At 39.3% G+C, this 72,089-nt stretch overlaps 1 protein-coding gene across 2 annotated transcripts; it reads left to right on the forward strand.

Annotated features, from left to right (window-relative positions):
• Positions 1 to 6,082: 6,082 nt before the first annotated feature.
• Positions 6,083 to 54,725, forward strand: NDFIP2 (Nedd4 family interacting protein 2). Of its 2 annotated transcripts, XM_086482019.1 has the most exons (9): positions 6,083 to 6,168; positions 25,950 to 26,106; positions 27,554 to 27,681; positions 31,513 to 31,572; positions 34,777 to 34,864; positions 44,028 to 44,152; positions 47,218 to 47,284; positions 50,972 to 51,077; positions 52,918 to 54,725. In XM_086482019.1, exons 1-8 carry the CDS (start codon positions 6,133 to 6,135, stop codon positions 51,073 to 51,075), a joined length of 765 nt encoding a protein of 254 aa, XP_086338145.1. In that variant the 5' UTR covers positions 6,083 to 6,132; the 3' UTR covers positions 51,076 to 51,077; positions 52,918 to 54,725. The 2 variants fall into 2 exon arrangements, with proteins under 2 accessions (XP_086338145.1, XP_086338144.1); XM_086482018.1 differs by lacking the exon at positions 31,513 to 31,572 and having other exon boundaries at positions 6,109 to 6,168.
• The last annotated feature ends 17,364 nt before the right edge of the window (positions 54,726 to 72,089 follow it).

A 72,089-nucleotide genomic window follows, 5' to 3' on the forward strand; every position in this document is an offset into this window, starting at 1 on the left:
TTATTTCATATTTCTACTTTGCTATCATCAGTCTTATCGACTCTGCCTGACTTCTGCACATTCCATTCAACCTCATTTGTTAAATGTAAACTTCAAAGCCATATGGGGACTTTTTTGTTTGATAAACATTGTTTATTTCCATAACAGCGCATGTCAGCTACTGCCAAGACTAGGTTTTTAACAGTAGATCTGTATCTGAAAAACACTGAAAAACTATACCATAATTTTTTAAAAAAATTGTAATTACTTCTCAGCTTTGTTGTTTGGGTTTTTTTTTAGGTAGCATCCACCATCGGTGTTTGTCACACACAAACATTTAAATGATTGTGTCTTATTACAAGGCATTTTCAAAAACCAGTTATAAACTCATAGATTTTAAAGAGATAAACTAATTTTAAGGAGAACCAACTTCAAACTGGCACACACTCAGGTTTACTCCTGTGATTCTTCTGCTTTGTATTGACTTCTCTCAAAGCACACACGCCTCTCAAAAGAGGTGGGATTTAGCAGATCCTTCTTACTCACTTTTAGACTCTCCTCTGTCACCTACATGAAATGCCATCAGCCTTTACATTCATTCTTCATAGCAACATCCAGCTGGTGTCACATGATGTGGAAATAGACTTTTTAAGAAGAATCCACTCTTGAGAGACAAGCATATGTTGCCTCAACCTTTATTTATGGACCCCATACCATCTCCTCTGGATTCAAAGCTTACTCCACAAAACTGGTTAAGCAATGATCTCGCAGTGGCACCTCACTATGCTCTTTTTTTTTCTGCAAAACCACCAAGCTGTACTGATGAAGCTGTACTGCTGCTAATGTGAGCATTGGCTCCCTGAATTTGTCTGAAGCATAGCTGTGTCTGTCTGGCAGATAATGTTCCTTCACTCCTACTGTCTCCTGCTTTAACTGTGCTTGTGGCCAGCAAAGGTAATTAGCACAAGTTGTAAGGGAGACAACAGAGACATGGGGACCCGACCATGCTATCAATTTAGACAACATACAGCTGCGCACAGTGATGATGAGCTTGGCAGAATATACCTGAACTAGTTTAAAACTGATTCTGTGACTAACGGGAAATAGCTGGGGCAGTATAGAGATCTGTGCAGACTGCAAAATCCATCCTAAACCAAGGCAAATATTTGAGATGTTTCCCACCCTGAGCTCTGTGTTGCAGTAATGACATTTAGAGCTGGTTCAGATATATCCGCACCGTAGCCGGACACAGCCAAGGACCAGATCTGAAAGACTATACACATGTATACACACACTGAAAAAAGATGATGACAATGTAATTGAAAATCTGTGTTCAGCTAAGAAATCTTAAAAGTAGCCCAGCGTTCCTGTTGATGATGGCTCTGGCATTGCCTGTGTTGCCTAAAAAAAGAAAACATGAAGAAAACCAAGCCAACCTCCTGCTGTTTCTTTCTAAGAAATTCAGTCCCAGTGGTTTCAAGCCAACTTCCTGCTTAAAGTAGCTATCTAAACCCATACAGAGATCAGAAATTTTGTGCAGTTTACATAACCAAGAGCATGGAATTAAAACTAAATAGTTTACAGAGTTTGAAAACAGTGAGGAAAACAAATACAGGCAGCAAATTCACAGCCTGGTTTCAGGTCAGTCCACGAGTAAATTACATACATTAATTTATTAATTTGGAAAAATTACTTATTTCCCACTGACATTATTCGTATTAGAGGTTTGAAAACTAATGCTGAAGATGCAAAACGAAGCTACAAAAACTGAAATTTTATTTTTTTGTTCAGATTTTGTATAGCAATGGACAGTTTTTATTCTAAATTCTTCATACGGTACAGCAAGCAAAATAGGACAGCAAACATAATATTTACTTAAAATAGTACAAAATCGTAGAATAACATAAATATCCAGTATTTGGTTTATGTATGTTTATTAAGGTAAAATTAACCTAGTTCTGAAATCTATTATGTAAGTTCCACCAGAAACCCTAAAAACATGAAAAGGCTTACACAGGTGAAGTGTAAAGTTTAATATAGTGCTTTCTTACTTGCTGGCCATTGATTGAATAATAAATGAAAAACAAGTTTAAAATTGCTAAGAGTCTTGTATTGCTTGCCTTTGTGCAATTACGTTCAGACTTGACTGAATTCAGATCACATCCTTCAAGTCAACTTCTCGCAGAACTGAGCTGGCAACAGCTATTACTACCAAGAAGATTCTTTCCTTGGCTTGTTTTCACTATGGAGCAAAGTTTAAATCGTTGTAAACTTGCTGACTAACAGCAATTAAGGTTCTTGTTTTCTAAAAAAAATCTGAAGCAATACTTTCTTTTAAATGTCATTTTGACATACTTTGTTTGTATGTTATTTAAAACACTATTTATTTTTCCTTAAATACAGCTCTTTTACAATAAACAGCTTACTGCAGGATCCAGAAAACAGTGCTAACCATTATTGCCACTGTAGGCCCTTAAGGTTTAAGAAGGTTAAACTGAAAAAGTAAACCTTAAAACTACTATTAAAGTGTTCTAGTCAACATGACTTGTTCATCTAAGTAATAAGTCCTAACAGTTCTGAAATACACATTTCTCACATTCAACACATATTTTCTACAAGACAGACATGGATATCCTGGAGAGAGTCCAACAAAGGGCCACCAAGATGATGAAAGGCCTGGAGCATCTCTCCTGTGAGGAGAATCTCTGAGATCTGGGACTGTTCATCCTGGAGAAGAGAAGGCTTGGGGGGATCTCATCAGTGTGTATAAGTACCTGCAGGGAGGGTGTGAACAGGACAGAGCCAGGCTCTTTTCAGTGGTGCCCAGTGACAGGACTAGAGGCAACGGGCACACACAAAAACACAGGAGATTCCCTCTGAACAGCAGGAAACAATTTTTTTTTTTTTTTACTGTGAGGGTGACTGAGCACTGGCATGAGTTTCCCAGAGAGGTTGTGGAGTCTCCATCCTTGGAGATATTCAGAAGCCATCTGCGCATGGTCCTGGGCAACCGGCTCTATGTGGTCCTGCTTGAGCAGGGGGGTTAGACCAGACGGCCTTCAGAGGTCCCTTCCAACCTCAACCACTCTGTGATTCTGTGGTTCTGTGATTTAAAGGTGCCTTAGTGCTTGCCAACTACTTTTCATTATAGATTAATATTATGCCATAGTTAAAACCTCTGGAACCAGATAGTTAAATTAAAATATACAGATAACGCTATTTTGAAAATACAAAGATCTGTCAGAAATGCATGACCTTCCTTTTTTTAGCCTTCTCCCAGTACAATGGCATAGCATCCTACCCAGTTACATAGCTTTAAAAAAGATGTTCCGGAAAGCATAAGAACTGAAAGATGGACATATTCAAAGCCTAAACTAGAGTCACATTGTCTTTTTTTAGGGTAAGTCCTATATGTACACTAATAATATTCCTGAAGAAAAAGAAGTTTGGTCTCTGTATCTTGTAAGTTGTATTACCCATCCAAAATTTGTCCCTAAGTGTGGAAGTCATCCCCCCCCCCCCATACCTTTACTACCTCTACTGTATCTACCCCTGCCTCTAGTGACATTTTTCCCAAGCTCTATGGAGTATTTTATAATTTCCCTATTAAAGACATTCTGGTTCTTGCCTACTGTCCTTTTTTGTCCTAAAAGGGGTGACTTGCACAAGTTCAAAACTGAAAGTTACATCTCAATAAATGCTTACTCAAGTGTCTTCCAACATTTACAGACCGAAATGCTATTTGGCAGCTATTAACTAGTGCCCAAGTTGGAGTTTCTAGGTCAGTGTGTTCCACAGAGATGAGATACAAAAAAACACTTATGAAAACCACGGAGGTCAAGTGACATTTTCAAAATTTCAGATCAACACTCCGTTTCTGATTTGTACACCATGTTTTAGGAAATGTCTTCCTGGGCTGAGATCACAGAACCATAGAATGGTTTGGCTTGGATGGGACCTTAAAGATCATCTAGTTCCAACCGCCCTGCCATGGGCAAAGACATCTTCCATTAGACCAGGCTGCTCGAAGCCCCATCCAACCTGGCCTTGATGATGCCACATGCAACACTTCAGAAACAGTTTTCTTTGCGGAAATCTGTTTCTAACAATATCTAAGACACTAGAAGCTAAACCTGTTACATGAATGGTCCAAATTCCACTTCCCATGAAATCTGGTAATATAATTAAGAGATTTTCCTTCTACTTGGTAACAGAAGCACAGTGCAGTACTCTGTACAGGCTATTCCTAAACTCAATATGACCTTTACTAATAACTGTTCCTTTTAAGACAGAATAATTAAACATAGAAACTTTCATTATGTATAGACGTGAAGAGGAAAAAGGAGGAAATCCTGTTAGGAAAATAATAACATTAATCCATTTCTAACCTGTATTTCTCTGCCAACTTTGTTTCCTAACTACTAGGGCATTTGATGTGCAACAGAGTTCTTGTATGAAAGACTTAAGAAGTGCAATGAACAATAGAGTAGGACCACATTTTCCAAACTTGTTTTCTTTGCATAGCTTTAGTACCTGCTGCATTAGCGAGATGTGGGCTGTAAGTGAGGTCCTGGGCGCATGCAGAAAGCCTCACACTTCCACCTCCTCCTCCCTCATAATCCTGTGTATCTTCACTCCCACCCCCGTCTAGAAACAAAACTCTGAGCTCGCTCTCCACTTCTCTGCCCTCCCACACTCACACACTGGGACTTTACCCCCTCAAGTCCTCACCCAGCTTATCAGTAATGACTGCCTGCAGGAAAACACTTACCCGGCTGTGCAGGTCAGCCTCTGTACTAGCAAGCAGCCTGGACAAAGGTGACGATCTGGGCTGCAGGATAAAGTTCTGCAAGCAAGCCATTAGCAATAGCAAGAATCTGCTTTCGTGAGAGCATTTATCTTGCAGATTAGTTATTCTCCACTACACGTACAGGTGCTCCCCTCCACTGCAGCTAAGAGCTGCATCTACAGCTATTTCAAAATTGTTTTCTATCACTGCTACATCTCTTGGCAGTTTGGGTACCTAGGAATGAGTCACCCTCATCTGATATGCCACTACGTGTGAAGGTGTTTTTCACTGTTTTTACTCTAGGTTAAAAACATATAAACATATGAAGATTTAGTTTTAGGAGGAAGAAAGATGCATTTTCTTGTCAGAGAACGGTGCTTTGCCTTGAAATTTCAAAAGACCTGAGGGCAAATAGGCTCATGATTCAAAATTTTTACAGGGAGACACCTATTCAAGGTAATTCTCCAGGTCTGAAGGATCTCTCCAGTGCCATATCCCACATCTCCTAAACCCACGGAGGCCAAGTATCTAAGCAAAGCACAGTTTTGGAACAGAACAGCTTCACAGAACAGCGTTGCAGAGAAAAGAGCGTGGAAAGGACTGAGGCGCAGCTGGCCATGAGCTGGATGCACGGTATGCATAGCCACCCAGGAAAGGGCTAGGGATGGCCGCCAGCACAGCCAGCGGGCTCAGCTCAGCTCAACTCAACAGAACGTGTAGGCCTGCAGCTGGGCCAGGGCCTCCGACAGCCCCTGGCCCAGCAGATCGACGGGAAGCAACAACCCTCAGGGCCCTCAGCAGCAGAGAGGTGGAGCTCACAGGCGGGAGGCCGCGGGCTCAACAGCCCCGAAAGAAATACGAGGAGAGGAGCAACGCCGAGGCGACAGGCAAGGCAGGAAGGCGGCGCGGCGCGGCGCTGCCCTGCTCGCCTGCAGCAGCCAGCGAGGCCTCACTCCCGCCGGCTTGGGGACAACATGGCTCCCGGCGACCCAGCCCGCCCCGGCGGCAGCCAGGCGCATGCGCGCCCAGCAGCACCGGAGTGTTGAGCTGCGGGGGCACAGGCGGCGGGCCACGCGTATGGCCGTGCGTCACGGAGAGGGGGCGGTGACTCCCCCGCGCCCCGCCCCGCCCCGCCCCGCCGCCGTGCGCGCGGCGTGCTCTGCTGGCACCTCCCCTAGCGGCGGCGGCGGCGGTGAGCGGGGGGGGGGGGGGGGGGCGGGGCCGGGAGGAGCGGCCGTAGCAGGGGCGGGGCGGGGCGGGGCGGGGCGGTGGCTCCGGTCGAGCGGGCGGGGGAAAGGCCGAGGGACGCGGCGGCCGGTCGGAAGAGCTGCGGCCGCGCTTGTGCGTGTCCGCGGGCGCCCAAGATGGATCACCACCAGCCCGCCAGCCGCTACCGAGTGGTGAGTGCGGCGTCCCCGGCGAGGCCTCGCTCGCCTCCCCCCTGCCTCCTCGGGTTGGGGCGGCCGGCGTGCCCTCCCCCCCCCTAGTTCTCGGCTCCCACAGGCGGGGTCTGGTGGGGACCCCCTGGCGTTTCTCCAGCGCCAGTGCAGGCCCGAGCGCGGCCCCGTTCCCCTCCCCTGCCCCGGCGGCGGCGGGGCTGTGACAGCCGGGCCTTGCCCGGGCGGCGCGGCCCCGGCGGGAGCTGCCCCCCCCCGCGGCAGCCCTGGCGTCCGGCCTCTGAGGGGGCGGCCGGCTGGCGTCGGACGCACTGTCGGCCTTCACGGGAAACCGCCTTTGCCCGCCCCCCTTCCCCTCCCTCCGGCTCCCCCTCGGCGGTTGATCCCGGCCTGGGGGCGGCGGGTTTTCCCGAGCGCGTCCTCCGCCGGTGCGGGGCGGCAGGCCTTGCCGGGGAGCGCGGTCGGAGCAGGAGAGGGGTTCACGCCCGCCTCGCCGTGGAGTTAGGGTAGGGGTAGTTTTCTCTGGTGAGCCCGTGCCTGGGAGTGAAGCGGCGTTTCTGCTCTCACACCTTGTTATTTCTAGTAGCTCGTGGCTGTCTGGCACAGGGATGGAGAGTCGTGTGTGTGTGTGTTGTCACCCTTAAGCCAGTGTGCGTGTGTGTACACACACGTGTACGCAGGCTTACTGAAGATTAGAGGCAGGGGACTGTGCAGTGCAGAAGACTGACCTTCAGTAAGCCTCTGTGTGTGTCTACGTGCACAAGCACGCAGGAGCACACTGTCTTACTAAAGAACAGTCTTCTGTGCTTTGCAGTTCGTTGAGTCCAGTGTGAATGTCTGTTCTTTCCTTCCTGAACTTTGCTGGGGAAATAATCATTTAGAATGCAAAGATTTTCCTCCTGCCCGAATTAATGCTGCTGCTTGTTTCTTGCAGTCACCAGTTTAACATCAGTTAGTAATCTGGCAGTCATTAGCTTAATGCCAGTTATACTCAAAATATATAAGCTTTTCTGATTACTGGTCACAATAATGACTTGGGTGCAGTCAGTCTCCTCAAAAGTTTCAATTTTAGCCCTCAGTTCCTTGTACTTCATGGTTTTTCTATGTATGTAAGGGTATGCTGTAAGTCTGAAATCTTTGCTACTGTCTGTATTTCAATTTTCTGCTACAATCTCCTAGCAAAATCCTGAATTATCTATCTTACTGTTTGTGTTTTACAACTTGAGCAGTGAAAACAGTGTCCACAGAAGTAATCATAATTACTTCTGTGCATATGTAGAGCTAAATACTGATACTTATATTTAGATTGTTCCTAGGTTATGATCTAAAAAAAAAAAAAAAAGTAATAGGAAAATCCTTGTAATAGGTTTTTGGAATATTCATTTTGATAGTCTACCAGTGTGGGAAATTGCTGTATGCTGTTGGATGATTATATACTGGGGTTGGCATATAGCTGATGAACACACCTAGTGCCCTGCGCCTTCTCAGGAGTGATGTCTGCCTTTAGGATGCTAGTCGGTCACCAAGTTCTTTACGTGTCAGCACCTGCCAGCATGCCTCTTTTCCTGCGTTACGCTGCCATAACTTGGAATCAGCAGAACTCCTAAAGTGATTCCTCCTTTTTTGCAACGGAGAATGAAAATGCTGGCAGAGCGTTTTCTTAAGAGCTTACAAACGCGATCTTCCCTGAGGCCTGAAGTAACCTGGGTATGTTTTAAAAGGCCTTAAAAATATATGCTATTAAACTTCAGACAAACGTAAGGGAAATTTTAATTCCATTACTCAAAGGAGTAGAAAAAAACATGGTAAGATGGAATTTTAATTTGCCTCCTTAATATTTTTACATTACATTTGATTAGGATCTTCCAGTGATGGTGCTGGTGCCCACCTTTGAGTAAACATGGTCTTCCAAAAGGGCTGATCTTAATGTTTGACAGCAGGAGTTGGCCTACTCGGTTCCCCATGTTTATTAAGCTTTGTGGTCAATTTGTGTCGCTGAATTTTGTTATGGAAGCGTTCTCTGAAGCCTTTGCAGTTGCAGCACGTCAAGTTCCATTGAATTTGTTCTAAGTCACAATGAAAGTGCTATCTTAATCTCTGATGTACTCCAGAGTTTAAAGTACGACCTTACTGTTTACTGTCCCATAGGAAAGAGCGTGTTGTTTTGTCTTCTCCCTGTTATATCTGACTGCTAGACATTGAGATTTTTGTAATGTTATGTACTTACTGTGTTGAGTCACAGAATGGAAGGAACAAGGCAATTGCAGATATACTTAATTAGCACCTGATCACTTAAGCATGTGATCTTAAGTGTTATGATGTATTTGCTTACATAATGGCTATGATAGGTAGTAAGAAATAGATTATTGCAGATTTTATGGTTGTGTCCTAATTTTTAAGGACAAAATATAGAAGAAAAACGTAACGTGGCTAATACTGCATTAATTTTGTGAGTGTCCCACTCTGTAGTGCTAAGCTTATGAAATCTGACCAGTTCTGCTGTGGTCTCTGTATGTCTGTGTCTCTTTTTTTCACGAATAATAGCAAACACTTCTTCAGTTGTACCCATTCTGCCTTTACTTCTAACTGATCTGGTTTGCTCTGTTCAGGGCAAGTTCTCTTCTAAATAGAATTATAGGTGTACATTATTATCGAAAGAATTACCGACTTGCCTTTCTTTTCCTGGCAGTGACAGTAGCACTTCAGTGAAGTTGAAGGAGCTATCTCACTGCTGCCTCTTTTTATTTGTGGTTTCTTCAAATAAGTTAAACTAAAAGACTTTAAGAATTGCAGGCAATTTAATTTTGAGCTTTGGCACAACAAGCCGATTTTTATGGCTTCTTATGAAACGAAATGTCTGATCATAACCCTCAGCTTCTCTTGTTTTTTATCTCTGTCAGAAATAGCACTGAAGCTTCATTCTCTATTCTTAGTCTTTCTTGTGTATCTGCGTAAAAAGCAGTTTAAAGATGATGAAACCGGGCAACTGTTAAAAAGCTGTTACTTGGAATTGAGTGTTGTGAGCAAAGAGCAGGCGGTACATCAGCGTTACGTAACTATATGCCGCGGGCATGTGTGACTTGTATTGCTTTCTGCCCCTCCTTTTTTTGTCCTCCCATCATAGGGCAAAAAGACAACTAATTGATGGGTAAGAATTTGTCATACTTCCCTGCAGGAATATGACATCAGAAGTAAATTAGCCAACCTTTGTTGTCTTGCTCTACTTCCTTTTTTTTTTCCTTAATCACTTGCATACTGCAATCCTGTTGGTAAACGTGTCTTAAATTTTACATTTATTACAGGTATAGTCCGTTCAGTTGCGTTGTTTACTTATTGTTGCATTTTTTTCTTTTTCTTCCCCTATTCTGCTTATTGTTGAATAAGGGGACTTTAGGAAAATTATAATAAAAATTCTTCAGTGATCATTCTCCTGATATTTTTTACCTTCTAGCTCTTTGTCATCTGACCTTGATTTATTCATTAGTATCTTGTCTGAAATGCCTGCTTCTAGTCCAGCTTATTTGCAGAAAAAGTGATTGGAATGACGCTTTGTGAATCTATACTGAAACAAAGAAAAAGAAATGCAGCTGTTTTCTGCAGTGCGTAAAACTGGCTGAGCAACAAAAAAGTATTAAAGTCAAGATCTCTTTTTTTCTGCATAAAATGTGTTTTTCCAGATAACTGAGTCACTGAGGGAAGACTTGACATGCATATATATGAGTGTTTTGGGCACGGAAATCCAGTTGAAGGCTGCAGGACTTACATGCTGAACTGCTTAAGAACTGTAACCAAGTTGCTGCCCGGCCCCACCCCTGCCCCCTTCTGTCTGGATTAGAGTTTTGGGTTATCAGTCTGGGGTCAGTTAGTCGTCAGTCTTTGATTTATGGGGTAGTCAGAGCTAGATAAGTCAGTGGTAAAATGGGTAGGCAGCAAGCTGGGACAGACGGAGCCAAACGCAGCAGTCTCAGTAGCTGTCACTGAGCTTGCCATGTCACTGAGGCACCTGGGTTTGGTGGGGTTTGTAAATGATGTGTGATGCAAAACTCTGAGACTGCAGCCTGCTGTTGTACAGTACTATACAGGGATAAAGAAATTGTGATTTTTTTTTAAAAAAGGTATGTCAGTCTTGTATGAATGTAAGCTGTGTGTGCTTTTTTAGAAATGGGGTTAGGAGATGAAAATTGCTACTGAAAACACTTCATTCCAATCCATTTGTCTGCATAATGCTACGTGTTGTGCATAGTTTTACAGTTATCTCAGATAAGGCTTAGTTTTCTGTATCACTTGACTCCCTTGCCATTGGTTCTTTACTCTCACAATGTTATCTGGTTAAAAACCTTAATCAAAGTCAAGTTGCCTTTGTAGGTCTCTAACACATGAAAGTCAGCCTACACAGGAAATGTGCACAAAGAAAAATCTCTTCCTCCTTCCTTTCTTTTCACAGGACTGAGCCTAATAGTGACTGGCAAATAAAAAACTCAAATATTGTTTATTCTACACTTTTGAGATAAGATGCCTAGCTTATATCTAGCATATTTATTGTCTTTGAAGAACTCTTATGTAATTGGTGTTACTGGACGGACCGAGCTAGCTTATGTTAGGGTAATTCTGTTGCTTTCCACAGATCTGGTGGTGATGTTGTAACTGGAAGATAAAATACTGCATCTAGGAATCTGTGTTTGTAATAATGAAACATATATTGAGTAAAGGTGCATTGAGTGATAAGCGTTACTGTTGCTTGTTTGTGACAGGTGTGCTGATATTTTTACTGACACGAACCTCTTAATCATTGGAGATAAAATTTGTGAGTGCACTGGCTTTTTGCACGTGAAAAACTTAGCATACACCTTTAATAGTTTAGAAGGGGAAATAAGGATCTTATGAAATGAGGCAAATGACGCTTTCAAGCAATGGGCTGTCCTTGCATCTTAATTGTTTTCTGAAATTTAAAAATAAAGGTTTTAAATTTCGAATTATTTCTATAACATTTTTACCTGTGACAAATTTGTCTGTTAAACATAGAGGGTTTCTTCTTGAAAGAATAGCTTTAATATTTTTATAAACAGTTTTCTCTGTTTTTTATGAAGAAACAGATGAAGAAGAAAAGTGTTATGAATATTGAGGTATGGTTTGCAGATACAGTAGTGATGCAGTTAATGCTTAGAAGTAATACATGTTATATTTTTTTCACTTTAATCATGTTTTATATGAACAAGGAAGTAAACCTGAAATCTCTTTGTATGTTTCTCCTAAGTCAAGATGTTGAGGTACTGGACAGGTACAATCCTTTCTGTCTATTTGTCTTCGTAAATTTAAAGCGGGGTGGTTTAACTTTGTGCATTGCCATCACTGTCTGGTTTTTGAATCTCTTTTGGAGGGCCACAGATATACAGCTCTGCAACTGATTCACAGGAAGAAACACTGTCTCACTGGTACAGCATGAGTAACAGTGGTTAGAGTAGCTTTCTGGTTCTTTATGTGGGCACAGGTTGTGGTGTGTGGGCACAGAAGGACATAAGGTAGCACACAAATTGGTTTAGTTATATAAGCACCAGTTTTACCATACTGAACAAAATAAAATGAGTAGTAAAAACCAGCAAAAAGTACCTAGGTTGCTCCACTCGGGTGTTTCTCCAAAGGTCTTGGTAGGCCAAAATTTAAGGTTGAGTTTGCATGACGGTAGTGCAGGAGGAGAGGTTAGGAACAGGAATGTCCTTTCTGGTGACAGCAAGCTGTTGGCGTGGCTGAGCTTATCTTGTGAAACTGGGATTTTTAGGTTCTTGAAAGACAGGCAGAGCCAAAAAGAAAGATGTATCTGATCTGTGCAGTGACGCTAAGTCATGTAATAGAAAAGGACAGCTTCGAGCTTGTGGCATGCGTATGTGCCACATCTAGTAAGTCTTCTAATCTTATTAAAAAAGGCAGAAGTTCAGTAACAGGAGTAAAATGCCTTCAAATAACAGGGTTCTTAGCACAAGTCAGCTGAGATATGGCCAAGCTAGATGTTCTTTTCATGCTACTTCAAAAAAAAAAAAAAAAAAAGAAACTGTAAGCACTCTCTCAGCTTGTTCAGATGTGAAAAATGTTGTAGGAACCAGATCAGGATAATCTCAGAAATCGAGTGCTACATTAATACACAATGTCAGTAGCAGTCTTCTAGATGGGGAAAATGACGTACTTTTGTCAAATGGCTAACTCTAGACTCATTTTGAAATGTTCTTCCCAGTGACAGTGTTGACAAAACAAGGAAGACATGGCAACAGGTCATGTCCTCACACCTAATTTTGTAAGACCTCGGTGCTCAGTTTACAGTCATAGATTTGAATGTTGTGTTGAGTTTCATAGCCTCAAACCTCCTTCTAGACTTCAGATGCATCAGCTGCTTTGAAAAGGGGAATGAACCAGTACACCCCCATTAGGCAAGCCATTTTCAAACTGAGAAGGAAAGTAATCCCAAGAGATTACAAGTAAAAAAAAAAAAAAAAAAAAAAAAGAATGAAAAAGTTGGCAGCTTGGTAGGTCGGAGAGGTACTGCCAGCTCTTCCTACTAAAACTGAGCTGTTGCACAGCCAAGACTGTGGGTTTGAGCTGCCTCAGGCTTAGGTGTCCCACTTCCTGGACAAATACTGTCACAGCTAGCTGATTTTAGTAAAATGGGCATCCCCTTTGCCAGCTGTGTTTTTAATGAAAATGACTAAGAACTTCTGTTTTGTGCTGAAGTAATTTGAAATGTGCACAGCCAGGGCTTTTAGCACATGTCAGGATGCGGATGCCTTATGGCTTTGAGATTTGCAGTGGAAGTGGAAAATACATTTCCATTTTAACAATTAACTGTTTATTCCACTTAAGCATCGTTTCCATTATCATAGGCTAAGATTAGCCTGAAACTCATATAGTCTACCTTAGTCCTCAGTCACTCTGTAGCCAAAGCATTAGATGTTGAGTCACGCACCCCAACCCCATCCCCATCCCTGTGTGTGCCTCCTGCAACTGTGTTTGGAATGGATAGAGTGATTTAGAAAACAAGCCTCCAAACTTTGAGTGGTGTAGACACACTAAAATCTGGTCAGTAACCTGTATATTACTTTATTTCTGTTTGTAATCCTACATTTCTTTTTCTTGATTTGCTCTTCAAGGTGCGTGGCAGAGATTTGTCATCTGCCTTCTTGTAAAAATGTGGCTTTCCAATTAAAAAAAAAAAAGAAAAATTTTGGTGTCCCAGCTATTGTATGGTAACAACATATTCACAAACATAGTTTGACCATTTTAGCTTTGAACCATATTTTAGTTTTTGACAGTAATCATGTTAATATCGACCCATTATTGTTGTGGAAGAGGTCAGAATTATGTCCTTGGTAAAGATGTATATGTGGCTTGGATTATTGAATGTGGTTTTGCTTTTCCCTGATTAGTCTGAAAAGGTTACATAGAGCAGCCTTGAAGAAAAGTTACTGACAAGAGGATGCTTAACAGTATCAGTTATCTCCTTATTGCAGAAAATAACGTGGTATTTATTTATTTATTTATTTATTTTGAAATTAGCACAAGCTCATGTTTAAGCATTTCTTTGGTAATGGTTGGTGTAGTTAACAATAGCCATCTCTGAGGAGTGATGCCTTTGGTAAAGCACGAGACAATTGGGATAAGAGTCCTGGATGATACTAAGGCCAGTTGTCCATTTTGATCATGGTACTTTGAATAAACTGTCATATTTTGGAAATTGGGTGAAACAGTACTTAAGGTATTGTTAAGGAATGTACCAAAGCATTAAGACTCTTAATTGAAACTCAAGAGTTGTGGTCACAAAATTGGCTTACATCAAATGCATAGAATAAATCATTAGGAAAAAGACTTGCAGAAGCTGTTTACCTTTAAAAACCTGTTCCAATTTATAGAATGAGGGTGCATAATTTGAACAAATGAGCAGGCTGCTAAAGCCATGCAGTGCTGGGCCACAGCTGATGATGAGCAGTGTGGCCCATGTTCCTTTCTCACGCTCCTCATTGTCTACAACTTTTTTTTTTTTTAATACTCCCTATGATTTAAGGTAGCACTAGTTTGGTCATCTTCTGCTCTCTTTTGAAAAGATGAGCTCCTTAAACTGCTGCTTTTTTTGTTGTTGTGGTTTAGTTTAGCTGTCTTATAATCAGACAGCCTGCTGGAAAGTACCTGCTTCCAGATATATGCGTCATCTGTCTAGCAACTGAGAGGTCCGGAGTATTGTCCTTTGGGCCATATGTTTTGTAGGTTTGCCTTAAAATCCTTAGTCAGCTGTATTGGGTTTTCATTGCAAGGTTTGGGGGGGGGGTGCTACAGGAGTGGCTTCTGAGAGAAGCTGCTAGAAACTTCCCATACGTCCAATAGAGCCAATGCCAGCCAGCTCCAAGACTGACCCCCTGCTGGCCAAGGCTGAGCCCTTCAGCAATGGCAGTAGTACCTCTGGAATAACATATTTAAGAAAGGGAAAAAAGTTACTGCACAAAAGCAATTGCAGCCAGAGAGAGGAGTGAGAATATGTGAGAGAAAAAACTCTGCAGACACCAAGGTCAGTGAAGAAGAAGGGGGAGGAGATGGAGTCACCGAAGCAGCGATTCCTGCGTAGTTTGTGGTGAAGACCATGGTGAGGCAGGCTGTCCCCCTGCAGCCCATATAGGTCCACAGGGGAGTAGATGTCTGCCAGCACCCCATGGAGGACCCCACACCGGAGCAGGTGGATGTGCTGTGAAGGAGGCTGTGACCCTGCGGGAAGCCCACGCTGGAGCAGGCTCCTGGCAGGACCTGTGGGCCCATGGACAGAGGAACCCACACTGGAGCAGGTTTGCTGGCAGGACTTGTGACCCTGTGGCACACCCATGCTGGAGCAGCCTGTTCCTGAAGGACTGCACCCCGTGGAAGAGACCCATGCTGGAGCAGTTAATGAAGAACTGTAGCGCATGGGAAGGACTCAGGTTGGAGAAGTTCATGGAGGACTGTCTCCCGTGGGAGGGACCCAATGCTGGAGCAGGGGAAGAGTGTGAGGAGTCCTTCCTGAGGAGGAAAGAGCGGCAGAGACAATGTGGGATGAACTGACCGCAGCCCCTGTTCCCTGTCTCTCTGTGCTGCTTGGGGGGACGAGGTAGAGAAATTGGCTACAAATCTAAGCCTGGGAAGAACGGAGGTGTGCGGGGAAGGTGTTCTTAAGATTTGTTTTTTTTTTTCTCATTACCTGTCTCTGATTTGATTGGTAATAAATTGAATTAATTTCCCCAAGTCATGATGGTTAATTGGTGAATGATCTCTACCTGTCCTTATCTGGACCCATGAGCCTTTAGTTATATTTACTGTCCCCTGTCTGGCTGAGAAGGGGGAGTGATAGAGTGGCTTTGGTGGGCACCTGGTATCCAGCTGGGGTTAACCCACCACATGGGCACTCTTTAACAGTGGAGTTGAAAAAATTCAGTACTGTCTGTTGAGACATAAACATGTATTCTTTAAAGAAAGCACCTTTCATGTTCATTGCTGTTGTGTGAGTTATGTTTGTCTTTGCTACTAAACTTTATCAAAGCTGTGGGTCCTGTAGTGGATGGAAGAGAAATAAGACCACAAATCAAAATGAGAATGTTTTCAGTAGAGCCTCTTCTTCTGCATGCAATGCATGATAAGTGTGTTCGGCTGGTGTTGTGTATGTGTGTGGGTTTTTTAAGCTGTTGAAATTTCTGTCTGTATTATCTCTGTAAATTGAGGAGCATGAGTACTTCATTTCCAGTTACTAAGAAAATGAGTTATGCTGAAAAAGTCAGGCATGATAGACCCCCAATAAGAAGAAAGATTGTTTGCTCATACTGATTAATAATATCCTCTGATTTATGTTTTATTTAATTTTGGGTTACTCTATACTGTTGAGTAGGTATATGTTCTGCTTGACTAGCTTTATTAAGTACATAAGTAGTAAAGTGTCTGCGTTGTCAATGAAGTTGAGACATTTGAAGATTTTCCTTAGAGTTTTCCTGCAGAATTTTCAAGGACACTTACCTGTGATATAGGAGACACAAAGTTGAGTCCTTTTTTTCCAATGTCTCTCAAATCAGGGACGTAAGGTGAAGCTGTATGCTGCTTCTGCAGTTCAGTTTCCATGATACTTCTTTGAGAAGAAACTCCTCTTTTCCTTTATCCCTTCTGTTGTAAAATGAATTTGCCATTTTTATCGTCCTCCTGCATTGTCTTTGTTAGGAAGCTTTGTGTGTGAGCTTTCCTACTGTGCTTGGGCCTTGGAAGTGAAACATACATAATGTATTTAGAGAAATATTCGGCTTTTTCAATCAACATTGAATTGTTCATCCCAGATGAATGTAGACTGGAACTAACTGTTGAATATTGAGTTTGCTCTTGGACTGCCCTGTCCATATCCTACTTTTATAGGATTTCCTATTCCTTCTACTTCTACAGCTTAGATGTTTTGGATGTTCTGTGCACTTTAGAGTGACCAGGATCTGCTTTCTGAACTGATTCTATAAAGCTCCTGGTAAGTGAAGACATGACCTTTTGACTTGCAGACAGGAGCTGTCACTGATGGTTTGCTGAAGCTGTTGGTTAGTGGCATTGTCAACAGATCCTGATGAAACATTGTCAATCATCAGGGAAGATAGTGAGCATGAACAGGAGGCATCATTGTATGAAATCTGGGACGTGCCCCTATATTGGGTACTGCACGCAGTTTTGGTCTCTCACAAGAGGAGCCAAGACGAGCTACAGAAGGTAAAGGGAGGCAGATTTCTTAAAAGTGGTATCTGAAATGGGTGGTGGGAGTTGGAAGTGATCGTGCTTACAAAGTCACCAAGGCAGTGGATAAAGCAGTTATGGAGCTGTTATTCACCAAATTGTGCAATATTAAAACTGGAGAGTGCTCACTGAAGTTTGATTTAAATCGTGTAAAAGAAACTACACAAGAAGTGAGCATACGTGGTTTGTTAATGCACAAGATCATTGAGGCAGATAGTACTAGTTGATTCAGGAACAGAAATTTGCACGTCAAATCCATAACATGCAAACGGAATAGGCAGAGATGTACACTTTACCAGACACGATTTAACAGCTGTGAATGTTGTGGGAATCTGAGGGAAAATGGATGGCAATTAAGTGACTAAGCCTCATGTGCTGTCTGTGTATCCCCTGATGGTGGTGGAGATGGAACACTTCCTTAGACTGACCGCTGGTCTTGGTAACATACTGCCGTTTTATTAATGGGTCTCTTCAAATTAGGAAGCATTCAAGGAAGAGAGCCTCATTTTGTACTTCGTTCATAGAATTTAAACCAGTTCCTCAAGCAGTTCTGGAGTTAGTATTTGGCGAACAGAAGGCTATATGGTACATGGTAATCTTTTTAGTAGCTGCTAGAATAGATCAGAGTTGCGATAGCTCATTGCTCATTGTGTACAAGCTTTAGAGTAAGCTTTTACCACCTTTTTTTCCTAGAAATATGTTGTTATATTCATGCCTGAAGATTTGAAAAATGTTGGTCTCGGCCATAGTCTTTCTTGCGTTGGCAAGTCTTGTCTTGTCTTGGAGACATCAGAGTTGTGTTGACAAATGTAACGGTTAATTTCTATAACAATGCAATAGGAAAAACTCGTAAACTCTGCCAGATTTATAATTTTACAATAAATATGAAGCATATATCTGTTTGGATCATACCAAAATTCCAGTATTCAGAATTATTTCTGAATAATTCTTTAGTAGAGAAGAAACCTGAAATAAGTGAAGAGAAATTGATATCTTTTAAAGGATAACACTACACTTCTAGTAGCGTTAGTCTCAGAATATTCACTTTTCTAAAAGAGTTCTCATGTTGACACATGGTGTGTTACTGTCCTTTACTAGTAGCTCTACTTTTGCTGTTAAAGTGGGGGAAGGGAAGGAATAGATGTCTTAGAAGCCGTAGGGAATGAATGCAGATGTGTGTGTTATGCTGTTAAATGTGTAATTAATTGTTTAAATCTGGTTTATAATCCACAAAAAATGAAAAAGCAAGTAAAATGTTACATGTAAAGTAGCCATTGGGATGGAGATACATATATATATATATACAAACACACAGTCACATGCTTATCTACGCACACATTATATATGTAATTTTCGTATTTTTTTCCTTCATAAGGTCCTGATCACAATTATTGTGCTTTTTGTTCGTTTTTGGTTTTGGTGTTTTTTTTTTCCTTCTGACACACTTATAAGTTTCTTTTAAAAAAAGAAACCTTGAAAAATCCAGTAGGTTAAAGATCCCTAGTTAAAGGAACTGACTAAAATGATTTACCTATCACTTAAGTGAAGTGCATGTAAACCGGTTTCACTTGCTATGGATCACTTTTATTTTTACATGAGGAGTCTCACTTTGACAGAAAAGCCATTCTATTGCAATGTATTTTTTCAACAACATTCAGTATAAACCTCTTCGGATTCTTTTCGGTAGAAGTTTGTCTCCAGAGGTTGTGGGTTTCCATGGTACCTAATCCTTATTTAGCAGACACTTGGTATTTCTACACAGCTGTGGAATGGCAGCAATGGACTTCTGTTCTGCTTGCTTGCTTCTGGTGCAGATTTTACACCTTTGACCTTCTACCGCATTGGCTGCTGTTGAAAACTTTCTGCACAGATGTATCAAGGAAAAAACCAAACTCTCCCCTGTCATGAAAGGCTGTTGCCAGATTTGTGTATGTGATAGTTGATGCTTGCCAAATGATGAGATGGTGGGGAAAAAAGTGATGTGGATCTCTTCTGTGCAGTCAGGAATTCTGATCAAATTTGATCACTTAGTTTTAAATACATAAAAGCAAAAAGTAGCTGAAGGTTGCTGGACGTCTGTGTTTTACTGGAATGTACTGAAGCACCTTATAAGCTTAATTGCTTAGTGCTTTAGTATTTATTAATCTGAAGATTTCCCAGTCTCTAGAGGATGTTGTTTCTCTGGAGTGTTGTGGCTGTGGCCAGGTCTGTGTTGTTGCAGGAGAGTGTGTTTGGTGCTGAGCTGTAGATAGCTGCCTTCCTGCTGGCTGGTATGCACAGGTTCGTGGTAGCTTGGTGTTACAACAGGAATTTGAAGAAAAAGGCATGTTGTTGTAAACTACCTTATTGGTAGAGGATGAAAGCTAGTAAGTTAAAATACAATGTGGTTTGTTTTTTTTTTTTTTTTTTCTCGTACTTTACAAATTTGTGAAATATTCTTTCAAAGGCTGTTATGGATAAGTTTTTTCCCGATAAACAAGAAAAATTAAACATTTATATTGCAGAAGGATTTATCTCTTCATCTCTTATAAATCTTATCTAAATGTAACTAGAGATTATTCTTTTAGTTTTGATTGTTCAGTGGCTACCAGTGACCTAAATCAGGGCTGATTCATCTTAGCACTTGAATGGCATTTATGGGTTAATGGTATAAGTTTTGTGGGTTTTTTTCTAAAAATAAAAAGAAGTAATAGTTGATAGCATGAGCTGTTGAGACTATTAGGTGTCATTCAGAAACAATAGAGATGGGTAAACAGAGGTCAAAGCTGTCTCCCAACATGAAGTAGTTTTGTAACACGTTCAGAGTTAAATTTTATTTCAAGATTTCCTTCTGTTGTTTTTTCCCCTTGAAAATCAAGATTAATATTTTGCTATTTACAGATGAATAAACCTATTTTTAGACTCCTAAAGCTGAAAAATGGCAAAATGTGATTACAAAACAAGCTTTTAATACACAGCCTGTGTTTGTTCAAGTGAAGTTATTTTTGTGTAGGTAGAGAATTCTGCTTTCAAGCCTCATTTGTAGGGGACAGTTTACTACAGATTTACAATCTTGAGATGAGTCTGCGATGCCCTTCCCTCCAGAACTAGAAGCTGCAGTAAGTGGATATTTTTGGTTGACCTTTTGGCATAGTCTGAAAAACTGACTCTGGAGGACCAAAGTGTTAACTTCTAAAAAACGAAGATGATGAACCTCTGTTGCTAAGAGTGTTGCTTTTTGTGGGGGAGGTGTACCAGCTGACTGGTTTGCATACAGAAATTGAACTTGCATGATCTACTTAGTTGTCTCTACGCCTTTACTTAAAGTGGAGTATTAGGTCCAGAGTTATGGAGTTTCTATGCAATGTATTTTGATGCAGTTTGAAAGAATCCATGAACTGCTTGTTGTGAGGTCAAAACTAGAGGAGCTAAGCTTCTTCAAAATAGTAATATCATTTGAAAGGCTAGACAGGAAGACATGTACAAAGAGCTCGTAGTTTACAATTGCTAGTGAGAATGCTGTGAAGCTCTGTGATGCCCACGACTAAAACCTATGGAAAAGCTTACCTAAAAGTCAGGCTTTGCCGAGGTGAGCTGGTAATGAAAGTATAAAAGGAAACAGGAAAAGAAAGCTGGCTAGTTGCCTGGTTGTTTTTTTTTCCCCCTGTATGGCAGTATCTTCTGCGTAATTTTATGCTACACTAAAGAAATTATATAAATAGCATGAAAATAGTGTATGTTTATAAAGAAAGTCTTTTAAAATGCTTGCAATGTGCTGTTTAATTATGTTACAATAATTTTATAATGTACTGATTTCTGTAAATCATATTTTGTGAAATGGGAAAACGGCTTTTGAAATGTGCATCAATCAGGTAACAGAAATAGCGAGTGCTCTTTGTGTGTTACGCTGTGACTAGAGTTAGCATGTGCTATTTTAATGCACTTTATCAGAAAACGTTCTAATCTTTCATGTTTAAGCTACAGTTGACATAAGACATCTTATATTGTTTTCCCTTGACTTTTTTTAAATATTTGGCATATTTTAATAACTTGTCTTTATTGACACTCTTGTACAATTAATCAGTTCATCACAAATGAAGCAAGCCGTTTATCCAAGCAAGCAAACTTTTGTAGGTCAGGCAAAATTATTATCTGCAGGTAAATTAAAAGTATTAAGTAGAGAATGAGCTCTTCCTCTAAGTTTTTATTTGAGAAGCCTGAAGAGTAAAAGTATCTGCATCAGTCCCCTCAGTAAAGGTTTCTGTACTAAGCAGTTTCTTGTGGTTTATGTTCTTTGTAGGGTGTCAGCTGATGTCAGGCATTGCATCTGATTACTGTGGAAATAATTACATAAGCAAAATAGCAGACTTAAGGAAATAAATTACAGGAGGACATGCAGTACTTCTTTAAAGAAATTATTTATATATATAAAAAAGAAATTGTAAAATAAAGGTAGCTGTATTTTCTGCAGTATTTTGGTGCTGGAAGGTATGACATTGATTTTAACTTCTTCTGAAATTGAGTAGTAAATCACTGTTTTATAGAAAGAAAGTGAAGATAGTATAGGGTAAAAATCATATGAAGGAAACTAATGTGTTTTCCTGTACTGTATGCTCTTTAGTAGTTACCATGAGGTTTTGAGTCATTGGCAGTGGAAGAGCTATGGCTCCTTGATTGAACTTTCAATTTTAAGTGTCTTAGCATAGATATATCTTGAGAATATGAGCATCATTACTTTTGAGCCTGTAATGTGCTGTAGTTTGAGGGCTGCAAAAGCAGGAATTGAAATACTTGTATAAACAGTTTAAGAGTAATATGTCTAATAAAGCATTCCATGGTTTGGTTTGGTTTGGTTTGTTTTTTTTTCCAATTTTCAAGCTCCATATAGTCAGCCAGTTACCCTGTGTACAGACTAAGATGTGAAGGTCTTTGTGTCCTGCTTTTAAAATGTGAGGGTGGCTGGCAGGGCATGTGACTAATTTACAGTTGTCTGTGGTTTAATAGGTCCTGGCAATTGTTTTGACCATAATCTTGGCAAAAGCAGGTATACTGCTTACTACCATAAAATGCTTCACTGGGGGCTTGGGAGGGGGCTGGGATGATGAACTGTGAGTTCTCCTTACTCCTTCAATTAAAAAAATGGGCAAAATAATCTTACTATTGGGGGGAAAAAAATCTTAGCTACAATTTCTATACTTTTAATGTTAAATGCTATTTCAGGTAACGTATAAGTACATAGCGTAAGTAATGCCTTGAAACAGACATTTTCTGTTCCCTCCTGAGTGTTTTTAGCTTGGTTTCTATGGCAATGAAACCTATGCAGAGTGTCAGGCCTCTTCTTCCCCTGTCTCCAAAAATAACTTCTAAATTTACCACCCAGTATAAGCCAAAATTAAACAGGAAGGAGGGTGCTCAAAGGTAGTCAGATTCCTACTGGTTTCAAGCAAACTGGTGACACCACAGAGGAGAATCAGTGCCCTGTGAAGACAAGGCAGCATTGCTACAAGACACCACTGCTGTCTACCCTACTGGCATAGGCAAAATTTCCAGGTTGCTGGGGCAAGTTCTGCTACAGTTGTGGGGTTTTATTGTTTTGGTTTGGTTTTTACCCCACTGAAGTCCCCTGAGAGGAGCTGAAGTTACTGCCTTGAGGAGAGGCTAGGAGACAGGACTCTTGAACAAGAGCTAACAAAAGCTGGTTTCTGTTCATGGAACAACTTGTGTTTATTATTCTAGCTGTAAACACTCACGCTGCTTAATCAACTTCTTGTGACTTTTATGATGGGGTATTCTGTAAGAAATCTTCTGTATTTTCTTGGAGTTGCTGCATTAGGATAACCTTGATGCCTTTCAGAATTTCAGAAAGGTCTGTGTAGTAGAAGACAGGATAAATAGAAATGCTTGGTCGCTGAATATGAGTTCTACAAAATAAAGACCTTTTGAATGCACTAAAGAGCATAACGGGACTCTTTTGTATGGAGCCCTTAGGATGGAATTTTTGTTTCCTAATTGCAGTTGCTGTAACAATTGAACGACTTGTTAACTTGGCCTTTGAAGGCAAGGAGTCTCATGTGTATGTTGTTCTTCCATCCTCGTGTTACCTCCATCGTTTGTAGCTGTTCTTAAATTACAGATAATTTGGGGAAAGGTAGCTTTCAAGAAAGCATCTAGAAGACAAAACTAATTTCCTCAATAATGGCAAAGTGGGTTTTGAGCAGTAATGCGCACTTTGACCAATGAGCTGCTGTGGATCTCTGTGTGTCTTCAGGATAGTGACAGCCCATACTATGGCTTGGTAGGGAAAAAAAGTTGCAGTGGTTGAAGGGGATGGCAAAAGGAGAGGAAGAATGGAGGTAACGCAGAAATGCATTAACTAGGCTTTACTTTTTTCCCTGCTTGTAGACCAGGTTGTTGTGGTGGGGTAGTCAGAATTACACACGTATCCCAAGTGAGGGTGGGCATACTAACCATTAGTGTAAAAGTGTGTCAGTAATGTTCTGTTATTTGTCTCATAGCTAGTCAAATGACAGTTTTATTTTAAAATGGTTTTACTTGAGCTATATCCTTTGCAATGCTGGATTTTTCTTGAGAATAATTGTACTTAATTTAGAACCATAACTTCTGTAGCTCTATAGTTGTTTTTCTGACCTGCTCAACCTTTTTAAATAGACTGTTTTGTCTTCTCGCTTGCTTTCTGTATCCCTAAATATATTGTGTTACTTTGAAGTGGTTTTGTTTTCTTCAGCCTTAACTACTCTAAATAGTTATACATATTTCTCAGGTTACTACTTCATCTGGGTGACTGATTAGCCATTAAATGACCTGATTGCTCAGTACCCAGAAACCCTTAGTAACCCCTATCAGTTCCACTGAAGGTGACTTCTCCGTAATAGTATGTGCTCATGTGTGTTTTGTGCCTGTGTGTATATATACTTAAATATGCGTATGCATATATATGTAGTTTACGTGTATAGATAAACCCTTTAAGGTATAGTTCTTTGAATACAGTATTCAGAGAGACTCCTGAAAAATGATGAAAAACACTTCAGCGAGTAACTTTACCACTTTTTCTAATTTGACACATTTGAAAAGTGTGGTAGAAGCCCTGTGAAAATTACACTAACTTCCTTTAAAACATTTTCTGTTTTCCCTTGAACTATCTTTTCAATTTAACTGTCTACTGTTGAAATGTCTTCTATGCTTATAATTCCTGCTTGTATCCTTAGTTTTTCATTAGAAAGGAAAGCACGGAATTTGTAACCTGCAAAACTTGAACAGGTGCCAGCAATGTGCCCTTGCCATGAAGAAGGCTAACTGTACCTTGGGCTGCACTAGGCAAAGCTTTGCCGTTAGGTCAAGGGATGTGTCTGTCCCCTTCCCCTCGGCTCAGCATTGCTGAGGCCACAGTATTATGCCCAGGGCTCCTCAGTACGAGACATGGACATACTGGGAACAGCCCAGTATGAGCCACCAAGACGATGAAGGGCCTGGAGCATCTCACATGTGAGGACAGGCTGAGGGAGCTGGGACTGTTCAGCCTGGAGAGAAGAGAAGGCTCGGGGGGATCTCATCAGTGTGTATAAGTACCTGCAGGGAGGGTGTGAACAGGACAGAGCCAGGCTCTTTTCAGTGGTGCCCAGTGACAGGACTAGAGGCAATGGGCGCACAGAAAAACACAGGACATTCCCTCTGAACAGCAGGAAGCTGAGCACTGGCACAAGTTTCCCAGAGAGGTTGTGGATTCTTCATCCTTGGAGATATTCAGAAGCCATCTGCACATGGTCCTGGGCAACCAGCTCTATGTGGCCCTGCTTGAGCAGGGACGAGATGGCCTTCAGAGGTCCCTTCCAACCTCAACCACTCTCTGAACTTTGGTATACTCTGGATATAAACCAATTTTGGTGTGAATATTACACTACTTAAAAAGGAATTTAGCTTGCTTTCTTCTCAGAATGTGCTTTTTCCATTAATCTGATTGTACTTTGCCTAATATGAAATTAATGTCATTCTAGTCTTAAAGTTTTTCTTATTGAAATTAAAATATTTTTCTTTAGAGTGTTCATAGAAACTACCAATTGAAGTAGAATTCAATCTGAAAAAAGACTTTTCAGATATGTTCAACTTACTAATCTTATTTTCTGGGTTTTAAATATGGTACTTCAGTAGTTGCCTTCTAGGCAACTTACCTTATAGTTTACGCTAGTGGGAACGGGCACTTTTTTATTTGATGCTGGTAGGCTTTCTTCTTAAAGTTTGATTTGTATTCTAAACACTGTCAAGTTATCTGAAATAATCAGAAACACATTCTCTAAAAACATACTGGTTGCTGGATCCGAATTCAACGGTTTTAATCAATGTTCTTCCTTATCAAAGTTCTTATTTCTGTATATGCTTAACTGGGCACATCCTTATAATACTACATTTTTAAAAAAACAAACAACCCAACAAGCCAGCAACTTAAAGTTTTATAGGGAAAGGATTCTTTCCAGACTGTAAAGTAAAGCCAAACCTTTTGAAAAGTGTTTGAATTTGAGCAGAGAAGCTCTCTGACAAGATACAAGAGTGTAAAAATCCCGGTTACAGAAGTAGAAATGTGTCTTATTTTTTAATTTCTTGTAGAGTAATACAATAAAAGATAATGTTGCTCACCTGTTGTATTTTCAAATGGGTTAATATATTTTATGAGTGTATTTAAGGGAAAAAAAAAGTAATAGCATTACAATATTCGTATAACAGAACATATTTTCTAGTCAGCATTTTCTCATGTAGTAAACGTTAAACCCCCCAGATTTTTAAGACTCTGTGAACGTCACTGATGAGAAGAAATTCATTTCAGGCAGGTGGGGGGGAAGACAGTTAAGATACTCTTTAGCTGTTTGCTTAAAAGGATTTAACTGGACTACTTAAAGTAATCGTGTGCTGTTTTAGACATTTCTGTTTTGCTGAAGAGTAATCTTCTCTCTTTTTGAAGATGGTTCTGCAAGTACTAGGTTGTCATGGAAAGTATTCCCTGAATGCATCTGAAATTTGTGTGTTTTTCTTCTAAGCTTCACAATGAGGATGACCCCCCAGAGTCTTCAGCAGCTGAGCAGCCTTCCACATCTACAGAGACTACGCAGACTCCCCAGACAGCAGCCCTATCTGATGCAGATACTTCCCCTCCACCATACTGTAGCATAGCTGTAGAAGCAGCTGCAACCTCAGGTATTTTTCTTACATAACAGCTTGTCAGGGAGGAGCGTGTATGAATCAGCACTTGGTTCAAAGTGGTACAATGCTCCAGTATGGTGTTCTTTTTCCTACACGCACCATTGCAGTAAAAAGCTATGCTTTCATGCACAGTCCTTTGTCTGGCTTGTTCAGAAGCAGCACGCTTCTAAATTATTCTGATTGTTCCAAATTACTAGACTAAATGGATGTTCGTTAATTAGTGTAATGGGTTTTATTTAAGTCTGCATGTAGTTCAGTTCCACATTTAATCTACATTTTTGAGTAGTGCTCCATTCTTGGACCTCATTAGCAATTTTCGTTGCCTCTTTATTAAAAAAAAAAAGCACTGATTTGTGAAAACTCAGACTTCTTAAGTGTGTGCTATTGTTTGGTGGAAACATTGCCATAAAAAGATTCATTTTGTTTTAAAGGCTTTTGATGAAACTTCTTGTGGAAAATGAGTAACGGGTCGCGTTCTCCATTTATTCATTTCTGAGGAGATTGTGACTTTGGGGTATGGGAGACTTAACAGCAGGCAACATCGAAGCTTCTGTTTAAGCAAAGTTGCTTGGATTTGATTCTCCCATGTGCCAAATGTTTTAGAAGTAACCTCCTTTTTTAATGTTCATTAAAGGAGCAATTTCCTGTCCCTGTTCATTGTGATAGTGTTTGTAAGTATAACATATAGCTATGCAGAATTATCCCTATATATAACATCTTTGTGTTGGTGTGCTGAGAAATCTTTTTACCCTGTGACCTGTGCTGAGAAATCTTTACTTCGTAAACAATCTTGTTACAAACTCCTGGCTGTAGGTGTAAGCTCAAGGTGTATTTTAAATAGGTTTTTATTTATTTTGTTAACAATTATGCTCTATAGGATGATGTTTTAGTATTTCAATATGCAAGAGTGAAGTCTGTGGTCCATTTTGAGAGAAGGAACATTTTTAACAGAATGTGGTGAAATTGAAATCTTGGGAAAACTGATTTTCACTGAACAACTGGAGTTAGCAACAAAGCCATGCTAGTAAAAATACAGCATGATTATTACAGGACTTAAGTAACTAGTTGATAATTAAAAGTTTTTTTGGGGATGTTTCTGTGCATGTCTTCTGTATGATTGATAAAAAGCCTTTGGTTGGAATGCCTAGGTATGTAACTCGGGAAATAATGATTTTTTTGTTCATAAATTCGTTGGTTTCTTGCAGCATCTAGGTTAAGGTTTCTGCCTTGAGTAGCAACTAAAAGCACCATCAAGCAGGTCACTATTTTATTTTATAAAAATAAAGGGTTTTTTTAAAACTTATGGGAACTTGAAATACAAATATCAATTTCAGCCTACGTTGAAAGAAAATGCTTTAAAGCTCAATAGTTATGTGCATGTAAAATTTCACTCTTGACATCTTTCTGGCTTAAAAATGCATAACCTCTTTATTTTGAACAGAAACACACAATGAATTTTATCCTGTACCACCTCCATACAGTGTAGCTACCTCTCTTCCTACTTACGATGAAGCAGAGAAGGCCAAAGCTGCAGCAATGGCAGCTGCTGCAGCAGAAGTTGCCCAACGCGTAAGTGATATAGTTCTGCTTTATTTCAATTTTGTGAAACGTGTTAGGCTGATCTAATTACGTATCACAATTGGGCCCATACTATGGCCTACTTATTAAAATAATGATGGGCTGGTGATTTAAATGTATTAGATGGTTAGGTTTTGTATAGATAGTGTAAGTTACTTGTAAAGTACTATGGAAAGTGTATCATATTCTCCCTTTTCTGAGGCATAGCTGCTGTTTAAACAGTTTTAAAAGACAAATTTTGCTGTTTGAATAGTTTATCCAGTATTTAGTAATTTTTAAATTAGATGTCCACTACTAATGTTACTTTGAAGAGTTGTATTTGTTTACTTGGTGTTAGTAGATATTTACTGTTTCAAATGGTAAATAAAAAATATTAATGAACAAAGCAGATCTTTAGAGAGGGAGAATTCCAACAATCTGAAAGGGGCATACCTCCTAATAATGTCGATAATTTTTAAAAGGAAAGGTCCCTGTTTGCTCAATGAAAACTTTAATACTGAAGTTCAAAGAAATGTTCCAAGTACTTCAAACAAGCAAAAAACCCCCATACCACGAGCTATGGTAAACAGTAAATTAAGTAATGGGTATATATTCAGTATTTATAGTTTTGTAAGAATTAGCATTATAAAGAATACAGTCTTCAAAATAGAAAACTGATGTCTGTAATTAGTGTTCAATGTTAGTTTCATAAGCAAAGTTCTCCCTTCTTTTTTTTTCTGCCAAGTTTGGGAATGTGGAAATTCTGCTGTTTGGTAGTATTGGCCATAATATACTACACCCAAACTAGGCTTCCAGTGCTTTCACTAAAAATCTCCACCTTGAGATCACATGTGATTATATTTGAGATGCATTTAAAATTTTACCGACTGTGGTGTGCTTGTGACTGGAAAAAAAGAACTGGTCATCCAGAGAGAGACCGTTCCTTCCTTGACTGCTGTGCAGTGATCACAGTGCACAACATTCACTTTAAGATATGCACAGCTAAAGTTAAAGTGGGTTTGCGTAACATCACCAGTGAAGGTGTTACATAAAGTCTGTTTCACTCAGTGCAACTGTGAACCAGGAACATTTGCGTGTTTACCTGCCAAGTTTCTGCTCTGAGGTGATGATCTCCAGTTGTAACCTTTTCACTGCTTTAACAGGAACATGGATTCTATGCAATCTGTCCCTATTGCTTGTCATACAAGTAAAACTTTTGCTGAAATATTAGTCTGAATAAAACTCTCAATCTGAAATTGTAAACCTTTAAACTTATTTGGTACATCAGCGACCCAAACATTAACTTTTAGGGTACCGTTACCAGTCCTGTGACACTTCAGACAGGGCATGTGCAACTCTCTTCGCAAGATTCTTGTTGCTTTTAATTTTGTATGTGTAGAACCCTGTGGGGTGAAAGTTTCAGACATAGAAGCCATCTTCCTTGACCTGAGTTTCACAGGGAAAACCTCAGGCTGGGATTCAGCAAGTTTCAAGAATAAAGCTAAGCAATAAATAAATAAATCATTGTGTTTTGCCTTATTGTTTTAAGCTTTTTTTACTTTGGAGGACTTTTTCTTGCAAGTTCGGGTCACTGTGTCAGAGACATCTTTTGCCCTTCCTCAGAAAACCTGCCTGGTTTTGGCCAAATTACAAGTTTTTGAAAAATGAGTTTCCACAGTTCATACAGCTTCAGTTTTAGTAAACGTGTGGAGACTGTCTTGCATGAACAAATTTAGACTGCTCATAGCTCTGAAGGGGATGGGACTGCAGATGTGTTGTCCCCAGAGAACGTTCTGAAATGTTCTGTATCAGAGTAGGATTACAGGACTAAAAGTAGATACACCTTATAACTGCACTTGACTGCTTTTGGTGAAAACACTGGAACTGAGGAATAGGAATTTCTGCTGTGCCCTGAAGTAGTTTATTATTCTTGGCCTTCAGTTAGAAGCGAAGGGGAAAGCCACTTGATTGAACTGCAAGGGCGTCAGTGGTAGGTGGATTGAAGAAAGATAATGACTGAGCCTCTGAAGCTTACGTGTTGTGGGAAAAGAAGTCTGGATTTGGTTGGGCTAGGAGGTAACTGGCTCAAAGTGTGCACAGGCAGGGATCGAAGAGGATTGGTCTAAGTCAAGAAAAGACAAGGGTGAATGGAGAGCAGTGGTATGGAGGGAGCACAGTGAGATTTAAATGAGAAACAGGAGGGAGAATGGTAAACGGGGATTGGTGAAGAAAGGAACTCAAGTGGGCACAAAATGTGGTACTGGGAAAGGAGCTGAAGCTGGTGTGTGAGAAAAGAGGAGTAGGGAGGGAGAAGGAATTTGGACTTGAGACAGGAGAGCAGGATATGGTGACAAATTGAGAAATAACCTTAGTCTGCTTTTCCAAAACATACAGTATAACTTGACATTCAAGAACTAGGTGCTGACACCCCAAGAATATGAAAAATCAGTAGGAACGCACCATCATTCCCCCAAAACAGAGATAGGCTAAAAAGTTGTAGGCGTACGGCAGTACTGAGTTAGTATCAGGAGTCTACTTGGTGTACCTAAAAGCCACAGTCGTTATGACTGCTAAAGATCTCAAGTTTGATAGAATTTCTACTCAGTTTGCTTCTGTGTTTTTTTGGGTTTTTCTTTTCTTTTTTTTTAAAGCACACACATGCACACATACAAGCTCTATTAAAGAAACAGTATTGAGGTTGCAAAGTTGAGATTTGGGGGAAAAGTAGGAAATGCTGAAGTTGAGTTACAGTTTTGTGATGATACTAAAGTTCCATGCCAGTGCAGTTTTAATTAATGCCATTTTAATTACGTTACCACATGATGCTGCCGCAAAATCCCTGCCTTATTTAATGCCTGGCAGATGACTGAAATAAGAAAAAAAAGGTTGTGTTATGGTTAGAGTGGTGGTTTGCCAGCTTGAGAAGGATTTTGATCCTTAGCTCTGAATACCTGTGGAAGAACGGATAAGTGACATAAACTTTGTGGTACTGGTATGTGGTTAATTGTTTTCCTTCACTGTCTTGGAGATCACAAGCAGTGACAGCTGTGGACAGTACCTAACTTGTATATTACACAGTTTGCAAAACAAACACAAACGATGTAACATGGAGTTTTTTTCAGTTTTTATTTTCAGCCTTATGAAATTAGTGCCATTATGAATGTGAACTCTGCTATGGTCTTTGCCTCTGGTTTCTTCCTTGTAAAATGAGGATATATTGTCTCTTCATTACAATAATGTTAACAGTTGGAAAAAGTTAAATGTCCTTATGTTACCTTGAGTGATACATGAAGCTGGTAATTGTTTAATGATATAGTCCAAAGTGGGCAGTAAAGAAGGCTATGCACCTACTCATTGAGCAAAAGAGAGGAAAATGCTATAGTAAGGCAGCACATTTGATAAACATCTTTCCCCTGAATCATGTAGGGATCTTAAAAAAAACTCTAGGGAGATCATGTTAAAGACATCATCATAGGCCCTGCGTCCACAGATTGTATGAACAATCTAAACATTTACTGAAACTTTCAGTATGTGTTTTTGTAGTTCTTTCTGTAGCTTGTCTTACAAGAATAGATTGTGTATAAACATTTCTTTCTTTCAGATGCTACCAGATAGTTCAATATATCAAAGAAACTGTAGCAGCCCTATGTCATCAGTAGTGATAGCATTAGTTACCCTGGTTTTTGATGTTTTCGTTTTCAAATTCTCAAGGTCAGTTTTGAAAGGTCAATTTAAATGGATTGCTAACAGTTAAATGACTTGTTTGTATGTTGCAATGAATGGCTTTTACTTAATGCTTTTCAGTTGCATTTGTCTTATGTTTTTCTGTTTTTACATGCTTAGCACGCCCAGTTTAGGGAGTCTAGGAGTCTGTTTGATGAAATATTCCTCAGTCGTCCAGAGGTATGGTATAGTTCTCTCTAGTTTAGACTTTAACTATGAATTTTCCTGCTGGCAAACAAATGCTTCTGGGGTTCATTGTGCCTTTTTCCCCCCACCATTAACTTCTCCATATTGTTTTGTATGCTGAAGGTATCATTTATGGGGTTTATTAAGTAATTTGACCCTCCTCAGAAGTTTTCCTCTGTAAATCCACTGCATTGAGAAGAGTTCTATCAGCTTAGTTATCCAAGGGGTTCCTGAAAACTCTGGTTATTTACTTGATCACAGGTGGTTGTCTCACGATATGCCATGCTAGGTTTCAATTTGAAAAAGTTAAAAAGCATTGAGGGGAAAAGAGAGTCCTCTCTGCAGAATACTACAGAGAGACCTTAATAGGTTCAACTTCAATAGATGTGTCCCATTTGATGTTCTTCTGCTTAGAGAAATTACTGTGTGACATGCCATTTATGTTGATAATATATTTTTCTGTTAAGATGTTTCTTTGGTCATAGGAACAGTAAGTTTTCTGATTATACAGATATCAGCATATTTAGCAAACAAGAAATACTGTCCATGATCCTTAACATGGCTAAATTTGTCAAAAATCAATATGAGATACTGAAACAGTATTACATATTTTATGGATTTGTGTGTGTTGTTAAATGACATTTTTCTCATTTAAAAAAAAAGGCATATATAAATAAAATCTAAAATTATTCTCATTGATGAAAATGTCGATATCCAATAGAACTATTACTATGAAATTATATTTAGTTGTAAGCATCAGCAGAGAGGATAGTCACTCTTCGTTGTCCCTTTTCATTCCTTAATGAATGGTGGCAAACAATTATATTTTGAAGAAAGGCTGAGCCAGTTGACACCAGGTAGATAGATGAGGGCATTGTGAAAGACAGCCAGTGTTAGAGAGGCTTGAGCAGTGGCCAGTTGGTGTCTTTTCATCTGCAGGGCTGATCATAAAACTGCGTAATAGTAGATGATGTAGATATAGGTTGAATGTGATTTAAGTGCAGGATGCTGTTTAATTTCTTAAACATTCTGATAATTCCGATATGCTAATTTTTGGAGTCAGTAAATAGAACTCGGTTTAATATAATTCCCTTTTCATGTGGAGTGTGATAAATTACAACTTGTTCACAATTACTACAGCAGTGTCTACTTGCAAATGTCTGCTCTCATGTCCCTGGGTTGTATATTCACCTGTGTTTCTCACACCTATAAGCCTCAGAGAAGCCTGTGCATATAGAGAAATCTGGTAAACTTGTTATTGTAGTTGAGCAAAATTTTCTTTTTCTGAGGCAACATTTTGCATAGAACATAATTCACTAATTGGTTTGGAAATGCCAGTATGAAGTACAGTAGTTAGCAGACAGATGAAAAAAAAGTCCAAAAATTATTTTATATGGGGTTTTATAGACCTTCTGAAATTAAAATTGAAAAAAAATTTTCGTTGTCCTGACTTGATAAAGGAACTTTTGCAGCATACATTTCAGAGATAAGCACATTCAAATGCAGCTCTTTGTTTTAATGCGTTTTCAGCCCTTCCTTCCCTTTCCTTCTCCCCCATCAGTCTTGTAGCTGCAGCAAAGTTGAGCTAGATAAACTGACGCTTTCATAGTCACTTAAGATGACCATCTAGGGATATCTGAAATTATGTAGAGTTGAATTATAGCCCCTTAAGATTATTGTCCAGCTAGCTCTTTGTGCTTTCCTTGGAATTGTCTATATGAATAGCAGTGTTGTTAAAGTAAGTTATTTGATACAGAGTCTTGGTTAATTAATCTGAAATAAACAGCACAGCTGGAATTTCACAGCCATGTTACGAACAGTAAAGCTGGCTGCCTCGAGTTGGTACAGTTTGTTCTAGCACACTTTTAACCATAATCACTGTACCTTGGTAAAGTATTTCACTGTGTTGACAAAGGTGAACATGGCAATCACATGACAGAGCTTTACTTCTCTGTGAGTGTTTAATGCCCTTTTAGTTATGAACTTAATATACAAAATAAAATTTGGTACAGTGACTGGATAATGTGTTAAAATCAGAATTACAATATTTTAGTAGTAAATGTTTGCTGTATGTGAAACAGCTAAGTAAATCTCACTTGAACTGATCTCCCTTGATTTCATTTTTTTTTTATAGGTCATTTCTTATCTCAATTCTAATACACAATGATTAATTGGAGAAAAATAGGAAAAGAATGTTACTTATGCTTATGTCTAGACTATATTATTGCTGCTACCGACAGCATTATTTAACTTGTATCATCTTGTATTGTTTTGATGTTATTCATTGAAGTATAAAAATGGTGTCTTTAACTGGTTTTACAGTTTTCATCAGGCTCACTTTAATAAGTGCTGTCATCATAAAAACTTTTACATTTGCCACTCTACAGTCGCAGCAATGTTTTACTTGTACACAGAACCGCGTATGTAAGGTCTGCCAAGGTTGGTTGAAAATCAACTACTGAGAAACAAAACAAACTCCTATTTTCAGTATCTTAAGATGTAGTATTTTGATGCGATGGGAGAAAACTTTGAATCATTTTGGCTGACATCTCTGTTTACTTTTGACTTAAAGCACTGTGCTTTTTGACTTTAAAGACTTTTAAACACTTTTAATGTGCTCGCGCCCTCTAGTGACCCTTGAGGTTTTCTTTGCTTTGTTTTTCTGCGCGTTATAGGATACTCAAATTAGTGCAGTGCTGTTGCATCAGCAATTTATTTTAAGATACTAACTTTATTCTAAAACTTTATTTTATATTTTGGGAAGCATTAAAAGGCTTTTATGGCAGAAAAAAACCCCCACCATACTAGGTGATGACTTTTCCAAAAAAATGTTTAATAGCTTGGCTATGTACCAAGATAGGTACAGTAAAAAAAGAGAGATTTCTATTCGTTTTGTTTGTCAAAAGTACTTATCTTTGAAATACTGAAATATTTTACAGCTTCAATTAAGATGAATAGGCAGTATTACATATGTTCTACAGAAACCTTTACAGAAAATTTGGGCTGTGTCAATATAAGCAACAAATAAGATTTGTTTTATAGGTATGAATTATTTTTCTTTTAAACTTCCTTGATGTGGACATGTTACAGAAATGTCAATTTTCTTCTCATTTTAGAAACATAATTAATACTTTAATCCTACAGATAGTTATTCTAAAATAAACTTTTCACTAAATTATCACTAACCTGTAAATCCAGGAAGAAGAGTATCCACCACGGGATGATTTCAGTGATGCAGATCAGCTTAGAGTGGGCAATGATGGCATCTTCATGTTGGCATTTTTCAGTAAGTTATCTTGTATTGCAGACCTACTGAGGTATATCTTAATTGTACCTTCTTTCTGTGGAATATAAAAGATAGCTGTGATAAACTGCATTAATGTATTGTAATGAATGGATTTTTTTTACTGTACACAGATACTTCCTGTTCTAGATGTAGCAAATAAGTTGCACTTTTTTCCTGTGGCATCTGTCACACTTAAGAGGACAAAGCAAAATTGTAGTAAATGGCGCATAGCAAGGCTGTGTTGTTACCTATGACTTGGGAAATTCTGTCATCTTCTAGTTGGACTACTAAATTGAATTAAAGGCTGGAGCACAGAAATCTGGCAACTGATTTTCAAGCAGAAAAAACTGAGACACACGATGTGCCATATAAAAGTTGCTGATGTTAGCATAGTGAATTCAATAGGTGTGGTGGATTTTTGGAGCAAATCCAACCATACTCATTTTCAGGTTGAACTGACCACTAGCGTATAAAAACTGACTGTCTTCAGGTGATGTCTGATTGCAACCAGCACTACTGTAGCACTTCTTCAGGTACTGTGTGTGCGCACTGTGCATGTCTTATCTTGTAACTTATGTACTGCATTGAGCAAAGTTAGATTTAGCTGCTATAAGTTACTTCTAGAAAGAAGCTGCTTCTGTTTTGCCAACTGCATATTTCTTTCTAGTTTCTGAGGATATTCTACCTTTGTGAAACAAATGTTTTTGGCAGCCTGGATGGAAGCTCGGTGTTGGGGATGTAGCTGGTCTTTTTAGCATTCATCAGAATGGAACCTGATTGATTATCCACTGAAATCTTCTTTATGTCTTTCAATCTAGATGTCATCTTAGTTCTTTTTTTCTTTAACGTCTTTCACAGTCTCTTTATTTATCTGTTACAGCTGCAGGTTACAGAACTTTCGCAGAAGTTTTTTTCATGCTGGTGTACGATGTACTAGGACATTGTGGTGTTTGCATCTTTGGATAAAAATATATGTGTCTACCTCACATAGCGAATATATAAATACATATATAGGGTAACAAAGGGAGTCGTGTAGTCTGACCTCTTTCTGTAGTTGGACCGTAGAAAGGTATATATTCTTGCAGGCAAAGGAGAGTATGGCTTCTTTTTTCTTTTTCCCTTCTTCCCTCTTCCCTGTGTGCTACAACTTTTTGTATTTAACCTATATAGATTTCTGTATTGTGTGAACTTGTTCTTGCTTTTAAATCCTGGTTCAGGCCTTCATTAGCACTGCAGTTGGTGGTCAAGTGGATTGTGGGCTCTAATATGGTTTAAGTCCTTAAAATCACAGTTGTCCAAAACTGCATGCCCAGAACCTTGTGTGCACCTTCAAGAATGCTGATGTTTGCTTGGATAAACTGGAAACTTCTCTTCAAATAGCTATTTAGCTGAGACTGACTGCACAGAGCACTACTTTTAAACATTTGACAAAAATACTCTGTAATTTTTCTGGTTTATTCTGAGACTATGTTGCTGCCAACTTTGCTCATCTATGAATGAAATGCATAAACTGAGTGCTTGCACGTTGTAGAATATTTATGCAAGTGTATGCTTAATTGGGATGTGTTGCCTGTTATGGATACCAATTACATATGGAATTTGATAAAGTTTACTTGTTTGTGTTCATAGTATGAGGAGTTCACAAAAACTCATAGCATTTATAGACCTGTACTATTAATTTTCAGTAGTTTTTCTTAGGGAAACTGGAGAACTAAATGAAAAATGAGCTTAACTTAATAAGAGTGAATCGTAAGTAATGGTTGGTGTATTCCTGTCCCTTTACTAAGGAGATAGATGTCTCCATAAAGTTGATGTATGTAGATTTAGGAGAGCAGGAAGCAAAACGAAATTTACATATGGCTAACTTTTGTTTTTTTTTCACAGTGGGGTATGTTCAAACGCTGCAAGTAAAGGTGGCAGATCACAGAGAGCCTAAAATAAGTTCCCTCACTTAGTTAAAATGCAATAGAACAGTGTCAGAAATGTGCTGTAGTGAGAGGAGCACGGAACGAATGACTTGTTCCAGATGTGCTCTCCCACCTGCTCCCATGGCTGTTATGTACAGCGTTGGTAGAAAGATGTTGGGGGGTGGGGTGGGGGGGTGGGGCGGGGCAGGGCCGGGCTGCCTTTGTTTTAAATATAAGGCAGTGAAATTAGTTGAATAAAATGAAATTTAAAAAGCCGAAGTGTAACAAAATAAACGTTTTCCTGAGCTTGCCTGCGTCTTAGAATCAACTAGCGATACGTAGCTACCATCTAGTGGTAGCTGCCCAAGTTGCATAAAATTGCTGTCTTGAGGCTGTCTAGTGGCCAGACCTGTTTTGTTTGGGTTTTTTGTTTGTTTTAGGAGCTTGGTGCATGCAAATTACAAAGGTGTTTCCCATCTAAGTTGTAACTTACTGTTCTGTTTAGCGTAACTAAATAGAATGACACAATATACTCTAAAGAATAAAAGTCCTTTTAATGAAGAGGTGGGGTTTATGCTTTGGCACTTGATTCAGAAATTTAATGGAAAAACTTGGAAAACAACCTATTTTATTTCTAGTGTGTGGTAAAATCATGTGTTTTAAGACGTTGCTGTTGCTCTTGAAAGCTGTGATTATGTTGGTGAGCAAAGAATCTGCTCTCTAATGGTCAGGGCTGGTGTTTGTCAGTTTCTAATTTTTTAGGTATATGAATGTATTAGTGAATATATTCATTCTACTATGAATGCAAAACACAGCAAATTTTACTATAAGACCACTTAATATATTTTTTCTGTTGTGTATTTTTAAGTCAGCTGTGCCTTATACAGCATAGTATAAACTTTTCAGAATGTCAGAGGAAGTTGTTAATACATGAGTTTCTCAGTGATTTTTTTTTTTTTTTTTTTTTTTTGTATGCACAACAAAAAGGAGGAGTTTCTGAGCTGTTTCTTTCCATTTTGAACACAGCTGTAATGGTGATGAAGCAAGTAACTGTCATGGCCCAAAGTGGGTTTGGTTTTCATGTTTAATCTGCCTGGAGTGGAAGTCTTTTGAGTCATGTGTGATTGGCTCATTCTGGCTCATTACGTGAAGGAGGTCGTTTGGGGCAGTAATAAAAGGTTTATATGGTTTTCACTTGTATTTAAGGAGCACTTTAGAAATATCAACCAGCCTTTTCATCTGCGGGCCCCAGAAGGAATTGCAAAGCTCATCTGGATTCTTTGAAAACATGCAAGGGAGTTTTGAGTTGTCCCTGCAACCTAGGAAAAATGAATATTAATTTGAACCTCACAGATGAGTTAATAAGGAGGAAGAAATGGAGAAAAGTGTGTGATCATATAGCCAAAATTTAAGTTCTCATATAGGGATCTGATTTGGTTTTTTTGAACAACATCTGGGCAATGTAAACACTGTGCAACTCATAACAATAAAAAAAATCTCATTATATGGAGAAATTTAAATATACATATTGTCCAAGAGACTATATCAGAACAGATAACCATACCAAAATTTTGTAAACTAATGTTCATACAATTTTCAAAGCTATGAGATGCTTCAGTCAATAGCTGCACACAAGCTAGGATATATATTTAGAGGCTTTCAAGCAGGTGCAAGTTGGAAGGCAGAGTTGTAGCACAGGCTCAGGGTGAGCGCAGACTCCTGTCGTATACTTCCCAAGGAGTGGTAAGCATGGTCTAAATTTCCAGTGAGAGGATTCCTCTGTGTGAATTTAGGAAACCTGGCTTGTGTATGTCCACATCACGAATGTTATACAGATTTCCCTTAGTCATGCAAGAGAAGCTGAGCGGAAGTCATTTGACTGAAATGGCAAATGTTGGAACGAGGTAAAGGAACTGTTTTGGGAGTGCTTATTTCTCTCTGGTTATCATGGGAGCATGGCTGACCTTCATACACAATCACCTAACTTCTTTCTTAATGTAGAAAGAATTTGACTTATGTGATTTCTCCATATGTGTTGGATATAATTAAAAAAAAAATTGGAATGAGGAAGGTTCTAGTTGGGCATTACAAAAAAAATTACCAACAAGGGTAGTGAAACAGTAGAAATAAATTGCGTAGGGAAATTTTTGAGCATTCATTACTGAGTAGAAAAAAAAAAAAAGTCTGTTGATAGCAAATGCTTCTAGTGATCGTCATCAGACTTCAGATGAGCCCTTCATGAAGGAGCAAAAATGTGTCCCAGTTCAAGAATGGAATAAATCTTTAGGGGGAGTGGGAAGAATAATTTCTAATGGTGCATGAAGACTTGGAAAGTATTATTTATTTCAGTATGCTTAGTAAACCTAGGCCAAGTATGAAACATTAAGCTCTTTGGTGTTTGCTGTGTATTAAAATAATAAGTCATTGGACAAACAAATCAGGGAATAAAGAAAGTAACAGAGCATGGTTGCTTTTTGTATATAGAGTTGCCATTATAATCTTATCATAGCCTTGAGGCATGGTTAAAATTTGGAATCGACATAGGTCTTAAGACCAGTTTTCCTGCCTTCTTTCCATGATACTGAATAAAAATTTAAGACAAGTGATTAATGTATAGCTGTGGAAAGCTGAGTAAAAAGATCAGCAAGTGAAGTGCAAGAACAATTGAGGAAAAAAATTTGTTCTAGTGTGCTTATTATTGTTGCGTCTTCTGATGTATTGCGGTACATACGATTCAAAACCTTTTTACAAGATTGCTTAACTTGAAAAACTAAGTTTTCTTTGTTTACTGTAAATTTTGGGAGTAGAATGAAAGGTTGTGTCAATATTGCTTTACCACTTAATGAGCACTGACAAAAAGCAAGCATGAATTAATAAATTATTAGTGACAAAGTACAGCTTCAAACATCATCTTTGACTTGCCTGTGTAGTTATTGGAGAATGAAGAATGGCAATGGATACAAGCTTGTTTGTCAAAACCAAGCTGAATTATTTTACTCCAGGTTCTTTGGAATTGCCAACAGATCAAAGACTTTTGATTTCTAACTTTAATTTTTGATACAAAAAATCGTATGCTGACCACTGCCCCTGGGAAGAGAGCTTTGGGTGTGGAAATAGCTTCTGGATAGCCTTACTTTGCATGTCAGATTCTAAAACTTTTACAACATTTAGAACATCCTGTACTTTGTATTTCAGCTGGGGTTATCTTATTGCAAACCATAAAGAGAAACAAAAATACAACATAAGTGTTGTAAATGCTACGTTGGGTATTAAGAAGGCATTTTGTTAAAAAAGACCTTTAGTCCAACCCTCCTTCTCCCCAAAAAGCAATTTCTTACCTGTTTTTCATTGAGTTTTGTTTTCATGAGGAAATAACTCTAATGATTATATTCTTTTTATGTGAATTATGTTAATATAGACTTACTTTCTCCTTTCATTGTCACTTATGAAATGTATAAAACCCTGAAATCTTAACTTTTATGAGTTCCACTTGTCTGGATGGTGTTAGAGTAGCAAGGATAGAGACTGAAATCATGATGCCAGCACAGTCAGTATGAGTTTCATCTAAATGGCTGAAATTTATTAAAATAAAAGGGACAATAGTTGAAAGTTGGGCTCAAGTATGAATCTAAACAGTAGCAATCCCTGGGATCGGAAACAATTAGTGCTGCAGAGTGATTAGTTTTGTAGTGGGAGTCTATAAGATGAACACAGAATGTGGCTGCATGAAGAGGATGGGTAAACAGTAGTTAAGAATCCCTTTTTAGTTAAAACTGTGATTTGGTTGTAGCAGCTTGTTAGACTTTCTATCTCACTTTTAGGAATGGCTTTCTTCTTTACGATAGCATGTATTAGTGTCAGACCAGGAACGTTGTCTGTATGAGAATGTCATGGGAAGCTGAAGCAGTATGGAGGACAAGGTTATCTCTTTAACTACTGAGTAGTGTCGTTTATATTTCACCAAGTGTGTGGATGCAGGCAAATAGTGGAGGATTACATTTGTCACAGTAAGAAGGTCACATTAGTTGTCTCTATTTAGTAGACAGAGAAGGAAATAGATACACCTAGAGCAAACGGTAGATGCTTTCTTCTGCTAGTCTGTCCCTTCAGCATTGTATTTTCTTTCTCAGCTTGGTGGAGGCTTTTCTACAGCAATAAAGGGGTGAAAGTTATGCACAACTTTTATTGCAATAATTAGGTGAGGCAGAAATTATACAGAAAATAACGTTAGTAACTCTTAAGCAGATGCGGTATAAGCCGCGATGCTCAGACAACTTGCGTGACTGGTGGAGGATATATGGAAATCATTGTGGAAAAAGATACAGATAGCTAAGTGAGGCTAATGTTGATGTGGAGAAAAACAGTTGGAAGATAAATAAAAATATTTTTTGTTGCAGTCCTCAGAAGCTGGAGATGCATTTCTGAAAGGAAAGAATGGATTTTGCAACCAGAATGAGACAGGATGATTTTTGGAGTAGCGATAGGACACCAGGGAGGTGAGAGAGAAGCAATGGGAGAGATTTGAAACATGTAGACATTATTGTTACCCATCTGCAGTTCATTAAAGGGATGCAACATCAAGACAGTGTTGGGAGGATTTCCCTAATACATTGCCTAGGTTTTATGGAAGTGGAAGTAATGTGTTCCTCGTACTACCGAAGACCAGGAATTTTGGTTAGGTACTCACTGCAAAATTTTTCTAGTGGATGGTTACATATCAAAACTTATAATAGTCAGCTTTTTCTTCTGTATATAGTCTAGTTTTATTGGGGTATGTGAACTTGCATTGTTTACAACTTTTGTGTAGTTTATGACTTTTCTTTCTCACTTGCATTGTCAGCTTGTATAAATTGGTGGAACAGCACACTAGTTAAAGGAAAAAAGCTGTAAACAACATTGGAACATGCTGATACATTTGCTTTCAGAAGTTGGGCAAACGACTTAGTGTTAAACATCCACCTGATACTCATCCAATGACTGTGGATTTTATTTTGAATATTCCTTTAGGTCAAATTGAAAGGAGGGTAAAATTGTCACTGTATTCAACTTTGATTATAAGAACTAATTTTTTCCTCTTCCTGTACTTATGATTGGGAAATCTCTGATTTTTATAAGGCGTGTACAAATTACTTCAAGTGTTATAAAAATCTTTATTTTTTAATATATCTATTAAAATTGTAAGTATTCTGGGAATTCCTCTAGTCTGTGTAGTCCATTAAAAATGTGGCTATCTTCTGTCCTTTTTTGCATGCCTCGCTTTGGAGCCACAATTGAAGTCACCCTTTGTAGCTTGAGTAGTGGGGAGAAGGGGAGAGAGCAATGAACTGTTATGTTGAGACAGGTACAGAGACACATTGAAGAACTAGCTTCTGAAATGTGTTACCCTGAAAAGTATGATGGGTTTGGAGAGCTTGCTTAAAATAGGGAAATCCGATTTTCAAGCTTTCTCAAATGTAAATGCTTTTCTTGTGTTTTGGAAAGAGATAAATGATAGGGTTGCAATGTTCTTATGTAATAGAAGTGCTCTCACTTTTATTTCTTCTTTGTGTATACCAGTTTGAGTCAGCATTTATTCAAAGTTGTTTGTTGTGGGTTTTTTTGCTTTTATACTTTTTTGGGTTTTTTCTTTTTTAGATTAGTAATTAGCATAAAAGTAAGCTTTCTCGTTGCCACAGTCTGTTGCCTATGGCTCTGTCCAAGGCAAGGTGTTTTCTCACTTGTACAAAATGGCTGTGTTTGATGTACAATCCTCCAAAACTTCTCTTGGAACTTCAGTTTCTTTACCGTTTTACAGACTAGTTTTGCATTTGTGGGCAAATCGTTGCACCTTCATGTGAATTGTTGGAGGAATTGTAACAAGGTTTTAAATTACCAAAAAAAGTGGTTGTTTATAGATAATCCTCCCACACTGACTTTTCTTAAATAAAACTATTGACCAATTTTCTGTTCCAAATCATAGAATGGTCTGTGTTGGAAGGGACCTTACAGATCATCTAGTTCCAACCCCCCTGCCATGGGCACGGTCACCTTCTGCTAGACTGGGTTGCTCAAAGCCCCATCCAACCTGCCCTCAAGTGCTTCCAGGGAGGGGGCAGCCACAGCTTCTCTGTGCAACCTGTTCCAGTGTCTCATGTTTTGGTATAAGTGTTCAAACTTTTACTGAAAAGACAGGCTTTTTTCTTCTGTGGTGATTTAATGCCTGAATTTTGTGTTTCACTCCCACCTTGGGTTTGGGGATTTAAAACATGAAGTATTTGTGTGCAGGGGTTTTGTTCCCCTCTGCTCCCTTTCCATTCCTGCTTGCCTCTTCAGTCGTTTTTGTGTTTATTGTGGGCTTCCCAAATGTTTCAAATTTCCACCATCTTGTCCTCTCCAGAACTCCTGAATTGTCATCTTCTGCTGCTCCCCCAGCTTTTCTGTTTGATGGTTTTCTCGTTAGTTGCCCTCACTTACTCCCAAAGCTAGGACATCACCTAGTGGGGAATTCCTACGCTTTGACCTAGTGCATGCAAACTGAAGTCAATACAGACGTTGTTGTCGATTGTCAAGTGCATATGCAGATATGAAACTTTAAGTTGTAAAACTACTGCGAGTTGTGTAAAAGCGTTAATTGAAGTAACAGTGGTAATTATGCTCAATGTCCTTTTTGTTTCTTGATTTCTTAAGCTTCTGTGTAAAACTTCCAAGGCTTCATATTCTTGAATGTAGATCTAAAAGAGAAGACAGTAACCAATGAAACATCATCTTCTCAACTTACCTTCATTTCTATACTATGTTTACAGAGCAAGAGCGGATACTTTTATTCTGTTCGATCCAAACTGGATAAAGCTGAATATGCAGCCTTGATACATGCACGTATGTGTGCATATAACTATATTTTTGCTTATAAAAGTGTAGCAAGGTTTTTTCTTTGATTTAATCCAAGTCTTGTATGTTATAGTCCTTTGTTTGCATTTACCCTTCGTGTCTAGTGTCATCTGGTTAGACTTCTGTAGCAATGTAATACTTTCTTTTATGTTGGAATTTTCTCTTGTTTAAAGTAGTAGGATCCAGCCTGTTTACCATTTGCTTTGTTATTAAGTGACTATACCATGGGGAATGTCTGGGTTCAAAGTCAATCTCTGAAAGCCTGAACTACCGGAAGGGAATTACTGACTGTGTAAGCATGTCCTTATTAGTTTAAAAGTGAAATTAATGTTAAGTCTGTTTGCTTAGCTGTACAGATTAACAAAGCTACTGTTTCTTTTATTTTATAGTGGCGTTTATTTTCAACTGGATTGGATTTTGTTTGTCCTTCTGTATAACAAATACCATAGCTGGAAGGTATGGTGCAATCTGTGGATTTGGTCTGTCCCTGATCAAATGGATTCTCATTGTACGGGTATGTTTCTTGGTTCACACCGTACAGACTCTGTTTGTAGAACCAAACCGTAATAATTTATTCAATGATATATAATAATGGAATTAAAAATCAGTATACTAAATTCGTGTGCTTAACAGAGTGGTTAGAATTTTCTCTAACTTCCACTTTAGTAGAGAATTTACTTTCTGTGTATTCATATGTGCTTACTAATTATGAAGCTTAATCTATTTTTATCTGATATAGCATTTTATATTCATCCTTCCACTAATGAATGCAGAGTGACTCATTCTTTGCACAAATATTTAAAAGCATACAGAAGCAGTGGAGTAAGTACCTCAAATGTCACTGGTATTGTAGTGTCTTATATGAAAGATTTATAAATGGCTCAGCCTATCGAAGAGGGGGGCAGCAGGATCAGAAAACATTTCTTCCTTTTATCCGATTATTTTATATGAAGTTAGTCACATTTTTGCCATCTTAGATGCTCAATTTCTTGATATTTTCACTGCAAGACTAGACACTTTGCAGAAAGGAATGTTAGCCAAATGACAGTTACTTAGCTAAGTGGATGCTAGATGAAACGTAATGATTCTGAACTTGAATTCTATGTCTGTGAGACACAACATTTAAAATCTCATCCTGTTTAATGAAGAAAGAGATCTTGGGTAACTTAGTCAACTTTTGTGCCCTGCCAACTCTGAATTTTTGTGTTTTTCCTGTGTATGTGCTAGTAACTTAACCTGATTTGGTCTTAGTATGGTAGTACAAGGATTGTAGAGAGAAGAGACTGCATTGTCCTTCCTGGGCATATCCTGCATCCTTATTGGAGCTCAAGGTGATTTTGGTGTTTGGTTTTTTTTTTTTTTGCTTCCCCAAGGCAGGGGAATGCTGTTGGACCAGATGTGATTCTGGTGTATTTAGTTGGAATTCAGGGTTTGGTTTGGAATTAATCTCAAGGGAGCAAGAAGCCATGAGTTTTTCAGCTCTGCATTCATTGGGGATATTTTCAGCTTCCCTTGTGGCATACTAAACAGAGGACGGAGCTTCCTCATTGTATCAGTTTTATTTTTCCTGTCTGCTTGAAAATGTGCTTGTAACAAACACAAAATTAATATACGCTCAGTTTCCTTGAAGAATTACTCTGTTCTAGATTATATTTAAATTCTTGTCTATAATCTGTTGCTAATTATAAAATATTAGAGCTGACCAAATCCAAGACCTCTCAGGGGTAGGTTTTTTTCATAGTGAAGATAATTACCTTCCTGTGTTGTCTCCCTTTCAAGAGACAATAGCAGAAACCTCGTAAGGTGTATGTTGACGCTTTTATTTTGATGGTGGTGCACAAGAACACGTGTGTACACAAAATGGTTCCATTCCTTTGTTTCAAGCTCCTCTGAAGGCTTACGCTGCCCTTTCTTATTCAGGGTCAGTAATACAAAACTTTATAGTGTCTAAACAGTCTGAGTTCACATATGCGCTCTCTGTATCAGTTTTTACTGGGGGTCTGGGAAAGAACCAAAGCACAGTTTTGCTGTTGGGGAAATTCTACAGCTCTGGCTGCTTCTGCCTAAAGAAAATGCAAGGGTAATGCATATGGGCCAGTATTTGATTGCTGGTTTTAGTAAATCTTCTTTCTAATTAAATGAAATTTAAACATGTATTGGTATATAGGTTTGAAGAATTGAAAATACTGTCAAGTGAGATGGGATTAATAGTGTTGTTAACTTCCTGGGAACTGAGTATTCATTTGACATTTTAATAAAGTGTCAAAATATGAAATGCTTGCTCTGCCGGATCATAGAAATGCTAGTATTTATGTAAGAATAATATAAGTACCAATTCTTTAGTTCAACTTAGCAATTCTGTTTCTTGATATTTTTTTCTTGGATTGCCCATAGAAATTAATACAGTACAGAATTAAACCTTTAAAGAATTCATGCAATCTGGCTTTGTTCTGGAAAAAACGTGTCGATCTCAGTGCACAGTTACTTGATTAAAAAAACCCCAACTAAATCTAGAGTTCTCTAAATGTCTTGGATTTTTATCTGGTGGCATATGTGGCCCAGTATCTTCTTGTCTTTTTTTGTTGTTGTTGGTTTTGGATTTTCTTTAGAGTAAACAGAATTGCGTGCCTGAATTATGTGATTTCTTGGTTGATACTATTGAAATGTGCTAGAAATGGCAAATGGGAAGCACTGTGGCAGGATGCAGGAAACATACTAAATGATAGTGGGATGGAAAGCGTATGGAAAGTGTGCAACGCTACTAAATAGATTATTTTTTCCTTCTGGCAATTATTCACACATCTCCCCATTCCTATTTCTTATGTGAGTTTTGGAGACATTTGATTAGCCTTTTTATCAGTGAAGCATGCAGTCTGGAGTCTGGTAAAGGCACAGATACCTGTCTCCAATACCATCACACCCTGCCCTCCAGCTGCCTCCCACATCACAGGGAGGACAAAACTGTTTACCATGGTCACTAACAGGAACAGTTGAAATGCCACTTCAAGGTTCATTTAGTTGCGTTCAGCTCACTGCTGGGAACTGAATGCTGGTTTGAAAATGAAAAGACTTTAATGAGTTGGGGGTCTTTATGGGGCTGGTATTCTTGGCAGCGATTAACAGTAGGGGGTATACAGAAGGTCAAAAGCTCTTCTTTTGAGGGGTCAGTAGAACATCCCTGTCTGATAAGATTAAACTAATGTGGCTTTTGGTGTTAATATCTAAAGCAGCAGGCTGCTGTAATGTGTTTAGGATGGCAGGCACTGGGGGGAAAAAGGGAAAATTGACAAATGGTGATTCATTGTAATAGAAAATGTCAGATGATTCTGGCAAGTAATAAAATTTGAGGATTTTTTTACACACACGTATATATATTTTTTTTAGAGGTTTTAAAATAACTTTGCCACAGACCAATTGACACTGGAAGTGTTATTTGTATATTAAACTGCTGCACAAATACCAGTTTTGCATTTTGGTTTAATTATTACTTTTTAATCTGTGCTTTCTGTATTTGCATAGTGATTAAATGTGTCTTAGTCAGCTGTCTTACTGCAGCTAAGCTTTGTGTATGAATTTCAGTTTTCAGATTATTTTACTGGATATTTCAATGGACAGTACTGGCTGTGGTGGATATTTCTTGTACTTGGTAAGTGCCAGTTGAGAACGTTTCTATTTTGATGTGGAAGTACTTAAAGATGAATCTTGTCATTGTAAGTAAGAGTTTGGTAATGTGTTTAGCTATGTGTTTTTCTTTAGCTGCTGATAGTTTTGTGTGTTGTTTTTATTTCTATAGTATTCACAAGATTATTGGTTACCATAGTGGTGTTACTGTGTAAACTGCGGACTGTTCAAATAACCTTCAGCTCAAAAAATTTTGTTCTACACATGTGATTATGTACATTCCTGAGACTTGTAATTTGTGCTTTTCAAGCTGCTTCTACTGATCTAGGGGTGCAGAACTGTGTAATGAAACTTCAGCTTTATGCACAAAACATACTGAAAAATGAGTGATATCTAGTACGTACATGTATAAACCTGTATATCAAGTATTAAATTTCAAGAAATGTGACTGATCCTAGGAAGGTAGTCTGCTGTCATGTACATAGGTCACAAAATGTCCTTTTCTAGTCCTTTGAAATGCATACTGCATCAGTGGTTTCTCAGTTGGACGAGAGAATGGCTTCATGCTTTCTGATCACAGTACTCCCATGATGTCAGCTTTCTCTTAAGAGGTCTGTCTGCCCACATTCAAAGTCTTATACACATCAAATTCTGCTCTGCTGTCTGTTTTTAATTAGAATATACCAAACCCCAACCATTATACCTCTCTTCCTACTGTGGATTTTGTAATTTGAATATGGAATCTGGAATGATTTTCTTTTACAGAAGTGAATGCTGCTATCCATTTTATTTTCTAGCTCTGGAAGCACAGTAAACTGTTGCTGGTTCAGTAGGTGGCACTCTTCCCTTTGAGTCAGTTGACTTAAATAGCTAACAGCAAATGTTAGACTGAAATGATGAGTAAATTTTAAAAAACAAAACAACAAATCAAAACAAAAAAAAACCAAAACAAACCACTGACATCCTGACTGTTTGTGACTCGCTATTTATCTCACAAGAAATGCCAGAAATCTTAAACGATGTTACCTAAAACTTTCTCTATCTGCCTTTTAGTACACAAAGCTCAAGGGCGTTCATCAGACTTCTTAATACTCAGCTTGATCTACTGTTCACTTGGTTGCTTGAGATATGTAGAAACTGCAAATGTTTTAATGCATCACAGCACCAGGGCCTTGAATGCTTTCATATTCTGTTTGAGGGATTGCAGTTAAGTAACAAGTGAAATGACTCTTTACAGGTACAAACATCTCCAGATAAACCTTTAATTAAAATAAACCCTTGTGGTGCCTGAAATTGGGGGTTGGCACTGTGTTCAGTTGTATGAAAATAACGTGTTCTTCCCCTAACGTTTTCCAGCACTCTGTCTATGGAAAAAGCTATGCATTCGTCGTTCCTCTTTTTCCTAGTCTTCTGCAGCAGTTCCTCAGAAGTTAGCTCAGTTAGGTTTAGGAAAGCCTTATCTAAAGCCTTAACTGTTTGAAGGTTACTTTTTTTTTTTTCTTTTACTTTAACTCACAAAGTTTATAATATGTGCTGGAATAAAAGGTGCTGTGAGGCATGCAGCGCGCATCCAGCAGTCAGTGTTCCCTTGTCTTACAAATGTTTTGCATGAAATACGCCTCAGTGTTTTTAAACTGATAAAGTGGATATACCCGGGTTGCTGGAACACCATAGAAGGATTTACCCCAACAGAGCTACTTAGCAGGACATGGAGGAGTATTATCAAGTCATGGGAGCTCTGCCAGCCAGATCTGTATTTCATTGTTTCGGATAACTTTCCCATTAGAGGACACAAAGCAGCATGTCCCACATCCCTTCAGAAGTGAATGAACTGAACAGGATTCTTTATTTTGCATAGTCTTTTTACATGCCTGAGCCCACCTGTTGCTGCCATCTCCTGTCTTTGGGGTTCATCTGTTTCTGCTCCCTTCCCTTCTTTCAGTGTCTGGAAAAATCTGCTCACGCTTCATGGAAAAGTGAGGTGGTCTGCTTCCAAGGAGCTGTCATGTACAGTGAACAAATTGGAGAGAGACAATTCTAATTTAAATTTAAAGAAATGTGAATGTTAGCCAGTGTTTCTTTTTGAGGAACACAATGGAAAGTGTTGGGTTTTTTTCTTCCCTAAACAGAGAAATATAAAATATGAGTTGAACTTGGACCAGTTTTCCAATGTGTGTTAACGCAGAAAGTATGCTTTCAGGCACCTGAAGAGCTGCCTGTCCACCTTTTGCTGGTTCAGCTACTTTTCAGTTGAACGTGGGACTATCTTTGGTATTGTTTGGGTAGCAGCTTTTGTAGTAGACTTTTGTTCCAAATCTTGGTGCTCTCTTCTCTGTGCAGACTTCACCTTAATCACAGATATGTGTCTGTGATTGTCAGACCAGATGCTTTGGTCAAACTATGCGTGTCATAATGAGGCTTTGTTGTTTGGTTTTTTTTTTTTTTAAAAAAAAAAAGGCAAAAAGGAAGTCAATAAAATAAAAACTTACAAGTAAAAAGCATTTACAGAGGAAATGAATATATGAAAAAAAAAAATATCAGAGCCTCAACCTGGAGAGAAGGAAGAAAAATTGCATCACATAGCGAAAATATCAGTATCACTATAGAGATTGTATATTAGGATGTAAGATGATGAAAAGGATTAAATCCTTTGCTAAACTTGTTAAGCTTCAGTTTAGATTTTCATTTAAACCTTTGCAATCTTAATGTATACGTGTATATGTACGCATAAGCATATATCTTCAGGGTACCTGTGTGCTCATTAAATGAGGACAGTTGCTCTCTAGGCTTGTGTTTCTCTCCACTGGACATGGAATTCAGATTTAACCCCCCCCAACTCTTCAGACAGATTGTTTTTTCTGAGTTGGAGTCTCCGTGGTCTTTACTTAATGGAGGAAAATGGACAAAAGAGCTGTGTCCACTATGCAGCAATGTGTTTTTCTGTGTTGGTTCATTCAGATGCCCAGTGAATCTCTGAATTGATAAAATGATGTGGACAACATCATGTTAGTGATACCCGTTGTTGCAACTGTGACTTCTGTGTGACTATTCTATACCTCTTATCAGAACTGCAATGTTCTTTCAGATGCAGTTAAATTTAAATATTTAAAAACTATTTGAGATGTGGAGTTGACAAAAAAAAATGTAATCGTAACACGTTGAGTTATTTTCTTTGAATCGACTGTTATTCTTCCTCCTCTTGGACAGATGCATTTTCCTGGATGGTTAAATCTAAAGTCATAATCTACTATAATTTATTATTGGCTTGTTGCTAGAGCAATCTGTACTGTCTGTCTGGGGGTTTTTTTTTCCTCTTTTGACTTGCGATACAACCTTACACATTTCTAAAGGTACATTTTGTGGTTCGGGGAGTCTTCTAGCACACTAGTAACTTAATTTTAAGAATTCTACTTGAAAAGAATGTGCAGCATGTAATCTTTTTTTTCTTTAAGTTGTTTCATGCAGTCTTTTTAGCAGATGATACTTGAACCCAGAATGAACATAAAATTTCTGAAAAGCCTTCCATAAAGCTCTATCCTAGTATCAAAAGATAAAAGTGGAAGATTTGCTTGTTGAATTTGTGAATGAGGCATAAAGACCTCACTTTACTCAGTATAATCTAGATTTTTAAAAATTATTTCAGTAAGAATAATGTAGGATAGTGTGTACTTAGGTTGATATACTTAATTTTGTGCATTTTCTACGCTTTCAGGACTCCTCCTGTTCTTTCGAGGCTTTGTTAATTATCTTAAAGTCAGAAATATGTCTGAAAGCATGGCAGCTGCTCACAGAACAAGATTTTTTTTCTTGTACTGAAGGTAAGCAATTTTTAGTGATAAGATTGTCTCTCCCAGGAAAACAGAGAAGAACAAAACACTTACATAATATAATCAAGCTTCTTTTACAAAACCGAAGTCATGGTTTTTGAAAATCTGTGACAAATATTGTGTATATTCTACATGGACTTGAAAATATCTGAAGTCTCTTAAAGTCACAAAACTTGAAAGTAAGTAATGCAGCCTTGTTGCCTCCAGTCTTCCCTGGAACTAATGTGCACTTCCAAAACTGAAGAGGAACCTCTTGGTTTTGCTAAGCAAGAAGCAGTATCTGCTGCCTGTCAGGGTACTGTCCTTTGTGTTGGAAAACTGGCTTTAGTAGTTAACCTGTTGTCAGCAAGTTAGGAAGCACTAATCTGCCTGCATGTTAAATCTGATTGACATGGGTCTGAACATGAAAACAATAGATGAGTATTGTCTCTCTTTACATAACTGGATTAAGACAATCATGTACAAGTATGACTATTGTGCATGCAACAATGTGCTTTATATATTCTTCAGGTAGCTGACTAATCAGTCTGGGACATACCCACTTTTTTTTTTTAATACATTTTATCCTTTAGGTGGATCTATTTGACTTCGCTATGTATCTTACGCAGGGGTCTCCGTTTGTGTTCCACTTTTTTACTAAAACTGCATGATGAGATAAATTTAAGCCTAGAAATAAGTACTGTGGCATTTTCATTACTCTGCAATTTACTTAAAGTGCCTAAGTACTGTATTTTGACTTAACTGAGAAGCTGTATTTGCCATAATAAAGCAGGTTTTCATAACTCTTCTCCAAAATTTGTCACAGGAGCAATATGAAGTAACCATAGCACATTATTAAAGCCTGAAAAAAAACCTGAGACAGTATTTGCCTAGGGAAAAATAATTACTTTCATATAAGACAGTGATGGACATTTAAAACCAGCTAACGATAAATATCTATGCTGTACTAAATAGTTCTTGATCATGGAAGAAATCTGTGACATAATATTTCTATTTAATGTGCCATTTTGTGAAAATTATGTTGTAAGGTGAATAACTATGACATATATTGCCTTTTAGTAACCAACCTAAATTGGCAACCACATGGCAGCAATAGTTACGTACCGCTCCTTGGTGGTAACCTCTTCAGAATACCAAAATTTGTGGAGTAAAAACTGAAAGTATCTGTTAGCATTCAGTACAGTAAAGTTTAAAAACACAATTGAAAAAAATAATTGTTAGGACTAATTGCTATTTGAAAACTGTAGCTTCAAGAGAATAATGAGACTGTAGGATAATGTGGTCTGGGATTCTTTGCTGTCCTGCAGTTAAAATTCTGCTTTGGGCAAAACGCTATTTAATTCAGCATTAACTGAAGTTAATGAGTTGTCCTATCTGAGTTCAGTGGCTTTGAATTTTTCCTTTACCTTTAAGCATCACTGAGATGTACGGACTGATCAGGTCTGTGGAGTGGGTAGAGTTGGACGTGTAAACGTTAGTTTTTTTGAAGCATGTTAAGTATCGAAACAAGAAGTTCAAGTTAATTGCTATCACGCTTTAATGTCCTTGTTCTTGCGTAGACAGGTGACTTCCTCTACAGTGACTTTTAGTTTTAAATAAATAAAAAATATTACCTCTACAGCTACAAAATATTTTGAGATGTTCTTTTGAAATGGTAACAAAATAACAGTAAGTTTTCACTTCTTTTCTCCCATCCTGACACGACTGAGTCGGGGGTGCGGGGAGGGGGGAGGCTGCTGCTTTGTTGCTTCTAGGTTTAACGTCAGTTAGCAATGCTACTTCCAGCAAATCGCTGCGATGAACTGAAGTGCAACTCTTTCTTTATCTCCAGACTGCGTCGAACAGACATTCCTTTCCTATACCAGTGTGAAACTTCCAGATCATCTGTAACCCTCTGAGTTAATAGGATAGAAGACTACTAAAACCAGAAGACAAATTAGTGAAGATACGGCTTCAAAAACGAATGACAGGATGGTTTATGCTCAAATACCAGTTCTGGTCATTCTAGTAAATATTTATAATTGCTGCCTTTTGTTTTAGCACATTTGTATATGTGCTTATTAAAAAGATAGTATTGAAGTAAGAACAAACCATCTGTTAGTATAGATTAGGTACAGTCAGACTCGGTTAATCTGTGCTTGTTGTATCTGAAAGGTTTAAGTGGTAATTTGTTTCACAGTGTGTATGTACCACTGACTTGTTGATCTGAACTTTAAGTACAATGAAATGCATTAAATGATTCAGATTAACCAGTTCAGACAGTTTTTTATATAATTTAGATTCATCTAATAATTATGTAGAACACTCTTGAGTTTACTAAACCTCAAAGTTCCTTGTTGTCACAAACTTGTATTCGCCAATATTTTATCAAATTCAAACCAATATACTGGTTTGCTTAAAACTGATACTTCACTTTGAGTCCCCTGTAAATAACTCTGGATAAATGACTGTTTGAATTGCTTCTTAGGAAATACGTCAAAATATATTTTGTAACAGCATATTCTCTAAATTTTGTTTAATTTTAGTTACATACATACTTTTTGTTAATTGGCTATTAAGGGTATACTTACTAGTAGATGTAATTTTGGAGGTAAAGGCATTGAATTGTTTGTCTCATCCTAATTTTCCTCACATGAATTATTATTAACTGGTTTGGGCTTGAGCCTGAAAGTCTTACTCCTGTGCATGATCACATTAAAAGATAGAGTTTGTTCATGTTAGCAGGGATGAACAGCCTTACATCTTTAGTCCTTGGTTATGCAGTTGGATCCTCGTAGGTGCAGCTTTGTTCCTGAAAAAGTGTTGCAAATGTATTCCCTGGGTTAATAACTCTGGCTCTGTTTAAGAAGTCTTGAGTTCAGTATAGGTACAATATTGACCCTGAGGGCTTTTCAAAAAAAAAAAAATCATATAGCTGTGAGTTACAACTCTTGTTTAGAATAAATACTTTGCTATTTCCTATGAATAAACTAATTTAAATGTAATTTTGGAAATAATCTATGAAAGAAAAAAATCTTACTTTTAAAGCTCTGAAAGTAGAAAATCTGTGTTGCACCTCTCCCACTATTCCTTTAAGGTATACCATTACTTTCTTATAAATATCATCTCTTTAAGGGGTACTGTCTACTGTTCATGCATGCATGGTTTCCTTTGAAGTTTGTGAAATTTATGCTTCTCCTTAAGTAGGAGAATACATCTCTCAGTCCTTTGTACAACTGGAATCTCAGTTGCAAAAACACATTGGTTGCACCTTTGAGGAAAAAAAAATACAAATACTTTCCTTCACTTTTTCTTTTTATATTAGAATTCTGCCTTTTTATTACTAACATTAAAAACAGTGAGGTTTATGTTGTTTTAAGGTAGTGCTGTATTCAGTTTTGTATCTATAATGAATGTTTAAAATATACATATGTAAACTGGTCACATTATTCATTTTCTTAATCTTTCAGAGATACTGAAAGTGATTAAAACTTTAGGGGCACCTCCACTTCCCAGCTTTTTATGGAGAGAAGGAAATTAAGTATTATGTTCAATATCCGATTGGGATTACCTTCAAAACTTACCTGTTTCTGTGTTCTTTTGCATTCATTGTCCATATGAAAAAGAAGCGGATAATAAAACATTGCTTTGTTTTGCTAATTAAGACTTATGCTTTTTTGTTCTTTTTTACTTCACATTGAAAAATGCACACTGCAATATTTGTGTCAATGTTGAATTATAGACAAATTACTTGGCAAAATAGGTACTAACCAATCCTCTCTCTACTCTTCTACTTTTCATCTCATGTTTTACGACAACAAACTGTAAGAACATTTCTTTTAATGAGATAATACCACTGTGCAAAGTGTGCAATGTTGATTCATTTTCTGTGTTTACTGATATCAACTAGTACTATTTTCCAACTGTATCAGTTTTCCCAAGTTAAGTAGCAGTCTTCAGATTGAATCGTTTCTGTTTACCTCCACTGCATTGTACAAAAAGCTTCATACAGGTACTTGGTTTTGTTGTGGGTTGTTTGTTGTTGGTTTCTTTTTTTTTTTTTTTTTTTTTTTCTGGACTAGTTTGGAAAGATTCTCATTTGGACAGAATTAATATTTAGGGTTAAAAATGTACGCGTGTTGTCTAATCCTCTATAGTTGATGCAGCAGTTTGGTAGTCTGAAATCTCATCAGCAGGAGGAAGGGAATTGGGACACTGTTTTCAAAGACTCTCCAATCTATTCCAGATGTGTCAAATGCTGCATATTTTTCTTGCTATTTCCTGTGAGCTTGGTTAGGAGCAGCTGGTTCTGTGGTTTAGAGACACCTGGCCAGATTTGCTTTGTGTCTTAGTCGGGGAGGGGGGAAGCCCCAGTATTGCAGTGAAGTTGACTGTAAACAGATTTTGTATGAATGCAAATAAGGCTTTGAAGTTTGGGGCAAAAACAGCTGGGGGAGAGGAGGTGGGGAGAGAAAATTCCATTTTATTCGAGCAACTGGCATGAGCATAATTTCTTTAGTTTTGTCATCTGCTTTTATTGCTGTGGATACCACAGGAAGATGGGCATCTTGAATATGATTCAAGTAGCCTGCGACTGTTAACGCGTTTCAGAAATGATCCCTCAGTCACACTTCTGGTCCTGTTGTGGAGCAGAGGTTGTTTCCAGGCTTTCACTTTGCTGTCTCACCTAGAGTGTGGATGCAATCCTCATCCTGCAACACCTTTTAACCTGGTTTAAACACCCTACTTTTTCTGGATCTGCTTCCCTCCCTTTGAACAATGACAGCAGGTGAGGAAAAGTGGCTTTATTCATATCCTATCATAACATCAGAAAGTTTTTAGTCTCTTTTTCACTTTTTGAGAATGTTTTCCCATAATACTCTGCATTAGTACCTCATGTGTGGTCGCCTGCATTATTCACTTGAACAAAAAATTCATCTTACGAAATTACTTTTGCTTCCTGGACTTTCAAAGAAAAGGTGAATAACCTCTGGTGTGGAATTAGGTATCTCTCAATAAGGAAAAAAATATTTCCAATTATGCTGAATTGTCATTAGCGTATGTGCACAGCTACCCAGAAGCAGTGGAGTCCACTGTACTGTTTGTCCTATGTATGTTGTTCTTTTCCATCATCCCAAGACCCTTATCTTTTTCAGTTATACTTCTAAGGATACTTTTACGGTCTCTATCTTCTCTGCTTAGCATATCCTTTCTACTTCCATGTCCCTTCTCCTTTCTCTGTGCACTCACTATGCACCCTGTAAGGACAGGCAGAAGCCTCTCCTACTGCATGTTGGCTTAACAAGTAACCTGCCTAGCAATTTCTAACTTTTGTTTCTGAACTGTAATGATGTTTTGTATTTTCATACATCCATACTTTACAGGTAAGACAACTTTTTTTAAATCAGTGACTTTCAGACAACTGAAAACGCTTAAAATACGTAACTGTGCCATCTGCCTGTTGTAAGTATTGCATATGCAAGTGGAATTAAAACACTGGCAAAATTTGGTTTAGGTATATTTTACTTTATGTCCTGAAGTGTCTGCATGATCGACTTTAAACATTCTTCTGATATGTAGTTGTTTTTTTTCCCCTCACCCTTCCCAAATGAAAGAAAAGTCAGCTTTCTTGGGTTTTTGTCTATGGTGTATTTTCTACATAAGGAAACTTGCATGCAGTGAGGCTTAAAAGTATTGCGGACAGCATCAGCTCTCCAGCTATCGTTCATATTTTTTTTATGTGTAAAACAGAAAGCTATATATTCCAAAAAGCTTAAAATGTTTTGATTCTTTTATGCTGAGGGATGGTTACAGTTATGCATGTTTTCACATCTGTTCTTGTAGTCTTCACTCTTAATTTTTCTTGTGGTCAATGAAACACTGTTTGTGGAGGTATCCTTAGTGTAATATGAGAAGTTGTTCATTGGTTCTTCATTATACATGGCTGCACAGATGCCCATCCTTCTTAATTTCCTAGGTTGGTGTAGTCCCATGACTTCCAAATGCCCAGTTTCACATGGAACGATGCTGCTGCTAAAAGTCGTTTATTAGTAAAATAACTATAAAGCAAGCTTCACTTTCATGTGTTCATTAATTGGGTCTTGTCATTTAATATAATTGTAGTAGCATTGCTGGTCAGTCTGCTTCTGCTGCTGCTGTATGTAGCTGGTGAGAGCTCAGTCCTGGAGTCTGAAGTCTTAGGTGTGTTTTTTCCATTTGTAGTGAACGGGTATTTGAGCAAAATCTGCAGGTTTTACTGGTGGAAGTGTTACTGGAATAAAGCCAGTGCTAATTGTCATGTAATTGGTAGCGTGAGCGCCTGCGGGACCATTCCTTAGCTGGTCTGCTCTTCTTTGTATCTCTGACTTCTACTTAATGAATGAATTTAACAATACCTCTTGCAACTTTCATTGAAAGTCTTTATACGGGTTTGCGTCTTAAAGGATGATGAGTTGTGTTTGATGGATCGAATTTACCTCTGTGCCCCTTGGAACAAAGAACTTCTGAAGACAGTCCTATCACTTCACTTCTTGGTATACACAGAACAATGGCAATAATTTCTGCAGATTAAATTGATAAGCCAAATACTACTATTTCTACCTGAAATGTGAATCAGATCCCACTTAGAAGCTGTTACTTTGAGTTGGAGGACTATCTCACTCTGTGGTTAAGTAAAACCAGGAATTTCTATGGTAAATATTTATTGACAGTCATTCATAGTGTTATTCTACTTTAGATTCTCAGTTGCTGCTGTTTTTCTCTGAGGAGTCAAAGTTTTGTTGTTTTTTGTTTGTCGGAAACTTGCAACACTCATTCCCATCATAACATGAGCATATGTTACGTGCAAGAAACCATGACAGCATAATCCCATACGCATTCAGGACACTTGAGTGTTTCTGAATTCTGACTGAAAGCTGATGTGACATGTTGGACTTGTCAGGTTACATATGGCTTGGCTTGAGTCTCTTCCCTGATTCCTCCTTCGTAAGGATGGCAAGCGCTGCTGTGCAGTGTGCTCTGGATAAGTCACAGGTTCAAGCTGAGATTGCTGTGTATTAAGCAGAGATTCACTGTGAAGAGAAACAAGGGGAGGAGGAGTGCTTGGACCTGTAACTCTGGGTTTGCAAGAGCTGATGTAGCAGGTGTTTCTGGCGAGATGATGGGAGCACATCTGAGTGCAGTCCTCACCCCCTTCCTCACCAGTTGAGCAGCCACTTTGTGTACCTACATAATCTGGGAAAAGGGTCCTTGGGTTTTCATTTCTTCCTGGAGACAACTGGAATAGCAAACTCTCCTCCACTTGGACAGGGAGAAGGAGGTCCCAGCTGGCTCTCTGCAAAGGTGTTTGGCCAGCAGTTGCTAGCCTAGCTGGCCCCTTGGGAAATGCCTCTGGCTGTTTCCCTGCCTTGCCAGCAGGAATCTAATCTGCAGTCCTGTCTTTGGTTATACAACCTGCATGGCATATGCAGCCACCTCAGCTCTTGTGAGACTGAACTTTAACAAAGAAAACAGTGTTGTCCACTTTGTATTTTGACTCAAATCTCATGATGCTGGACAGCTTTCTTACCGTTTCATTTAGTATGGTAGCTACATGAGGTTCAGTTTAGGGTGGGAAAAGGTATGTTCTCTCCCAGCATGTTTTTTAAAATCTCTTTAGATGGATGCAATGCATTCATGAATGCTTGCTTCTGATCTTGGGTGGACCTTTCTGTAATTACCTGGTACCAAGGGGTCGCTAAAACTTGTGACTGCCTTCTTAGGAATTACCATTTTACTATAAAATTTGCACTTTTTAAGAGAAACTGCTGCTTACTAGAAATGTTATCTATCCAGTAACAGCAACATTTGTAGGTGGAACATAGCATGAATGCTAATGGTTCTTACTAGTAGTGTCTAATAGAATACATATTTCAGCGAATGAAAAAATTCGAGTACTGTGTTAAATTTGTCATGTTGGAGTGTTGGTTTTGTTTTTTTTTACTTGCTTCTAACTTAGATTTTTACTTCTAATTTGTATGGAAGTTTTTTTCCTTTGGAGGATGTAGTCGGCTAAAGGGTGAATGTTGCAGTTCTCAAAGGCTGAGTCACTTAATTTGGTTGTTCTTAGAGGGTCATGCTTCTTTGAACTGTGAATGTGAAAAATTACTTAGGGAGGTTTCAAGAGCAATGAGTTACCAAGAATTTAAGAATCAAATTGATCAAGAAGGCATACCCAAGAAATAAAAAGAAAGCAAAAGCCCCCCTTGCCCCACTAATTAAAAAAAATAACTAAAAAATATATAAAAAATCAGTCTTTCAGCTTTTCACCTTTCATCATGGCCATTTGTGTAAAAGAAATTTTAGTCCTGCAAAGGCTTGCCTTGCAAATCATCAGTTAATACAAACTCAGCAGAAGAAAGTGTCCTTTTAATTCTGCTCTTACGATTGAATTTGTATTTAGTCTTCCCACAGTTAGCATACATACATAAACCATGACATAAAAAATTTCGTACAAAGAAAATTCTTGAAAGTCAAGGAATGTATCTGTCCTATGATAATAACTAACTTAAAATTTTGTGCGCTTGCCAATTTCTGAGAAATGTCTTCGGTCTGGTGTTGGGATTTTCTTTTTACCTTTATGATCAGACTGACAAGTATGTGCATTGTAATATGCATAATTCTTACCTACCTCAGTTCTTTTGAAGATGCATAATGCAAGAACATCCTTCACCTTTGTTGATTCTGTAGTATAAAAACGAATAATTTTAGAATATGGGAAGAGATATTGTTCTTCATTTGCTCTTTGCTTTCAAATAACTATGCAGGTCCTGCACCTGAGTTGAGGCAACCCCTGGTATCAACATAGGCTGGGGGATGAAGGGGTTGAGAGCAGCCCTGCAGAGGAACTTTTGGGAATACTGGTGGTTGAAAAGTTGGACATGAGCTGCCAATGTGTGCTTGCAGCCCAGAAAGCAAATCACGTCCTGGGCTGCATCAAAAGAAGCATGGCTAGCAGGTTGAGGGAGGTGATTGTGCCCCTTTACTCTGCTCTGGTGAGACCCCACCTGCAGTACTGCATTTAGCTCTGAAGTCCTCAGCACAGGAAAGACATGGACCTGTTGGAGCAGGTCCAGAGGAGGACCACAAAAATGATCAGAGGGATGGAACATGTATTCTGTGAGGACAAGCTGAGATAGTTGGAGTTGTTCAGCCTGGAGGAGAGAAGGGTCCAGGGAGACATTATAGTGGCTTTTCAATATTTAAAGGGGGCTTATAAGAAGGTGGGAGCAGACATTTTGATGGGGCCTGTTGTGATAGGACCAAGGGGTAATGGTTTTAAATTGAAAGAGGGCAGATTTAGACTAGATATCGGGAAGAAATTTTTTACAATGAGGCTTGTGAAACACTGGAACAGGTTGCCCAGAGAGGTGGCAGAAACCCCATCCCTGGAAACCTTCAAGGTCAGGCTGGACGGGGCTCTGAGCAACCTGATCTAGTTGAAGATGTCCCTGCTCACTGCAGGAGGGTTGGACTAGGTGACCTTTAAAGGTTCCTTCCAACCCAAACGGTTCTATGAACTTAGTAATTCCTGTGTGTGCTGCCAGTAAATGTTATCACAAAGCATTTTTTATGTTTGTTGTTATTTCCCTGTGGCTTTTGTAAAGTCTTTCTCATGATGATATTTGGGCTATGCAAGTACTATATATAGAATTTAATCTCTGTGATGCATGCCTATAAAGTAACCTTAGGTGCATGCAGTATACACTTCTGTTATGATATCAAAAGAAAAAAAAAAGGTGGTGTGTGTGGGGTTTTGTTTTTGTTTTTTCAAATAAAATATCTACTGAGCTTTGCTTTCTGTTTGCTTTGGAAGCTTCAGCAGACTATTTATTACTTCAGCATCTCAGCCCTAAACTGTAAATTGCCATGATAATGGTGATTTTTGCATCTTTATTTCCTTGGTTTTTTTCCTGTTCTGGTTTTTGAGGCCTGTGATAACACTTGTGCCGTGCTTAGCACAGTCCCGCTCTCCATCTTCTTTAGACCTTCTAATTATACAGCATCTGTGTTACGAAAGTGATTAAACAGCTAGTGTGTGTGATTTAATCCAGACTTGGGGCTTGTGAAATGCATAAAATGCAATCCAGTAGTATTTGTGCTCCTAATTAGTACAGAATTGTTTTTCCCTTCAAGTGAGAAGTACAATACAGTTAACTCTAAGCTATCCAGAGACAGTTTGTCTGTGTGATGAATGAGTGAATGCCACAGGCTGACACCTGCACTGGTCTTGTTTGGCTGCCAGCTCTGCACTCATGAGTTTAGTCATGAAACTATACTGCTATGGGCCTTGACTTAGGTTTGGAAGAGTTCTCACAGCCGCCCGATGTCCCAGATCCTGAGCTTGTAATTCCTTTGCAAGTGAGCTAGCTGCGTGCATGTCTTTCTTTGTTTTACTAGGCTGTGTGTCTAGTTATCTGGACTGCTGGGAAATATAATTTCAATATGGGTCCAGCTTGGATCTGACAAGGGTGGTCGTAACTCGGGTAAAACAAATTTGTCCAGGCTCAAGCATATGCCTTTCGGGCCAGTCTGAGCATCAGCATCATGCTCTTCAGCACATCTTGAGTATCCAAATTAACTAGATCTTTTTCTTGTGATAGTGAGAAATTAATATCAGGCTGATGTATATAACATTTGAATTCCTCTGTGAACCCAGTTTTAGGTGTATTGCTTGGGTATACAACAGGATGAAGTTGGGTTCCTGCTCTCAGGACTATTTCTGTTTAGCATAAAAGAAAATCTTCTTCCCTGAGTATCCCAGCTCCTATTTGTGTTCTGTAGCTCGGTTAGTGGGTTGGGTAGCCTCTTACCTGCTCTCCTTTGGACCAATAGTTTCCACACTCACTGCAGAATCAGTCATTTGGGTTGGAGGGGACCAGAGGAGGTAATCTGGTGGAAGGTCCTGTTCAAAGCAGGGCCAGTGATGAATTCAGACTGCATTGCTTAAGACTTTGTCAGCTGGGTCTTGAAAACATCAGAGCACAGCAATTCCCCATGCTCCCTGGGTGACTTTTCCTAGTGCTTTGTTATCCTCATTCATCATCATCACTGATGTGATGAGAGATGTGCTCAGTGACTCCTGCCACAGCACCCCGGAGCTCTGAGCATTCTGCTGGCAGGCGAATCGTGGCACGAGGAGGGATGTAACCAGTGTCTCTGGGTTACTGAGCAGCCCTGCAAACTGCTCAGCTGTCAAGTGACAAAGGGGAGAAAGCGTTTTGAGAGAAAGTGTCCAATCTCTAATAAAATGCTGATATTTCCAGCACTGAAAAGTGTTGGTAGGTCTTCCACTATTTCCTGCCGGTTTGTTTAGGCTTCTTAGTGGTTAGAGCACTGGATGCTGTGAATTTTCTTAATAATTCCTAAAATTGTCAGTTCCACAAGGCCTTTTCCTCCATATACAGCACCTGTGATTACTGTATCAGACTAACTGTAGGTTTAAGTATCTGAATCACTTGCAGCAGGAGTCATGTAATCTAATTTAATTTGCCTAAAAGTTTAGTCGTCTAGTCTAAGCCAGTCACCAAGGATTACTCTGTAGTCAGATCAAGAGATTCATCTGCAAATGATGCTTTTTTTCCACCCAAAGCCATATGTTCAAAATGGAGTTGACTGAATCACCTTTGGAAAGATTTTGCACTGCAAACTGCACCTTTCAGTACCTTTTTAAAAAATATGCCCTGCAGGTTCTTAAGAAAACAATAGCTTTTGGTCACACTGGAGCTTGCTGAAGAGTTCCTCATTTATAGGAAAATTGCTTTTCTTTCTTTGAAATTCAGTTGAGCAATTTGCCTCAGCTTCCAGTGTTCCTGCCCTTCGGGGACATCTGTCCTGTGGCTGAGGATACCACGACTTCCAGAGTTGCCAGTCCTCTGGGTTCCCTCAGGATCCTGCCTCGTAATAGACTTCAGTCTGTGGTGTTTTGAATGGAATGGTCTGGGCTTTGTGAAATGCTGTTTTCCTGCAGACTCTGTTTCACAAGCAAATAAGGATCAGCTGTTCACTTGCTTCTGATCCAAGAACAGAGGGGACATAATGAAGCAAGTATGCAGATGTTGAATTTTTTTCACAAAACATGCCATTGAGCTGTGGGACTCCTTTCCCCAGTATTTTGGTATTTGTTGTGATTAGAGTGGTTAAGTTCTTTGCAGAGACCAGAGAAACCAATTTCTCTGGCCAGGCACCTTTTTGGCATGGTTTGTGGGGGCTGTATGTTTTCATGACAGAGCTGGCAAGTTGTGTTAAGTGTGCCATGCAGCAAGCTGCTAATCAAAATTTGTCATGTTCTCAGCTAGTTTACCTAGTTTATGAACAGTGTTTGTAGCTGTTATTTTGGGATTAATTGCTACTTCAATGATTTTGAGAGGTCACAAGTGCTGAGACCTACAGACCCATCTGATTCTTGAATCCTCCCTCTGTGAAAGCCAGAGCTGTACCAGTTCCGAGTCCTACTTAGCAGCTTGGCATGAAGAATAACAAACCTGCTCCAGGAGTGCTGCTCAGCAGCTAGACAACACCTAGATAAGGCTTAGGGACTTGCACTGTCATGAATTAAACCAATTTTCAGAGACAGCCTGTGACTTTTAGTACACTGCTAAAATCTCAGCTGCAGAAAGGGATCCTTGGCCCTTAGGCCAATGGTGCAGAGTGGCTTACATCCAGCAGACCTGCAGCAGGCTGGCTGCATCCACACTGCATACACGTGGCCTTGGCTGTTGTTGGGTCCTAAGACAGTATTATTTTGCATTTATGTTTTAGTTCAAAGCATCTGAAATGTGGCCTACATTGCAGCTTTTCAGACTGGTGCTTTTCTAGCATGAAGCAGATGGTTTGCAATATTTTGGAGTGCTTAGTGGTTCCGAGGCTGCTGAGATAGTGTTTGGAGGCCTGAGACAGTAGCAAAGGAAAGCAAGTCAAACCTGGTGCCGTCTGAGCCATGCTGCCTGTTGGGAGCCTCCTCTGGAATAATTTCTTGGCAGAACTGTGTCCAAGTTCAGTCATGGGGAGAGCTTAGCTAGAGCAGTCCAAAACAGCGCCAGAGAGTGACCTAACAGCTAAGCAGTGCAGATTTGGGCTCTGGTGCTTGCGTTCAGTCCCCAACTCCTTCATTGAGCAACGTGGGCATAACCTTAGAACCTGTTTTCACAATACTGCAAATTTACTTAGCTGCAAGCTCAGTCAGATAAAACCCTGGAAGAAGCCTCTATACTGTTTAAGAAGTTGTGTAGATTCCCTTTCTCAGTGCTGGGAAACTGATTCAGTTGCTCCAAACTAAGCAGGATTTTCTTGTGAGTTGGAAGGTTAAGTCTGAATGTTTTAGTCTGTTACATCGAATTGAGAAGTGATCCAAAACATAGTGCAATAAGATGAAGGACTCAGGGGCTATTCAGTTGTGGCCACTGGGGAACAGGAAGGTCTACTACCACTTGAAAGCTTGAAGCAGCCCTTGCCACCACTGTACAAGTTCAAATGCTGTGACTCTGTGACTTCCAGGCAGGTAGCAGAAGGTGGATGTTAATATTTAATTTTCATCCTGTGTGACATAGGAATGCCTCCCCCCTCCTGACTCTGCTCCATGTCCCATCTTCTGGCAGGCTGGTTTCCGTACAAAGGAAGGGAGTTGCAGTGTCCCCCGGGTGTGAACAACTATGAAAGGAAGGTGTGTTCCTGAATATACTAGCCCTGCCCAGCCAGAGAGACCACATTTCAGATAGTTTCACAAGCTGTAAGGCCTCAAATCCTGCCAATGTTAGCACATAATCTTCGCTTTGTGTTTCTAAGTGGTCCTCTTGCTTTCAAAGAGAGGGAGAGTTAAGAGAGGCCTCTTTTTGTAGGACTAGGTTTTAGCATTGAGTTTTAAAATCTCAATTAGTGTTTTTGGTTAAAAAAAAAACCCAGCAAACATATGATTCATTTAATATTGTAGTCAAGTTTTCCTCCTTTGGGTCTCTGTAAAGAGGTACAGAAAGGATTGCAGAGCTGTTGACACAAGGTGAATGATAACTGGTCAGTCTCTGAGGCTGGATGGGTATCTGGAAGGTAATGCTTCACCTGGGCTTCATGTTCAGGTCTGGTGGTTGTGCCCACCCAGAAGGCTCAATAAAAACCTACCCCCGCCCCCCCCCCCCCCCCCCTTACTGTTGTTCTACTGAGAGGAGGCTTCCTGAATTCAACTATAAAATTTTAATGAGTGACCTATTTGTGAGACTTCTTTCCACATTGGCAAACAACATGGATAGGAGGGAGCTCCTTGTGCTCTCTGCACCGTGGCTGCCCTCTCCTCCCTGTCCCCCCTTGATGGGACCCAACCGAGGCAGCAAAAGCTTGACCTGAACTCGCCAGCCATGAAATGCAGTGGCTGGACAGGGCATTTCTGCACCTTGCTGTATCAACACACACAAAAAAATAGGAACCTTGTGGTGAAACTGGTGGCATGTACCATCTGCCCTGGCCGATGAGTGACTTCTCATGCCTAAAGTAAACAGCTCTTGCTAAATGCTGAGGCCCGCACTGTTGTTGACATAGCGATAAAATAGTGTTTGCAGCACACAGCGTCCTTTCTTTCACTGCTTTTGAAAGGTGTAGTGCGTCCAAGCACCAAAAGAGCAATGGGTTTGGATCTGGCGTGTCATGCTTTACAAGGAGGGTTCCCAGCCTCTGTCTAGATGGGGCAGAACAGCGCTCACTCCTGCTTCCTCCTCCTCTACCTGCTGCTCCGAGGGTTGGGGTTTTTCTCCAAACATAAGAAACTCTGGATTAATTTCTCCATACAAAGAAAAGAGACTTTCTTGAAATAATACTTATTACATGTTGATATACTTTAGGCTTAATGGGTTCCTGAAAAGGGGATTAAGAACTGGAACTGGGGGGGAAAGCCCCAAACCTGGATCGAAATAATTAACAAAAGTGGTTGAAAAAGGTAAATTTAAGATGTAACATTACCAATTCTTTGAAACCCAGATGACTTCATAATATGCAAGACAACATGGCAAAAGAAGTTTCTAATGAGTAATCCAGTTCATCATAGGATATTCCAGTCAATCTTGAAAACTAGAATTTTTGCTCAAGGTTATGCAGTCAGGTGGCTTTTAATGAAAATATTCCAGAGTTAACTTCAATGGACAACTCTGGTCAGAATTTGTCCCACAGACAGTTAGCTAAGACTTTTTAAAGAAAATGTCACCAGTAAACTTTAATTACTTAAGTTTTGCTTTAACAGAAAGGAGTTCATAGGCTGTACTGATGACAGCTTAGTCCTCCGTCTCTGATAGACAGGAAAGGTATTTGTACTGCTACAATGAAGATGAAATATCTACATTACATATGTTGTAAACAGACAGGATACATAGGAGGATAAACAAGCATCGATTAACACCTGGTTTCACTTGAGGCAGATGTGGGTTTCACATATTTTAAGTGTTCAGATAGAGGCTTTGTGAGAGACCAGATGTGTGTATTGATTGCAAGCAGAGTCCATCTTTCATGGCTATGGTACCTAAAAATGCATAGTTTAGTGCTGTATACAGGGAGAAGGACAAAAACATCATTTGTCTTGAAGTTGTACTTGGAAAGTGAAAGAAAAATGGCCATTTCAAGTCTGCAGTGTCGCTCCCTGTTCCAGTGGTTTTCCAGTGAACTGCCCTGTAGGCCCATTTGCAACTTGGTGAAAAATTGTCTTTACATTTTGCTTCTCTATATTACACATGCTATTTCTCCACAGTAACTAATAAAAGGTACAAGAGTGATAGCCATTTGAACAAGTGGCCTTGAAATGCAAATTTTGGTTGCAATGCAGTTCAAGGTTTGTGTAAACATCTTCATCCTGAAGCTTGAATTCAAACATTAGTTAATTCAACTTGTTGGAAAGAGCTTGATAGTTTATTTGTGTGCGTCTCAAAACCGCTGCATAGTTTGTCATGGGAAGGGAATAGCAGCAAACTGGCGGGTCAGGAGTGAGGTCAGCTGGCAAAATGGTGAGGAAGCTTGCACAATACCTGTCTGCTGTTGGTTTGGCTTTAGCTGATGGTAATGTCTCTTGCCACCAAAAGTTCTGAAGTCACCCACAAATCAAACAACGTTAAAGAAACATCCGGTGCATTGTAGATGTTTGTATAATACTGTAAACAGGAATCAACTTTATTAATGGAATGTGCTTTATCAATGGAAATACGAATCTGGATTTGGGGGAAAGAAGATTGATGGGAGATGGGGGTTTTTTGGGGGTGGGGGAAAGAGGAGTCTCTTCTGCGCAGCGAGATTCATTCCTCTGGAAGGTCCCCACCAGGTGTTTTGGTGAAGTCCTGTGGAGGAATGTGCAGTAATAAAAAATGGAGATTCAGCGAACAAACCGGGAGGCAAGGATAGATTTATGTCCTTGGCAGCTCAGGCCAGTCTCCATATGTTGTTAACATTAGATGGTGAGAGAAATTAACTGTATCATACACTATTGCACAGCCTGTATTTTGAGCCTCTCCTGTTTAAAAACAGCTTAAAACAAATGGAAAAGATAAAATGAGAATTTTCCTCAAGTGAGAACAGATGGCAAAGTTTCCAGGCTCTGGAAGGCAGAGGGAGACTTCTCCATGGCCAGGAGGAGGTGGGATGAGGAACTCTCCTCAGGGCACCATGTTACCTCTTTCTGCAGCAGAAATGTCTAAATCCTCCAACAACGTGCTTTTTATTGTGTTAATTTATCGTTTGTAGCCAGCCCTCCTCCTTTTGCTTTACTATGATTCGAAGCTGAAAATGTTATGGGTATAAAGTTCCTTGATAGACGTGGTCATTACTCCTGATGACACTTGGCTCGTTAAGCTGCATTTTCCAGTTCCTTCTTTGGCAAGACTTGGGGCCTGTAATGTGGTATCATCAAGCATCTTGCTCTTCTTCCTTTCCTATATATCAGGAAATGTGGGAATTTATTACTGATTTTTGTGGCTTCTAAGTTGCTCTCAGGCAGTCTGTCTGCCTAGCCAGCACCTCCGGCTCTTCCTGGGTTGTGGTGCTGGCAAGTGAAGGAGCCTTACCAGATGTTGACAGGACCTGGAGCTACCATGCCACTGGCATCCAGAGCCCCCAAATAAATCACGGAGGATGCTTTCAAAACAACTAGCTCAGGAACTCTGCAGTTTGGCCCTATATTTAATTGATTTCTTAAAGATGTAGGCTGACTTGAGTTCATTAAAAGCTTTGTTTGCAATTATTTTCTTTTAAAATGTGAGCCTTTTTAAGGTTCTGAAACAAACAAGTTCCACTTCCCATTTTGCCCCAAAACTTTTTCACTAGAGCACCTGCCTGGGAAGGCTTCAATTCGTATTTCACCTGCAGGGGATTTTTCAATTCATATCCATTTGAACCATGACAATTACCTCCCCCCCCCCATGAGTGTCCCTAAGTAACAAGATGTCTGGGGGCTATTTTCTCAATCCCCAATGATGACTTTTTCTTCCACAATAAAAATGTATTGTGTCACTGAAATAGCATCATCATTAATGAATTATTCACTGTTTTGCTTTACCTCCCAGTAGAGTGCCCTAACTGATAGGCCTTAAAGTCATTTGCCTCTCTCTTTGTTCAATGTATATTTAAGTAATTACTTTATACAAAGGGGTGGAACAGCTCCAGGAGGAGAGCTTGGCAGAGCAGGGCTGCTTTGTTGGGGCGGGAAGGATCCTCTCCCGAGAGATGGCTGCTGAGGGTTTCGCATCCCAGTTGGAAAGACAGAGGTTGAACCAGTATCTCCCAAATCCTACATGCAGGCTGTTGAATAAAAGCACTACTGCCTTCATTTTTAAAATTATGCCAAAGTGCAGCCCTTTGAACATTTTGTTTGCCCTGAAACAGATTGGTTTGGTTTGGTTTAATGTCAATGAGGACACCTCTCTTCAAGTCCCATTTTGTTTTGGAAAAAAATGCCTTTTAATTTTTTTAGTGGTTTACTTCCAAGGTTTAAGTAAAATGAAAAAACCCCAAGAATTTATTGACACATCTATAGCTGGCTGGGCCCTGCAGAGAAGAGGCAGAGAGGGAAATGCAGCTGCAGGTTGATCCCTGCAGGGCAAATAGATAGCTTTTCATTTTCCATCTGCCGCAAGATGATGAATTTCATTGCATCTGGAAAATAGTCATGGCTATAGGATCGCAGTTCAGCTATGACCTTCTGGGTGGTTCATATTGCCTTGGAGCCTGGGGGTTTGGTTGGGTTTGTAATCACTGTTGCACTGCCTCATGCTCAGTAAACATTTTGAATGCTGACTGCAGCTCCAACTGCTAGAGACTTTATTTTTCAATGTAATCTGAGATCCAAAGCATGTTTTGCAGAAGGGTTGAACTATGGGCACTCATGAAATACACTGAAGAAGCTGCCATTGATTATGCCTGTAGTTGCCAGCAAACTTGGTAGCCACCAAATCACTTTACAGCCTCTGCAAATGAGAACAATTGAAATACTAGGCGAGCCAAACACTGTGGTATGACTGCAAGTAAACTACAATGTCTGGATGAATCTAGGGTGGATTATCTGTCTAATCAAAATTTGTAAGGTGCATTCAACAGTACAGGATCTGAATTTCTCAGCAACAAGTCATCAAATAATTCAACAATTGGCCAGGAAGTTAATTGTTTACACTAAAACAGCTTTCTTTCAAGACTTTGGGTGTGGATGAAGCATAATATTTATTTAAAGATGGAGATAAAAATTTACCATGCACACATAATCTTGTATGTACCTTATCCCTAATGCCTCTGACTGCTGTAGTCATGTATCGCACTATTTATACAACCAGGAAGATACAAATTAAAAAGGAAATCCTGTACATCTTTTATATTGGGGCACACAAAAGCACCAAAAGCAGGGAATCAGAGTCTTTGTTTTCATATGGATTTTGTGGTTTTTAGCAAACAAAATGGCTTCTAAGCACATGTATTTTCCTCTCACCACATAGTTTCTAGCAGTTACGGTATAGGTTATGTCTAGAGAAGGTCAACCAGCTTTTTTTTCCCCTGTCTTTGTAGTAACAGTGTAGTAGAGGGTTGTGGGTTTGGCACTCTCTCCTCCACCTTGTTTGACAGCAGACACGGGCTCCATGCTGCAGCAGCCCCGGGAGCAGTTACTGGTGAAGTGATTGCTGCCACAAGGAGATGCTTAGCCAGCCAGTCTCAACACTGCGCACGTCTTCCTTACCAAGTGTTTTAAACTTGTTGCCTGGGAAAAGCCTACTTGCCAGAACAAGATCTTTTTACACACAAGGAGAACAATCTCCTATTGTCTCTGGGGATAAAGTGGTGCCAATAAAAGATAAAAACCCCATGCCAACACAGCGATACATAACAATATTAGCTGCTTCATTACTATATTTGAGTATGAGGTAAAAGCTTCCAAGCTTCCAAGGTGTTTCTTTTGGTCTCGCTCTCATCTGAATAAATGGAATGTAACAATTACATTGAAAAAAACCCCAAATGTTACATTCACAACTTCATAACTATGTGACTATGAATATTACTATTTTTTTAATATGTTCTTATATCCTGGCTGAGTGTCTGTATGGTGGAGCAGGAGAGAAGGTTGAAGCGTCTCCAGCTGCCTTCCCAGCTTTGTGGGGCTGCTGTCACAAGTGAAGCATTTGTATTTTAATTCTCTGTAGCTGGAAAGAAGATGCTCTGACCTACTTCACTTTTTCATGGGAATGCGCCATTTGTTGTGCCTCCTCTCACACTGGTTCCTCCCCTCCTACAGAAAAGGAAGCTGCCTCAGTTTCCCCTCACTAGGGCAGCCCAGCTCTGTATGAGCAACAGCTGCTTGAGGGTACTTGTTTAGTGCAGATGGCAATTTTCAGGGAGTGGAAGGAGACTAGGGATGGGTCTTATCTATGACATGCATTGGCTAAGAAACTGTGGAAGCTGGGTCTGATATTTCTGATTCCCCCTTCTCAGCTTAATGCCCTGATGATGACCCTGTAGGGTTTGGTTTCCTCTGCCGCCTGACTCCTTCTCTGACTCACACTCTGATGGCCTGTCCCCATCCGGTGAGGCAGCAGGCCCTGGCAGCAGGGCAGTCAGGTGGCAAGGTACTTCTCTGCACCAGGGGTGTAGGTGAAGCCTGAAACACCTTTTCCAGAGATGTTGTCTACATAGGGCACCAGAGTAATTCCCAGAAGGAACCCTGGACGCAGCAAGCACCTGTTTTAAGAGGAAGAGCATTTAGCGATCCCAGGTGTCCTGGTTTGGGCTAAACCAGAACTAATTCTGTTTTAGTGCTTTTACATTCCCGTTATCTCTTCTATGTAACTGCACTTTCTGAAACTAACAGCACATTTTTCCAGACAGTGACTGCTTCTAGCAGTGATAAGACCTGATGTTTATAGTTCGTACCAAGGAATGGTATGCAGAGAGGCCCTTGCTTATGCTTGTTCTTATAGCGACCAAGGTCGCTGCTAAATCTTGTACTCCGTGTTGGGATGTCGGGAGTGAAAAAGGTTTCAAGCATGTAAAAGGTCGCACCTGAAGGGAGGAGAGAACCGGACAGGTGACCCAAAACTGACCAACAGAGTATTCCATCCCATACACGTCATATCCAGTATAAAGCTGAGAAATCATGAGGGTCTCTCTCTTCTTCGATGGCCGACATCTGAGGAGGACTCTGTTCTTCTGTCTTCGATCCCGATCTGTGCATCCCTGAATCCAGTCCCTGAGTCCAGCTTCTGCATCCCGTTCCCATCTGCTGCAGTGTCCAGCCTGGGACTGCCCCACTGCCAGCCCTGCAGTGTCAGTGGTGACGTATCATCATCAGGGTGGGGGGAGCTGGGTTCAGTCTTGGTGTTGTATCTATTTGTAAATATTTTATTATTTCCTTATTCTTATTATTATCTTTTATTGTTATTGTTTCATTAAAGCTGTTTTAGTTTTCTTTTCCAAACCATAAAGTCTCTGTCCCTTGTTCTCTCTCTCTTTCCCTTTTGGGAGGGGAGAGGGGTTAATAGAGAGCGTCTG

Source organism: Leptosomus discolor, chromosome 1, assembly GCF_034619465.1.
Source record: "Leptosomus discolor isolate bLepDis1 chromosome 1, bLepDis1.hap2, whole genome shotgun sequence".
Taxonomy (NCBI): Eukaryota; Metazoa; Chordata; class Aves; order Leptosomiformes; family Leptosomidae; genus Leptosomus; species Leptosomus discolor.

What these genes read in the sequence shown, in the direction of transcription:
- NDFIP2 (XM_086482019.1), top strand. Translation starts at nt 6,133, where the DNA reads ATGGATCACCACCAGCCCGCCAGCCGCTACCGAGTG. An exon ending in CAGCAGAAGTTGCCCAACGC is followed by an intron (nt 27,682 to 31,512) that starts GTAAGTGATATA and finishes TTACATGCTTAG; the next exon opens with CACGCCCAGTTTAGGGAGTC. An exon ending in CTTCATGTTGGCATTTTTCA is followed by an intron (nt 34,865 to 44,027) that starts GTAAGTTATCTT and finishes TTTATTTTATAG; the next exon opens with TGGCGTTTATTTTCAACTGG.